The sequence below is a fragment of the Oncorhynchus nerka genome, linkage group LG14 (genome assembly GCF_034236695.1).
Source record: "Oncorhynchus nerka isolate Pitt River linkage group LG14, Oner_Uvic_2.0, whole genome shotgun sequence".
Classification (NCBI taxonomy): Eukaryota; Metazoa; Chordata; class Actinopteri; order Salmoniformes; family Salmonidae; genus Oncorhynchus; species Oncorhynchus nerka.
Genome location: NC_088409.1, coordinates 28,607,571 through 28,674,262, shown reverse-complemented (window position 1 = coordinate 28,674,262; position 66,692 = coordinate 28,607,571). Strand labels below are relative to the sequence as shown.

At 42.8% G+C, this 66,692-nt stretch overlaps 5 protein-coding genes and 2 long non-coding RNA genes across 11 annotated transcripts; 3 read left to right on the top strand and 4 right to left on the bottom strand.

Moving 5' to 3' along the window:
• The first annotated feature begins 7,006 nt into the window (after window positions 1-7,006).
• LOC115118473 (uncharacterized) lies at window positions 7,007-9,152 on the top strand. Its single transcript, XR_003861397.1, has 2 exons — window positions 7,007-7,111; window positions 8,418-9,152. It is a non-coding gene; the product is annotated as an uncharacterized LOC115118473 (long non-coding RNA).
• A 407-nt stretch (window positions 9,153-9,559) lies between these two features.
• On the top strand, window positions 9,560-18,632 carry LOC115118471 (C-X-C chemokine receptor type 3-like). Of its 2 annotated transcripts, XM_029647086.2 has the most exons (4): window positions 9,560-9,920; window positions 16,577-16,595; window positions 16,820-16,975; window positions 17,159-18,632. In XM_029647086.2, the coding sequence occupies exons 2-4, from the start codon at window positions 16,593-16,595 to the stop codon at window positions 17,885-17,887; spliced, it is 888 nt and encodes a 295-aa protein (XP_029502946.2). In that variant the 5' UTR covers window positions 9,560-9,920; window positions 16,577-16,592; the 3' UTR covers window positions 17,888-18,632. The 2 variants fall into 2 exon arrangements, with proteins under 2 accessions (XP_029502946.2, XP_029502945.1); XM_029647085.2 differs by having other exon boundaries at window positions 16,577-16,975.
• On the bottom strand, window positions 13,442-15,112 carry LOC135575202 (putative nuclease HARBI1). Its single transcript, XM_065027913.1, has 3 exons — window positions 14,345-15,112; window positions 13,954-14,065; window positions 13,442-13,859 (listed from the first exon to the last, which is right to left on the bottom strand). Exons 1-3 carry the CDS (start codon window positions 14,411-14,413, stop codon window positions 13,495-13,497), a joined length of 546 nt encoding a protein of 181 aa, XP_064883985.1. The 5' UTR covers window positions 14,414-15,112; the 3' UTR covers window positions 13,442-13,494.
• Window positions 18,633-21,161: 2,529 nt separating the features above from the next.
• LOC115118479 (C-X-C chemokine receptor type 3-like) lies at window positions 21,162-25,744 on the bottom strand. The gene is made up of 3 exons (XM_029647090.2): window positions 25,114-25,744; window positions 24,041-24,400; window positions 21,162-23,622 (listed from the first exon to the last, which is right to left on the bottom strand). The coding sequence occupies exons 2-3, from the start codon at window positions 24,392-24,394 to the stop codon at window positions 22,846-22,848; spliced, it is 1,131 nt and encodes a 376-aa protein (XP_029502950.1). The 5' UTR covers window positions 24,395-24,400; window positions 25,114-25,744; the 3' UTR covers window positions 21,162-22,845.
• Window positions 25,745-25,830: 86 nt separating this feature from the next.
• On the bottom strand, window positions 25,831-31,054 carry LOC115118478 (C-X-C chemokine receptor type 3-like). 2 transcript variants are annotated; one of them, XM_065027912.1, is made up of 3 exons: window positions 30,790-31,054; window positions 29,745-30,100; window positions 25,831-29,291 (listed from the first exon to the last, which is right to left on the bottom strand). In XM_065027912.1, the coding sequence occupies exons 2-3, from the start codon at window positions 30,096-30,098 to the stop codon at window positions 28,515-28,517; spliced, it is 1,131 nt and encodes a 376-aa protein (XP_064883984.1). In that variant the 5' UTR covers window positions 30,099-30,100; window positions 30,790-31,054; the 3' UTR covers window positions 25,831-28,514. The 2 variants fall into 2 exon arrangements, with proteins under 2 accessions (XP_064883984.1, XP_029502949.1); XM_029647089.2 differs by having other exon boundaries at window positions 29,745-30,104; window positions 30,790-31,053.
• A 1,851-nt stretch (window positions 31,055-32,905) lies between these two features.
• On the top strand, window positions 32,906-38,884 carry LOC115118475 (uncharacterized). Its single transcript, XR_003861846.2, has 2 exons — window positions 32,906-38,476; window positions 38,680-38,884. It is a non-coding gene; the product is annotated as an uncharacterized LOC115118475 (long non-coding RNA).
• Window positions 38,885-44,330: 5,446 nt separating this feature from the next.
• Window positions 44,331-56,029, bottom strand: LOC115118469 (C-X-C chemokine receptor type 3-2-like). 3 transcript variants are annotated; one of them, XM_029647083.2, is made up of 3 exons: window positions 55,821-56,029; window positions 49,534-49,725; window positions 44,331-47,288 (listed from the first exon to the last, which is right to left on the bottom strand). In XM_029647083.2, the coding sequence occupies exons 2-3, from the start codon at window positions 49,564-49,566 to the stop codon at window positions 46,173-46,175; spliced, it is 1,149 nt and encodes a 382-aa protein (XP_029502943.1). In that variant the 5' UTR covers window positions 49,567-49,725; window positions 55,821-56,029; the 3' UTR covers window positions 44,331-46,172. The 3 variants fall into 3 exon arrangements, with proteins under 3 accessions (XP_029502943.1, XP_064883983.1, XP_029502942.2); XM_065027911.1 differs by lacking the exon at window positions 55,821-56,029 and adding an exon at window positions 50,223-50,424; XM_029647082.2 differs by lacking the exons at window positions 49,534-49,725; window positions 55,821-56,029 and adding an exon at window positions 49,416-49,526.
• Window positions 56,030-66,692: the final 10,663 nt, after the last annotated feature.

The window sequence follows — 66,692 nt, the reverse complement described above, 5'->3', positions numbered from 1 at the left end:
CATTGAGAACACTAAACATGATGACAGACTAACCAGGGAGAACACTAAACATGATGACAGACTAACCATTGAGAACACTAACCATGATGACAGACTAACCATGGAGAACACTAAACATGATGACAGACTAACCATTGAGAACATTAAACATGATGACAGACTAACCATGGAGAACACTAAACATGATGACAGACTAACCATTGAGAACACTAAACATGATGACATACTAACCATGGAGAACACTAAACATGATGACAGACTAACCATGGAGAACACTAAACATGATGACAGACTAACCATTGAGATGACTACCCATGATGACAGATTAACCATGGAGAACACTAAACATGATGACAGACTAACCACAGAGAACACTAAACATAATGACAGACTAACCATTGAGATGACTAACCATGGAGTACACTAAACATGATGACAGACTAACCAGGGAGAACAGTAACCATAATGACAGACTAACCATTGAGAACACTAAACATGATGACAGACTAACCAGGGAGAACACTAAACATGATGACAGACTAACCATGGAGAACACTAAACATGATGACAGACTAACCATGGAGAACATTAACCATGATGATAGACTAACCATGGAGAACACTAAACATGATGACAGACTAACCATGGAGAACACTAAACATGATGACAGACTAACCACGGAGAACACTAAACATGATGACAGACTAATCAGGGAGAACACTAAACATGATGACACACTAACCACGTAGAACACTAAACATGACGACAGACTAACCAGGGAGAACACTAAACATGACGACAGACTAACCAGGGAGAACACTAAACATGATGACAGACTAACCACGGAGAACACTAAACATGATGACAGACTAACCACGGAGAACACTAAACATGATGACAGACTAATCAGGGAGAACACTAAACATGATGACACACTAACCACGGAGAACACTAAACATGACGACAGACTAACCAGGGAGAACACTAAACATGACGACAGACTAACCATGGAGAACACTAAACATGACGACAGACTAACCAGGGAGAACACTAACCATGATGACAGACTAACCACGGAGAACACTAAACATGATGACAGACTAACCAGGGAGAACACTAAACATGATGACAGACTAACCACGGAGAACACTAAACATGACGACAGACTAACCAGGGAGAACACTAAACATGATGACAGACTGACCACGGAGAACACTAAACATGACGACAGACTAATCAGGGAGAACACTAAACATGACGACAGACTAACCAGGGAGAACACTAAACATGACGACAGACTACATTGGACTGAACAACATCAGGGAAACGTATCAACTGTGTGTTGATCCAGAGGAAAGAGAGAAGGCTGCGCGTAACCCACTTTGGGGAGTCAACTCTTAATCTCCTGATTGATGGCAGAATTGCTGGGTGAGTCTAGACCAATATCCTTTTAAAAGAACCAAATCTGATTAAAATAATGCATGCAATGAGTGTTATGTATCTGTTATATACAAGGGTTCAAGTGCTTTTTTATTACAGAGTTTAGTTCTTTGTTTGCTCGGTTAGGGGTTCAAGTCCTCTTAGGGGTTCGAGTCCGCTATTAAAAGATTTGAGGCCTCTGTTTTTGTTAAACCTTCTTGTTGCATAGAAGTGAGTTGCTAGTTGAGTAGCAATTTTTACACGTGCGGTAAATGTAAGCCTTTAAAGCATTCAACAATCTTTGAAGTGAACATAAGTTTTATGGGTAACCAGGCCCTACATAAACAATTTGTGTTCTAGAGGATAATAGAGGTTTGAGTCCACAAAAGGGGTTACATAAATATATATGTATATTGGGGTTAAATAAATATATAAACATAGAGATATATATTATACAACTTTTGACTTTAATGTAATGTCATTGTTAAGTGAGAAAACCACTCTGGAAAAGGGCGGAACAGCTCTTCCGCATGTGAACATGAAACATATTTTAAACTCACTGTCCAGTGATATAAAGAACCATTGCAATGTAGAGGAGGAGACATGGGGGTGAAAAAGTCAGGCGTGACCCCCACCTGTAGCCTCTCTGTTCCCTCTATCTATCCTCGCATTGAGTTGTGCAGGACAGATCTGGTCAGTACTGCCTGACCTTGAGTCAACGGATACTGACAGCAGTGACGAACGATGTCTTAGGCAAAACAGAACAAAGGCTGTAAAAGGTAGTAAAGATAAACCTCTAGTGGCAGTAATCACACATACAGTGGGGCAAAAAAGTATTTAGTCAGCCACCAATTGTGCAAGTTCTCCCAATTAAAAAGATGAGAGAGGCCTGCAATTTTCATCATAGGTACACTTCAACTATAACAGACAAAATGAGAAAAAAAAATCCAGAAAATTATGGTGGAAAATAAGTATTTGGTCAATAACAAAAGTTTATCTCAATACTTTGTTATATACCTTTGTTGGCAATGACAGAGGTCAAACGTTTTCTGTAAGCCTTCACAAGGTTTTCACACACTGTTGCTGGTATTTTGGCCCACTCCTCCATGCAGATCTCCTCTAGAGCAGTGATGTTTTGGGGCTGTTGCTGGGCAACACGGACTTTCAACTCCCTCCAAAGATTTTCTATGGGGTTGAGATCTGGAGACTGGCTAGGCCACTCCAGGACTATGAAATGCTTCTTACAAAACCACTCCTTCGTTGCACGGGCGGTGTGTTTGGGATCATTGTCATGCTGAAAGTCCCAGCCATCTTCAATGCCCTTGCTGATGGAAGGAGGTTTTCACACAAAATCTCACGATACATGGCCCCATTCATTCTTTCCTTTACACGGATCAGTCGTCCTGGTCCCTTTGCAGAAAAACAGCCCCAAAGCATGATGTTTCCACCCCCATGCTTCACAGTAGGTATGGTGTTCTTTGGATGCAACTCAGCATTCTTTGTCCTCCATACACGACGAGTTGAGTTTTTACCAAAAAGTTATATTTTGGTTTCATCTGACCATATGACATTCTCCCAATCTTCTTCTGGATCATCCAAATGCTCTCTAGCAAACCTCAGATGGGCCTGGACATGTACTGACTTAAGCAGGAGGACACGTCTGGACCTGCAGGATTTGAGTCCCTGGTGGCGTAGTGTGTTACTGATGGTAGGCTTTGTTACTTTGGTCCCAGCTCTCTGCAGGTCATTCCCTAGGTCCCCCCGTGTGGTTCTGGGATTTTTGCTCACCGTTCTTGTGATCATTTTGAGCCCACGGGGTGAGATCTTGCGTGGAGCCCCAGATCGAGGGAGATTATCAGTGGTCTTGTATGTTTTCCATTTCCTAATAATTGCTCCCACAGTTGATTTCTTCAAACCAAGCTGCTTACCTATTGCAGATTCAGTCTTCCCAGCCTGGTGCAGGTCTACAATTTTGTTTCTGGTGTCCTTTGACAGCTCTTTGGTCTTGGCCATAGTGGAGTTTGGAGTGTGACTGTTTGAGGTTGTGGACAGGTGTCTTTTATACTGATAACAAGTGCAAACAGGTGCCATTAATACAGGTAATGAGTGGAGGACAGAGGAGCCTCTTAAAGAAGAAGTTACAGGTCTGTGAAAGCCAGAAATCTTGCTTGTTCGTAGGTGACCAAATACTTATTTTCCACCATAATTTGCAAATAAATTCATTAGAAATCCTACATTGTGATTTTCTGGATTTTTTTCTCATTTTGTCTGTCATAGTTGAAGTGTACCTATGATGAAAATTACAGGCCTCTCTCATCTTTTTAAGTGGGAGAACTTGCACAATTGGTGGCTGACTAAATACTTTTTTGTATGGTGGGACGCTGCATTGGTCAGAACAGCCCTAACAAGGGTGCTGAATAGTCCGAATGTAATTGATAGCAAGGATATCAACACGTTTGCCAGATTTAACTGGGTTGAGATGATTAGAGGACATAAAATGTTTTGTGATTCAGTATTATTCTCTCTCAAAAAAAGTTACCCACTGGGCACAGACGTCAGTTCAACGTCTAGTTTTGATTTACATTTGGTTTAGCTTTCAACGAACGTGAAATCAACCAAAAATGTCAACCTGCCATTGGATTTAGGTTAAAAGTTCAACATCATGACATTACATTTTTTGCTTGAAATTATGTGGAAACAACGCTGATTGAACCAGTTTCCGCCCAGTAGGTAATGTGAAGACCAATTAGAAAACACTTAGAATAAATTAAATAAAGTTTTCAACTCTGTCAAAATCAGTCCTATTATTTGTGTGGTCGTAGATACGGTTTGTTTGCTGGTCAAGCTTAGCGTCACCATAGCGAAATAAAATCACAGACCATGTTGTTCCAGGAACTGGTAAGACAAAACACATCTGTAAAAGAGGTTCCGTTTTACTATTAGCACATTTCAGTTCCCATACCACATGGAAGTAGTGTACTCAGTCAAACTTGTTACGGTACACACAGGTGTAACATCATGGGTATCCAAATGCATTAATCAGCAATGATGAAGCCAAGTTCTATTGTTTCAACTAATCAGAAATCCTGTAATACATTACTCTTGCTTAAATGGATTTGAGTGAAATCTTTTGTTTGATGGTGACTAGGCCCATTCACACCTCTCTGGCCTACAGGACCTCTGCCATAAACAGAGTAAGTCAACCACCTATCCATCAGTTGCTGACTGCAGAGGCAAGACACTTCCAAACTCATCTCTGGTAAGAAATAACATTGCTGCAGTTTTTTTTATGGCTCAATTATGTTTTCATGACTTTTACCCTCAACACATTCATACAATCGTTGGCAGTCAGCATTTCTAAGTAGGTTACACAACTAGCACCACCAGTCATTCAGGTGGTTTATAGCAGTATGTGTCCTCACATGACACTTATTACAGACTACCCCTCTACTTCTTCAGTAAGCTTCTCCAGTCCCATGGGAAACACAGTGTCCAGCAGCCACATGTTCCATGAAAAAGCTGCAGCATCTCCCTCAAAAAGTACTACACAAGATATACACAAAAACTACTGGTTATACTACTTGGTTGATACTGAGATGTGTAGTGATTTATGTAATGATAAATTGGGACATTTTACTACTGGTGAACCCTACATATTTCCTATTTAAATCACTACATATTTCTCCCTTAATGGCTACTGTGTAACTAATGAGCTTTTGGGTATCTAATACTTAAAACCTACACATACTTAAACAATTCCTACATGTTCACTACTGAATTACTACACAATGCCTACACATTACTGCTGTATGCCTACTCAATCCCTATTGATACTACTGCCAGTGCCATCTGTGTGTTTAGTGTTGTCACTACTGAATTACTACACAATGCCTACACATTACTGCTGTATGCCTACTCAATCCCTATTGATACTCCTGCCAGTGCCATCTGTGTGTTTAGTGTTGTCACTACTGAATTACTACACAATGCCTACACATTACTGCTGTATGCCTACTCAATCCCTATTGATACTACTGCCAGTGCCATCTGTGTGTGTAGTGTTGTCACTACTGAATTACTACACAATGCCTACACATTACTGCTGTATGCCTACTCAATCCCTATTGATACTACTGCCAGTGCCATCTGTGTGTGTAGTGTTGTCACTACTGAATTACTACACAATGCCTACACATTACTGCTGTATGCCTACTCAATCCCTATTGATACTACTGCCAGTGCCATCTGTGTGTGTAGTGTTGTCACTACTGAATTACTACACAATGCCTACACATTACTGCTGTATGCCTACTCAATCCCTATTGATACTACTGCCAGTGCCATCTGTGTGTGTAGTGTTGTCACTACTGAATTACTACACAATGCCTACACATTACTGCTGTATGCCTACTCAATCCCTATTGATACTACTGCCAGTGCCATCTGTGTGTGTAGTGTTGTCACTACTGAATTACTACACAATGCCTACACATTACTGCTGTATGCCTACTCAATCCCTATTGATACTACTGCCAGTGCCATCTGTGTGTGTAGTGTTGTCACTACTGAATTACTACACAATGCCTACACATTACTGCTGTATGCCTACTCAATCCCTATTGATACTACTGCCAGTGCCATCTGTGTGTGTAGTGTTGTCACTACTGAATTACTACACAATGCCTACACATTACTGCTGTATGCCTACTCAATCCCTATTGATACTACTGCCAGTGCCATCTGTGTGTGTAGTGTTGTCACTACTGAATTACTACACAATGCCTACACATTACTGCTGTATGCCTACTCAATCCCTATTGATACTACTGCCAGTGCCATCTGTGTGTGTAGTGTTGTCACTACTGAATTACTACACAATGCCTACACATTACTGCTGTATGCCTACTCAATCCCTATTGATACTACTGCCAGTGCCATCTGTGTGTGTAGTGTTGTCACTACTGAATTGCTCCTGATCCTTTTTCCTTTCCTACATAAACCCTTTTGAATTACTATTAAAAACATTTACTACTGTTTTCTTATTCAAAATCACTATTGACACCTTGTTTAACTACTAGACTGGTGCACATGTTGTTTCTTACTGTAGTTATATCATCAAACAAGAAATAATACGCTTATACAAACTTTATAGCACTTTGTATTAATAAAATGAAGTCCCTTTGAGGCCTTGTTTTCATGCAGCGTTGATAGAGCTATCTTCAGATCCTCTTTTTTTTATATTTAGAAAATAAAGCACAAAAAAACAACCAGTTATGTCATTATCAATAATCTGCTAAAAGAGGTCACATAATACAACAGAAAAACATTTGATAAACAATGTAAATTTGATCAACAATGGCCTCCAGTCTTCTTACAGATGTAGGATCTTAATTTGACCTAGTTTGCTACAGCAGGAAAATACATCTGCAACAACAGGAAATGTGAATCATTAGGATTATAGTTAATGGACATTTGTTTAGGGGTTGGTACATTTTCATAAGGGCAAATCAAGTCTGAAACTTAGAAGTGGAAATCTAAGCTGTATAAGTCTCTTTAAGCCTCATGCACTACATGTTTGTATTTCCTGTTGTCCAGGACAATTCTCAGCAACAAAAGAGTGATCAAATTAAGATCCTACATCTGTCTGTCGAGGGCTTCCTTGGCAACAGGTTAAAAGAGGTAGGTAGAATGGGTAAGTAAACCAACAGGAACATACTGTACATTTGCATACAAACACACACACTTATTAGCTAGCATGACAAAAACAGAGGCTACATGGCTACATTTCAATCGTGCTAGCAAACATATAGGTTAAACTCAATACATCTCTATGACAACGGCTAACAGCTAATACCATTTTGGCTAGCAATCTAAAAAGATATATAAACGGCTAAACAACGATATGAAAGTATTCATAAAACATAAAGCACAGTTAAACTTACAGATGGTGCCTGCATAAGTGCTATCAAAGACAGGATGATAAAGGACGGAAGGTGATTACATTCGGGATTGTCAAAAACAGTAGCTAGCTAACAACAACCAACTACTTCCTGTTTTGCCTTCTGTGGTTTCAAAAAGCCAGTGTAGTCTGGCTGTAGAGTTGTGATACTTATTTACTACCATCATCAAGTAGTCACAACTCTGCCTGATTACTGTTGAAAAGACTGTTTAGTAAAACTGTAGTGTTTTGGCTAGTTATGAACTACCAACATAAAGTAAAAATCTCTACCTGATTCCAACTGGAGACGCTACTGTTTTCCTAATGAACACTAAACAACTCTACTTATGTATCTTGAGTAGTGCATAAATTACACATTCACTACACAATCCCTGCAAGTCTCTAAATAGTCGCAAATGTACAAATAGGTTTTGTGTACTTTTTTATGAGGATATATTTAACTGTCAATCAGCCCAGAACAATAACAATGTGAAACACCGTACGTTGCTACACAGTAACAAAGAGGAAACATTATTTTGGGGAAAACGCTGTTTACCTTCACAATTACTCATCACGTGCTTCGTTCATATTTTCAACTGTCTACATTTATGTGTCTTTGTTAAAAAAAACACATCTTGAATGGGTGAGGGGTAGTGAGAGTGGAAGTGGGCTGCCTGGCAACTGTACTTCACCTTTCAAATGGCAGACCAACGGCACATTACTTCCTGTTTACGCTAATAACTCATAATATATCAATCAGGCTGTTTGACCACAAAAATGTTTAGAATTCATTGATATCCAATTTTGTGAGTGCATCTGTGCATCTCTGTGTGTGTGTGTGGTTGGTGGTTGGTGTTGGGTGTCTTTGCATGTGAACAGTGCTGAGAAGAGCAGAGTTTAGGGTCCATTATAGAAATATATAGAGGACTCATTGTGTATATATAACCTGTTTTAGCATAAACATGGCCATTGAGGGCTTCCACTATGCGCTGGCCATGCTGTCACAGATGCTATAATGGCACAGATATAAAGATGAGATCTCTTTTTGTTCCACATGCAGCTTGTTCTATGGATAGCCCACCTCACATACCACAGCTGCACCGGACACTGCAAAGGTGTGAAAAAAACACTGCAACTACACCATGTGCAGACCAGACAAGAAGAACAGAGACCGACACTGAAACAAACCAGATGTGTGTGTGTGTGTGTGTGTGTGTGTGTGTGTGTGTGTGTGTGTGAGAGAAAGGTGATGTGGTTTGATGGCTTCGGTGGGGATTACAACATGAAAGAAAGTAGCAGAAAAAGGATGTAAAGAGGGTTAGAAAGTAAGATAAGATTTTTTTTCATCAAAAGTTTGAAATCTAGATAAAGAACATTTGGTTCATTCATAATGAAAACCTTCCGCATTTAAGATGCCATATGTCTGTGGCAGAGTTATTGCAAATGATATATCTCTTTTTTCATGGGCCTAATGGGAAAGACGTAACTTAACTGTAAAAATGTGAACACAACCAGTCATAATGTTTTTATCTGATTGTCAGAAAAGCCACCTGCTCAAGTTTTTCTACTCCAAAATCATTCCAGCATCCAAACAGTGCACTGTGTGCACCTGCCATTTGATGAATGGAAAGACACAATTGTTACAAATTGCTTAGAGGTGGATCTTTGCTATAAAAGATCTCAGTTGCCATTTTGTTGACACTCTCAGAATTAATTTATAGACACTGAATTGATCTGAGAGTCAAAGGGCTATGGTGAAGCTTTATATTATTAAAAGATGAAGTGTAAAGTATAACTCTGACTTGTGTGTGGTTTGTAAACTCTCCTTTCACTTAGTAATACAGGAAATTACCACGACACTGTCCCAAGGATGAAAAGTGCAACTACATGGGAAAAACAATGTTAAAACTATGACAGCGAGTTGGGAGTGTTCGTTTCATTTGGAATAAGATTAGATTTTCATATTTACCACTGTAGCAGTCCAAAATGGCATCTTAAACAAATTGGACCATGGTTAAATTAGCTGTAATTACTTAGAGACTCCCCAAAGTTTGACTTTTGTTGAATTTAAGGCTGCTTATCTCTCATTCAGGGGGGTGTAGTCCCCCGTAATTCACACTCTGGGGTAGGTGGAGTCTGTTCAGTCTGACTGTGGTTAATTGTGCCAACCTCAGCACAGGATCCTATCATATCTTATCATTCTTCCCCTTTGTGTTAGAATGTGCAAGCCAACAGCGTTTATTTTTTTTAAATTCTCATCTGTCTTCTTTTTGTTATGGCGTTCAACAATGTGTTTGAATTAATAACACATTTGTTACAAACAACAGGAAAACAAGGCATATGGAATATAATGAATACAAATTAATGCTCATTCACAGATAAATATGATACAAATCAGTGATCAACATTGGGCCTGTAGAAGTATTACATATTTCCTCTCACTTGGTTCCTCCCCATTTACTGAACATAGCAGTTCTGTTTGACATCATGCTCACAACAGCGCCAGCCCATCATCTCTGTGGAAACTGATTGACAGACTGCATCAATACCATTCAAAGGCATGGTAAGTGTCCCTATACACACATATTTCAACTGCATATACAGAATAATCACTATCATATTGAATAACAACATTGATTTTGTACCAATGGGTACAGGTTTATTTTATTTGTCTATTTATTAAAAAAAAAAATAAGTTGGTGGCATTAATGGTATAAGCAATTATAAGCAATTTTATATTACTTGTCACAATGCACATTGTTAATAACAATAGGCTTTCAATTATTTAAATGCACTGAAAAAATGTTCTAAATTTGAGTCAGACCTAAGAAAAGCACCTTAACATTAATTGTAGGTGTGAAGGGTCTTTGAATGAGTCAAATTGAATTGTCTGAAATGACAGAATCTCGACAGATGATTTTATGATACCAAAACCCATCAATTATTGACATTTGACAACTCCGATAGGGCTTTAGTGTCCCCACATCGCATTTAGCATGTTTCACAGGTGCAGTGCAGGGTATAGAATATGTGTGAAAAGAAAGACAGTATCCACACATTTTGTTAAGATGTTCAGATGTTCCACAATAACGCACCAATATTTTGACTCACAGTTGCATTATTGGGGTGCATCTGAAAATATTGTGACTATATTCTCCTTCCTTCTCATAGTATGTTTTGGACATCTAACCCCTTTTAAACATTGTGTGAGTTACAGACTTCTGGGTTGTACCATTAGATTTGTTTATGGATAGATACCAACCATTAACAAGGGTTGAGTGGCATTTATGAGACATGGGTGGATCCCTGGTCTTTTTACAAAAATGTATGTAAAAGCTATCTATGAAAAACTGAAACTCTCACAAACACACACATGTAACATGTTTTGCTCTATGACGCTCACAAGCTACACAAAAGTCGTTAAAACAGAAGGGGTTCTTCTACATAGAAGATCATAGTGAATCCCAGGACATAGTGTCTATAATACTGTAATAAGCTAACATAGTTGCTGTGACAACTCTGAACTCCACACAGTTGTCACTGACTAGTTGGATATTAATTTCCCAGCAAACATTCTGTACGCACAGCATTCATATACATTCATTTTTCATGTTTTTTTGTTTTGTTTTGTTGCTTTAGCAGAGTTTAAACATGTGTTTGTGTAATTGTTTATGTCAAATAGTTTTGTGTTGTACTTACAGCCCTGGTTGTCCTGAAAATAAAATGTTAAAACATTTCATTGTGAGGCAAAATATAAGGGCTGGACATGCAGATAAAAGTCCATTTTTGTTGGGATCTCTGGAATGATAGGGTTAACTGAAGACGATGTTGGCGATGAAACTACAGAAAGCCATTCATATCCAATGGAAGAGAAGCAAAGTGGGCAGCTTTCCCAAACTTTGGTTCCGCCCTGTTCAGACTCCACCATCCATGCTCGCATCGCCCAACGGTCCCCTCGCCCACTCCCCTTCATTGAAAATGTATGGGGCTCCGTTTGTGTTATGTGGAAATGCACTATAATGGCTGTTGATACCTAGCACTACCTGGCCTGCTTGCTAGCACCAAAATGAGGGCGAAGCTAGTGTGGCTATGCAAATGATCGTGTTATGTGTAAATTCACTGCAAGGCAATCAGATCAAGTGTTAACCAGTGATAGTGACACCTGCATAGCTGTTGTTTTGGTGGTGTTCAAATCAAGTCAAATTGTATTGGTCACATGCAATGTTAATGCGAGTGTAGCGAAATGCTTGCTCTTGTAGTTCCGACTATGCAGTAAAATCTAACAAGTAATCTAACAAATTCACAACAACTACCTTATACACACAAATACATGGTGTAGAATCCAGCATTGTAATGGAACAGTAGGGAGCAGGTCTCGAACCCTCGACCTTCGAGCCCGAGGTCCGGTGCGCTATTGACTGTGCCACAAATGCATGCGCTTATAAACCCAAGGTCGTTACACTACTCCTTCCTTTCAAAGAGCGCGTCCTCGCGCTTGCTTGAGACTCTACGTAAGAGATCTTTTTGGCCTTCCTGTGACATCGGATGCTGTCGGTGTCCTGGAGGGCAGGTAGTTTGCTCCCGGTGATGCGTTGTGAAGACCGCACTAACCTCTGGAGAGCCTTGTGGTTGAGGGCGGTACAATTTCCGTACCAGGCGGTGATAAAGCCCGACGGGATGCCCTCGATTGTGCATCTGTAAAAGTTTCTTCAGCCTCCTTCTTCAGTAGATGTACCTTATTTTTGGCGTTTATCCCAAAACCCCATTCTTTCCCCATTAATTTCCCGCTGTTGCGCTGTCTGTGTGGGTGGACCATTTCAATTAGTCCGTGACGTGTATGCCGAGGAACTTTAAACTTACCACCTTCTCCACTACTGTCCCGTCGATGTGGATGGCGGGGTGCTCCCTCTGCTGTTCTTACTTTGTCTCTTCCATAGTAATGGCGTCTTTTTGTAAGCACTAACTCACACATATATCATACTAAAGCCACATAAATCCTACTGGTGAAACACTCCAGGGGCCTGTTGCACAAAACTAGGATAAGGGATTAAGCCAGGATATCTTGGTGATCCTGGCTCAATTGATCCGTAATCCGGTTGCACTAAAGATGGATAGGGGGCAGGAGGATATGTTATGGTATAAATTACCATGGAGATTTATTCTGTGGAGCTAGCCTGCTCCAGACCAGGCTAAATTCCAGGATCTATTTAATCTCATCCCTAATGTCAGTCAGCAGTCACCACAAATGGAAACCAATAGTTATTTCACTGCTCACTATACATTGTTATCACATAACTAGACCCACTGTTATTATTTAAACGTTTGTGATCATTAATTTCAATGATTTTGGATAAAAAATGATTTTTAGATGATGTTGCTATCATTAGATAATTTACAGTTTCCCATTGACTATAAGGCTATATATAAAATGATAGAATATTAGGGCCACAGAGGGGAAAAAAACAAGTCATAATATTGTAACCAGTTGTTTTAAAGGAGGACAGTTGTTAAAATGACAGATGTGGGGCATTTCGTGAAATTGTACTTCTGTTTATGAAACCATACTAAGACATGCTGATGTGCCAGAATATTAAGTATCACATTGTCATAAGTATCAAAACTGTAAAAACAATATGTAGCTTTTCTGCAGAAAGAACCAGCCTCATAAATTTATGACTTTATCCTTTTTCTTCAGTGTGGCCCTAGTACTCTGTCATATAAACAAATACACATTCCATATGAATATAAAAACACAATGTGTAACATTATGTTCCTTTATTGAATAAGGACAAAACAAAGCAGGTAAACCATCAGCTCCTTTCGAAACTGAAGTCAGTGACTCTACAAGATGGAAAGCACAGAATCCAAGCATATTATACAAAATGATACATACACATTCAAAGGTCTGTATATAACACACCCTGCATGTCTGCACACTAAAATAAATGCAGGACAAATCCATACACATCAACTGAACAGACAAATGAATGGATGCAGTAGCCTCCCTGCAGCCTTGTATTACACACAGTATACCGCACAAACATCATAAGAGGCCAAATTGGTCAAAAACGAACCCAAAAAACCCAAATTCCTCTGCCACCGCAGGACATATTTAACCAAAATTGAAAGCACACATACTAACTAAAATAATTCAACACATATTGGTCCCTCAGCAGCCGACCACTGTCGTCATCAGGGAAGATTGCCGGATTGTCCCAGTCCATGGCTGGTGGCACTCTGGGGGCCCTCTCCTTCCTCAGGCAGGCCACATTGTGGAGGACAGCACAAGCCACAGTAATATCACATGCCCTAACAGGGCTGACCCTTAATTTGTGAAGGCAGTGAAAGCGTGCCTTCAGGAGGCCAAAGGTCATTTCAACTCTGGCCCTGGCATGGGCATGGTTGTAGGCCTGCTGTGCTTCCTGGGGGTCTGTGAAAGGTGTCAGGAGAAAAGGCTGGCAGCCATACCCCCTGTCTCCCAGCAACACACCAGAGAATTCACCTGTCAACACAAAATCTCATCATTACTACCTCATAAACACAGTGATATTCTTGACACAGCCATGATGGTTATAAATAGGGGTTGTGTGGCTTACCTTGTGATAGGCACTGATAGATTTCAGAGGCCCGAAAGATTCTGGAGTCATGGACTGAGCCAGGCCATTTTGCCACAACATTGCTGATCACACAGTCAGCATTGCAGACCATCTGAAATCATAAGATGAGGAATATTACACCAATCAATGCACATCACTGGCAATGCAGAGTGTTCGTCAATGGACAATATCAAAAGTTATGTTCACCTGAACATTAATGCTGTGAAAGGATTTCCTATTCACAAAATCGGCCTCATGGGCACCTGAGGGGCTTTTATCCTTATGTGTGTGCAGTCCACTGCACCAATGACATTGGGGAAACCTGTCACACAAAGTAATGAGTATCCTACTATGTGTTAACAGTTGTCCTGTAATTTGTAGATCCTCTTACCTGCAATCCTATAGAACTCCTCTTTGATGTCACAGAGTCTTCTGTGGCCAGGGAAGGAGATGAAGACATCTGCTAATGCTTTGATAGCCAGACACACACTCCTTATTGTGCGGCAAATTGTGGCCTTGTTCAGCTGTTCTGCATCCCCCACTGAGTACAGGAAGGCTCCACTAGCAAAAAGCGCAAGGCCACACAAACCATTTGCTCCACACTCAGTGCATGGCTCCGTGCAGTGCGGTGCTTAATCCTGGGACCCAGTAGTCTGCATAGATACCTGATGCCATCTGCAGAAAACCTGTATCTTTCATATAGATGGTCATCAGGGAAGGCCAGTGGGTCCAACCGGTCCCTGAAGACCCTTTCTCGCCTGAAGGCTCTCCTCAGCACAAGTGCTTCTTCATCCACCACATCTCGCACGAATGGGCATGCCATTGTCAGAGCAGAAAGGAACACACAATTTTGGGCCTTCATATAGGCTAGTGGCCACACCTGGTGCTTGGGGGGTGGGCAAAAGAGGGCGATGCCTTATAACGATGACTTGGTTGTACTGATTGCTGGGAAGGTGGTTGCCATACAACTTTCTGATAGCTTGTGAGCTCTGTGAACACAATACAATTAGCGCAGCTGGAATTTGGCAGGATGTGATGTCCTTTTATTAATACGCACTATGTTGCCAGGCTGGTTTTCCCACTGTATAGCATCTGGGTCCTGTAAAAGAAATTAGATTTTTTGATTTTGATGAGGACTCCTCACCATTGTAGAGTAAATAGTACTTTCACAGTCTTAACATGATACCTCATGCCTTCTGGAATCCAGAGAGATGGTCTCCTCCTCATCATCGTCTCCATCATGTGCTGTTGCTGCTGCACTGGGGCCTTCACCCTATCACATTTAATCGGATTCATATTGAAGCTAGTAGACAAGACATGCCAGGCCTACAGTATGCCTTTGATGGAGTACTCACTGGATCAGCATCGTCTGGTGCTTGTGCTGGTGGCTCTAACAGGAACACAGTGCTGCCAGGCACTGCAAGGCAATAGGTAAACCAAAGTCAGACAGTCCAAATTGATTCAATATGAATGTGGTTGTATCCCATGTAGAGATGGAAGGACATACCTTGAATGAAGCGGGTGGCATCTTGGGAGGAACCTATGCTCGTCTCTTTCCCCCCAGGGATCCCCTCTAAGACGGGCCTGCCTTTATTTAGCTCCAAGGCCATGTCCTCTGCTGGGGTAAGGTCAGCCTTTGGTGACCCACCACCCGTGCCTTGTATGTGGGTATTCTTTTTCACTGCTAAAACAGTACAGACAATGTGTGAGCAGGCACCTTCTGGGTACAATATATGCTTGTGCTTTGTTAAATATTAGTCAGGGACCATACCATTCTGCAGAATGTTCTTGTATTTGATTTTGACCTGCTGCCATGTCCGTTTTGGCCCGTTCATGTTTAATCTACACACACACACACACACACACACATTTAATGGAGTCACACTGCAAAAAATTACTTGGTATTTTTGTCTTGTTTTCAGTAAAAATATCAAAAAATGTATCATAGCTTTATACAGTGTGATGGAGTTACTTTACACAATTTCACTCATATCTGCAGTGCATTTCAATTAAAAATTTAACCGTTTCATAATTACAGTACAACTGCATTTTTGGAGATGTGAATTAAATATTTGAATTGTAATTGTGATGTTTCAGCGGAGCGGTGAGTGTGTAATTGTGCACTACTTACGCATTCAGGCGGTCTGCAATACTTTGCCACACTTTTTCTCTTTGCTTTATCACTGTGGCGGTGTTGCCTTTCTTCTTAATTATATCTTTTACCTCCTCGTATGCCTCCATGAGGATTTGTGCTTCCGACGGGGAAAAGTACGCGGCTCTAGTTGCCATGGTAAATCAATTAATCTGTGATCTGTGGCGGGGTCTATTTGAGTGAGCCGTGAGCGCGCACCTATCCAGGATTGGTTTCACCTGGCTTAATGAATCCGTGTCTGCTCATCCTGGCTTGGTCTTTGTGCAACCAATTAAGCCTGGACGCACATGTTTTGGCTTCATTGAGCTCAGCTGAGTCATTTATCCCGGATGTCTTAATTCTACTTTTGTGCAACAGGCCCCTGGAAAAACAATACTTTTGGCACTTTTTCTGATATTGTATTTTACTCACTTACCGTGAAGCCTAAGTCAAACCTAATGTAAAACTGAATTTATTCTGTTTCCTTTACAGGATTCTCTCATGCCCAATGGTGAGAAATTTACAATTAACATATCTGTCAGTGACCTTGAATATTATGATGACAAGGAGTATAGTAACTACACCGATACCAGTGACACGTGCTGTTCAACTGGGGAGGTGTGCAGCTTGGAGGAGGGTATGAGTTTTGATGCTGTGTTCCTGCCCGTGTTCTACTCCCTGACACTGATTCTGGGGCTGCTGGGTAACGGGTTGGTCCTGTTGGTTCTGGTCCAGAGGAGGCGTGGCTGGAGCGTGACGGACACCTTCATCCTGCACCTCTGTGTGGCTGACATCCTGCTACTCCTCACTCTGCCCCTCTGGGCTGCTCAGGCAGCTGAGGAATGGAGCTTCGGGACCCCCCTCTGCAAGATCACTGGAGCCATATTCACAGTAAGGGGGGTGGAGGGGCTGGTCTGGGAAGCAAGAGTATACGTCTCTGTAATAACGTAATAACACATAAAAAAACTGCAACAAAATTGTTATCAAGATACCCAATTACAGCAGTAGTCTTTGTCTGAACCTTGTAAAAGTTGTATAACAGTCATGTTTCCCTCTGTCTCGTGTCTCTGTCAGATCAACTTTTACTGTGGCATCTTCCTGCTGGCCTGCATCAGTCTGGACCGCTACCTGTCCGTGGTCCACGCAGTCCAGATGTACTCTCGCAGGAAGCCCTGGATGGTGCAGGCCAGCTGCCTGTCCGTGTGGCTCCTCTCCATCCTCCTCTCCATCCCCGACTGGCACTTCCTGGAGTCTGTGAGGGACACCAGACGAGACAAACAGGAGTGTGTCCACAACTACCCGTCTCTCTCCCAGTCTGGGTTTGACTGGCGCCTGGCCTCCCGCCTGCTCTACCACACGGTGGGCTTCCTCCTCCCATCTGCCGTGCTGCTCTTCTGCTACTCCTGCATCCTGCTGCAGCTGCAGCGCGGCTCCCAGGGCCTCCAGAAGCAGAGGGCTGTCCGGGTCATCCTGGCCCTGGTCTTCTTCCTCTGCTGGACGCCCTACAACATCACCCTTATGGTGGACACCCTCTACTCCAACAACACCCTGGAGGTCAACTGCGAGAGCCATAAAGCCCTGGACATCTCCCTGACGGCCACCTCCTCTCTGGGCTACCTGCACTGCAGCCTCAACCCTGTGCTCTACTCCTTCGTGGGGGTGAAGTTCCGTTACCACCTGCTGGACATGCTGAGGTCCCTGGGCTGCAAGCTGAAGAGTGGAGTCAGGCTGCAGACTGCCAGCCGGAGGAGCTCCATGTGGTCTGAGTCTGGAGACACCTCCCACACCTCTGCCATCTATTAAGGACTTATCTCTCTATCCCAAGGTCTCCCAAACTATGTCCTAAGGACCCCAAATGGTGCATGTTTTGTTTTTTACCCTAGCACTACACATCTGATACAAATAATCAGCTAATCGTCAAGCTATGATAATGTGAATCAGCTGTGTAGCGTTAGGGCAAAAACCAAAACGTGCACCCCTTGGTATCCCGAGGACCGAGTTTAGGAAACACTGCTCCTGTTGCTCTTGAGTTGTCGTTGACTCAATAAGTGGATTATCAATGTGACCTTTAGCCTACTCCAACTTCCCCTCCAGCAGATTTGGACTGGAGGAAAGGTTGTTAGATCCGCCGTGTTTCACCATCATCTTTCCCCAATAGAGCACACTCAGAAAACAAATGATTGCCTATTAAAGAAACTCCTTGTAAATAATGGGGCCTATAATGAAGTTACACATAAGTAAATCACTTGTACATACTAAAAAAATAATAAAGTGATTACAAAATTATATACATTTTTTTAGAGTATGAACAATATCTTGTGAGTTTTAAGCTTGTCATTTATCATTTTACTTACCTGCTTTATGTTTTGTTATTAAATGATAACTGGCATATGTGCTCTGTTATAGTTAATGCATTTGTTATTACTGACACATGCAATGATTTGATGTATATTTTTTCATTACAAAAATGCACAGTATCCTATGACAGGTTACAATTTCAAGGAACCATAGTGAAATACTGAATAAAGTTTAATTCTTTATACTATCATTCAGAATCTCTGTCTTTTAATGGTTGGTTAATAGATGTCTGTACACCAAAAATGAAAACCCCTAGAGGAAGCCAGACTCAGATCAGCAGAGATTTAGCCACACCACCAACAAGGGCCTGTTCAGGATGATTGAACATCAAAGAACAATCATAAACATGTATGATTGTCTGGCATGTAGAATGGGGAATTGTGTCAGCTCTATACATTACATTTCTATATGTAAACATTCTGAACATTTCACCTCACTAAACACAACACTGTAGGCCTGCTGGTAGCCTAGCCGTTAAGAGTGTTGCACCGGTAACCGGAAGGTCGCTGGTTTGAATCTCTGTGGAGACTAGGTAAAACATTTTTTTGTCAGATGTACCCTTGAGCAAGGCACATAACCCTAATTCCTCTGGAAAAGAGTGTCTACAAAAAGATAACATAATTACCCAAATTCTCTGTGATTTCAGCTGAAAAATACATACTTTTACTGTGGCAGGAAGCCAAGTAAAGCTTACCAACATGGGGTGACAAAGCTTTGTACCAAAAGGTTTGCACACAAAACATTTTATATAACACAGGAGTGAAGAGCGATATGAGAAGTCACCACCCAAGATGACGAAGAGACAGTCTGCCTCTCTTCCTGTCCCTTCTCTGCTTTACTACAGCATCTGTGCACCTAAATGTTTATTCTAGAAGGACATACAGTAGCAACAAAAACTTTCACTTGTTCCATTCAAGAGCTTCATAAGCACTTCAGCCTTTAGTTAGCTTTACTTAATCATCAACAATATTGAGTGACAAGACTTAAATGGACAGCATCACTCAGTCCAACTGAACATCTGGCCTCTACCACCTTTTAGCAAGAAGAGAAAAGTATAATCAACTTTAGCTGATACAGGAAGAGAAACAGGAAGCAGGTCATATCTTGAGTTTGGTGTGTTGCTGCTACTGCCACATGATTTCTCTGTCCTCCATATCTCATAGAAAACAAGTGGTGAAATATCACACAGTGAAACAAAACCAAAACATGTATGGTCATAATTGAAAACAGGAAGGAGGAAAAGTGGTTAAAATGGTGTTTTGTGCTAATAAAATTGGAAACCAGACATTCAGCTTAACCAAAATACAAATAGGGTCAAGGTCTGTCATGAATATTCCATGTCAGTTCTTCTGTACCATTCCATGTCAAATTTGTTCTGTATCACATATATATACAGTACCAGTACAAAGTTTGTACACACCTACTCAATCCAGAGTTTTTCTATATTTTTACTATTTTCTACATTGTATAATAATAATAGTGAAGACTTCAAAACTATGACATTTTGATTAGTTTAACACTTTTTTGCTTACTACATGATTCCATATGTGCTATTTCATAGTTTTGGTCTATTCACTATTATTCTACAATGTAGACAATTATAACACATTTAGAAAAACCTTTGAATGAGTAGGTGTGTCCAAACTTGACAGTTTCAGGATATTTTTTTACAACTCATTTACATTACATAATCTGGTCAAAAATAGCCCATTGTATTTAAAAGACATGTATTGACTTGTATGTCAATGTTTAGCATTGAAAACAAAGGATTAGTGCGTCACAAACCATGCAACCCTAAAAACATCTCTCTTTCTCTATATCTCTCCCCACCCTCTCTCTCTACACCTCCTTCTTTTCTGTTTTCTCTTATCTTACCTTCTCCCACAGTGTGACCTGGTTGACAATGCCCACTACAGTCCTCTCTTAGTAAAATAAATAGTGGAGTATTCAGATGGATATCGATTAACCATGGCTGTGTGTGTCATCAGGCCTGCCAAGGGCCTAAACAGCCTGTTGCAACAAAGAAATTAACTCAAGGATGCCTGGGACAGAGTGGGAAACCCTGTCTCATGCTGCTGTCAGACACCTTAAAACCAGTCAAAAGAAAGGGTAAAAACAACATCGGGCTTCCCCAGAGTGGGTCAATTTACAGGATATAGCTTCCAGTTGAAGCTCGCATCCGCTACAAGACCATGGTGCTTGCCTACGGAGCTGTGAGGGGAACGGCACCTCAGTACCTCCAGGCTCTGATCAGGCCCTACACCCAAACAAGGGCACTGCGTTCATCCACCTCTGGCCTGCTCGCCTCCCTACCACTGAGGAAGTACAGTTCCCGCGCAGCCCAGTCAAAACTGTTCGCTGCTCTGGCCCCCCAATGGTGGAACAAACTCCCTCACGACGCCAGGACAGCGGAGTCAATCACCACCTTCCGGAGACACCTGAAACCCCACCTCTTTAAGGAATACCTAGGATAGGATAAAGTAATCCTTCTCACCCCCCCCCCTTAAAAGATTTAGATGCACTATTGTAAAGTGGCTGTTCCACTGGATGTCTTAAGGTGAACGCACCAATTTGTAAGTCGCTCTGGATAAGAGCGTCTGCTAAATGACTTAAATGTAAATGTTATTGGTAATGGCGAGAGGTTAGCATGTCTTGGGGGCATGATCTTTGTGCATCTGTAACTTTCTTACTCATCATTAATCATGATTGATTCAGAATGATCCGTAATCATGGTAGCCATTTTAATATAGAAGAAAACACATTCTATTCTTATTTATAATAAAGGTGACTCCAGAATGAAACAATACATTATTTATCATTAATTTCTATTGGACACAACATAATCTGAAACAAAACCAAAACAAACTGCAAACGCATCCAACAAGTTTGTAGATTCACATGCTTGATTTGGTCATTGCGTGCTAGAATTATGGGACCAAATTCTAAACTTTTGACTAAACGTAATACACTGAAGTGAATTTATCCAAATACTTATGACACCTTCTAATAGCGGGACTAGATACATAAAAGTGCATTCATTTCTAAGCAGTAAAACTGTCACGTTCTGACCTTAGTTCTTTTGTTATGTCTTTCTTTTAGTATGGTCATGGCTGAGTTGGGTGGGTTGTCTATGTTCATTTTTCTATAATTTGGGATTTCTGAGTTCGGCCTAGCATGGTTCTCAATCAGAGGCAGCTGTCAGTCGTTGTCCCTGATTGAGAATCATACTTAGGAAGCCTGGGTTTCACTTTTGGGTTGTGGTGATTATTTTCCGTGTGAGTGTTTGGTCCACACGGTACTCTTTTCGGTTATGTATATTCACGTCATCATTTGTTGTTCTGTTCGAGTGTTCTATTGTCTTTATTAAAAAACATTATGGACACCTACTACGCTGCACATTGGTCCTCCGATCCTTCTCGCTACTCCTCCTCAGAAAAGGAGGACGAGAACCGTTACAAAAACAGAAACGTATGAAAACACCCTCAAATAAAAGATGACATGCTGTACCATCGCCTAATATAAAACATTTGATCTCAAATCCCAAATGCTGGAGTATAGAGCCAAATAAAAGTTTGTAGGTTTGAATAATTAATGCATGAATCTTTCCAACAGATTCTACAGAGCCGGACGACATCGATAGGTAAAACAAAACGTGAAGATCAGACAACCCACTGACTTTATACAAATATACATTTAGTCTGAGCGTTATCCATTAAAGTGCAATTCAAAGAAAGCAGTCCTCATAAGGGGCTTTCTACTATGCATGTCTTTCTCTCATGACCCAGGTTACGGTCATCCACCAGCCCCCAGACCCATGACCCAGGTTACGGTCATCCACCAGTCCCAAGACCCATGTTACGGTCATCCACCAGTCCCCAGACCCATGACCCAGGTTACGGTCATCCACCAGTCCCCAGACCCATGACCCAGGTTACGGTCATCCACCAGTCCCCAGACCCATGACCCATGTTACGGTCATCCACCAGTCCCCAGACCCATGACCCAGGTTACGGTCATCCACCAGTCCCCAGACCCATGACCCAGGTTACGGTCATCCACCAGTCCCCAGACCCATGACCCAGGTTACGGTCATCCACCAGCCCCCAGACCCATGACCCAGGTTACGGTCATCCACCAGTCCCCAGACCCATGACCCAGGTTACGGTCATCCACCAGTCCCCAGACCCATGACCCAGGTTACGGTCATCCACCAGTCCCCAGAACCATGACCCAGGTTACGGTCATCCACCAGTCCCCAGACCCATGACCCAGGTTACGGTCATCCACCAGTCCCCAGACCCATGACCCAGGTTACGGTCATCCACCAGTCCCCAGACCCATACAACTTCCCCTCAAGGCAGGAAGACATACTATATTAGTCATTAGGATCCTCTTCCTACCCATCAGCTCTGGGTGGACTGTACCTGTCCCATGGTTGTCATTGGGTTCAACGTCCCCATCTCCTCTGCTTGGTCAGGTGAGTCTTCAACCACACCTGAATCCCATAGTGAGAGTTTTGGATCGTTCTGCACCCCCTCAACACACCTCACCATATCCAGTACGCGTCGCCGGAAGTTTCTACACAATCCGAGATGGAGCACTGGGTTGAGGCAAGCGTGCAGGCAGGCTAGAGCGAACGTAACCACCAGACTGTTCTCCAGAGCTGTCCTCCCGTTCTCACAGGACCCAGAAACAGGCTGCCCAGGCCTCCCCTGAAAAGTGTCCACCATGAGGGTGATGTTGTAGGGAGTCCAGCAGAGGAAGAAGACCAGCACCAGGGCCAGGATGACCCGGACGGCCCTCTGCTTCTGGAGGCCCTGGGAGCCACGCTGCAGCTGCAGCAGGATGCAAGAGTAGCAGAAGAGCAGCCCGGCAGATGGGAGGAGGAAGCCCACCGTGTGGTAGAGCAGGCGGGAGGCCAGGCGCCAGTCAAACCAAGACTGGGAGAGGGACGGGTAGTTGTGGACACACTCCTGTTTGTCTCGTCTGGTGTCCCTCACAGACTCCAGGAAGTGCCCGTCTGGGATGGAGAGGAGGATGGAGAGGAGCCACACGGACAGGCAGCTGGCCTGCACCATCCAGGGCTTCCTGCGAGAGTACATCTGGACTGTGTGGACCACGGACAGGTAGCGGTCCAGACTGATGCAGGCCAGCAGGAAGATGCTACAGTAAAAGTTGATCTGAGGAGAGAGAGAGAGAGAGAACAGAGAGACATAAACTTGAGAAAGCTCTTAGCTGGAATGAACATTAAGATGAAACAGCTGTGTTTCTCTTCGGTACTTCCTCTTTTCCCAGAAATGTTGACAGTTTATTATTGGACTCAGAGGAAGAGCCCCTTAAGAGTACATTAACCCTGAGCTGAATTGAATGATGTATTGAAAGTGTATCTGATGACTTAGAAGAATAATAGGATGTAAAAACCCTTCCTCCCCTTCCTATCCAACACTACCCAGCCCTCGGATTTCACAGCACTAGAACCCCCATCATATACCACACTACTCCACACTCCTACCCCCTCTCCCCATCCCCAACCCCCAGTTCATGTGTTCATACAGATATATACACTTGCTAGACCAGTCCCCCCCTACAAGTCCTTACTGTGAACATGGCTCCAGTGATCTTGCAGAGGGGGGTCCCGAAGCTCCATTCCCCAGTGGCCTGAACAGCCCAGAGGGGCAGCGTGACCAGCAGCAGGGTGTCGGCCAAGCCCAGGTGCAGGATGAAGGTGTCCATCACGCTCCAGCTCCGCCTCCTCTGGACCAGAACCACCAGGACCAGCACGTTACCCACTAGCCCCAGGACCAGCGTCAGGGAGTATAGCATTGGGAGGAACACCGTGCCAAAACGCACCCCAACGCCATCTTCAGGGGAGCATTCCTCTTCATAAACATAGTCCCCATCATAGTTATAGGTGCTATTCTCTAGAAATATCCCTCCCAGGTCCAAATCCATGTCTGTCTGTAGAGAAGTCGAGAATCAGTTTATCGTTTGGGTAGTACAGATCAATCTATTGGTTTAAGACAAAAACAATGCGAGCAGAATGTGTGTTGGCGAGGACAACAATTTCCTCTTTCACCAAGTTACACCTAGAGAGATCTGTCTTTAGTCTCCGGTCCTCTGCTCTAACACTGACAAGTTGTGTGAGAAAGAGAGGTATCCCCTGAAGTGTCTCATCTGACAAGGGCCAGAACATATTATATTCACGCTGCTCACATGATTTCCATGTAACCAGACTAGGCAACACTACACACAGCATAGTAACAGTGGAAAGTACAGTTCCCCTTAAGGGGGCTGTCCACTGCACTACAGACCATCTGACTGGTGCCATTGACACACTATGGGAGTTTGTCTCGTTGTGCTCTAACCACACTCTCTAACCTCTCTGTAGGTATTCTATACTTATCAGATTTTCTGTTAAACCAGAAAGACTGGTGAGAGATGGCAAGAGAGAGGGGGAGACAGAGAGAAAGCAAGAGAGACAGAGAGAGAGAGAAGATTTGTCCTGGGAAATTTGGATGCACAGACATATGCACAAGCACACACAGGAATTCAAATAGCATGAAAGACATAAGCGGAGTAAAGAGAACTTGTGAAGGACAAAGACCACAGACGAGGAGAAAAGAGAAAACACATAGACATTAGAAGGGGTTTGAAATGAGAAATGTACTTACCACATAAACCGTGTTCTTTATATAAATAAAGGTTCAATTTAAAATAAAAATAGCCGATCATTCAGTAGTCCCAGTAGCATTGCAGAGACTGGAGACAAACACTGCTCTGTTTGCTTACACTATAAGTAGAGAACAGACAGTTTGTTTGAATGGCTGCATTCCCTGAGCAGGAGAGAGGGAGGACAAATTGAACTAACAGTTCACACAAAACAAAAGTGAAGGAGGTCAAGGGATTGATGCAGGACTTTTAGAAGAGAGGAAGTATAGTCATTTCAGTCCTCTACTCTCACGGTAAACAGAGTTGTACAGTAAACATGTCACACACCCAGAGAACCAGCGCTAGTATTTTTGGAGCTTTACAGAAGAGAGGTAATGCATACCTCAGCTGCCGGTTGTCCGTCAATAACACCTACTTGGCAGGGCTTACGCTAACAAAAGCAGTGATGTGCGCAGTGTGAACACGGTCGCGAGCCGGTGAGAGTGGATTTGTCAGAATTTATTGTGTCGATGTTGCAGCCTGGTCTCATAGACAAGACTTAACATAGTAAACGTAAATCGGGATCCAGGACACTAAAATTAGTATCATATGTTATGTTTGGGATGGTAACATAAGACAGATGGTTACTTAAGGAAACAATGAAAGTATGGTGGTTGGTCGGGGTTGGTATAATGGGAACATCTAGCAACCCAAAGGTTGTGAATTCAAATCTCATCATGGACAAATGTAGCATTTTAGTTTATTAGCAACTTTTCAAATACATACTACTTTTAAACTACTTTGCAACTACTTAGCATGTTAGCTAACGCTTCCCCTAACCATAGCCTTTTCAGCTAACCCTTCCCCTAACCTTAACCCTTTAATCTAACTCCTAAACTTAACCCTAACCTCAAGCCTAGCTAAGAAAGGGCAAGCTAGCTAACATTAGCCACCTAGCTAGAATTCGTAACACATCATACATTTAGCAAATTCATAATATATTTTACATTTTGCAAATTCATAAAGTAAACATTTTGCAGATTCGTAACATATTTTACATATTGCAAATTCATAACAATATAGCAATTTTAATTTGTAACATATCTCACGAAATGTGCGATGGACATCCACATATTAATACATACCATACTAAACGTAACATATCATAATAAATTGAGCGTCCCAGATTTAAATACAGAGTAATACGAAATGCTCTGAGACCAGGTTGGGCCATAAGATATGTACTGTTTGTATGCATAACCATGTTGCTTTTTGTAAGCTAATCTTGTGTCTTCAGATCAGTGAAGGAGGAAAGGAGATGAGATTAGAGCAGGAGGTGTCCTTATTCTAAACTATTGAGATGGACATGCACCACGAATTTAATATAACTGAAGCACTATTCTGTCAGGCGCAGTGTATCACAACTGCTGCTGGTGTAGCCTAGAATATGCATGCAAACTAGAAGTCTCCAACGCCTCTTGTTTGGACCTTGGCTCTCATATGAAAAAGAGCAGTGCCTAACAATACAGAAGTGGATGAACATTTCCCTCGAGGTAACCGCAGCTGCTGATACCAGCAGTATATCTCCTACTCCATCTCTCCCCACCTCCTTCATTTCTGTTTGCTCTTATCTTACCTTCTCCCACAGTTTCACCTGGTTGACAATGCCTACTACAGTCCTCTCTTAGTAAAACAAACAGTGGTGTATTCAGACAGATATTGAGGACACAGACCTGTGAAAAGAGAACAGGTCACAAAGAGGAATATTACTGTCTCCCTCTCCCACCCCATCTGACCAATGATGTCATTAACCATGGCTGTGTGTGTCATCAGGCCTGCCAAGGGCCTAAACAGCCTGTTGCAACAAGGAAATGAACTCAAGCCTGGGATGCCTGGGACGGAGTGGGAAACCCTGTCTCATGCTGCTGTCAGACACCTTAAAACCAGTCAAAAGAAAGGGTAAAAACAACATCGGGCTTCCCCAGAGTGGGTCAATTTACAGGATATTGTGACACCGACTTGAGGAAATCAAAAGTGAAACAATTGTTGTAAAAAGGTAAAAATACTCTTATTCATTAATTATACACAGTAATGGAATAATACAATAACAGGATATACTTGTTTAATATAACATTATAGTTACACAATAGAACAGTAGGATATACAAGTCCTACTAAAAATGTAATATTCTGTGAGAAAATGTTGGGATTTCTTCATACAGATAATTATGAATGAATCGTGAATAATATTGAGTGAGAAAGTTACAGATATATAAATATCATATTCCTAAGAAAATCCTATGCTCCCCTGTTATTGGTAATGGCGAGAGGTTAGCATGTCTTGGGGGCATGATCTTTGTGCATCTGTAACTTTCTTACTCATCATTAATCATGATTGATTCAGAATTATCCGTAATCATGGTAGCCATTTTAATATAGAAGAAAACACATTTTATTATTATTTATAATAAAGGTGACTCCAAAACGACACAATACAATATTTACCATTAATTTATATTCGGCACAAAATAATCTGAAACACAACAAAAACAAACTGAAAAACGCATCCAACAAGTTTGTAGAGTCACATGCTTGATGTAGTCATTGCGTGCTAGAATTATGGGACCAAATACTCAACTTTTGACTACATGAAATTTAACACACTAAAGTGAATTGGTCCAAATACTTATGACACCTTCTAATAGGGGGACTAGATACATAAAGTGCATTCATTTCTAAACAGTAAAACAAATAGGTATGAAAACACCCTCAAATAAAAGGTGACATGCTGTACCATCGCCTAATACAAAACATTTGATTTCAAATCCAAAATGCTGGAGTATAGAGCCAAATAAAATGTTTTAGCTTCACATTCCAAATAAATATGTAGGGGAGTGTAAAAATCTAAATGTATGATGTATGTGTCTGCTGAGAACATTGTTTACTCTAAAATCCATTACATTCAGTGAAGTGCTCTGTAAAAATAATAATACAATAGATATAGGTTTGAATAATTAATGCATGAATCTTTCCAACAGATTCTACAGAGCCGGACGACATCGATAGGTAAAACAAAACGTGAAGATCAGACAACCCACTGACTTTATACAAATATACATTTAGTCTGAGCGTTATCCATTAAAGTGCAATTCAAAGAAAGCAGTCCTCATAAGGGGCTTTCTACTATGCATGTCTTTCTCTCATGATCCAGGTTACGGTCATCCACCAGCCCCCAGACCCATGACCCAGGTTACGGTCATCCACCAGTCCCCAGACCCATGACCCAGGTTACGGTCATCCACCAGTCTCCAGACCCATGACCCAGGTTACGGTCATCCACCAGTCCCCAGACCCATGACCCATACAACTTCCCCTCAAGGCATGAAGACATACTATATTAGTCATTAGGATCCTCTTCCTACCCATCAGCTCTGGGTGGACTGTACCTGTCCCATGGTTGTCATTGGGTTCAACATCCCCATCTCCTCTGCTTGGTCAGGTGAGTCTTCAACCACACCTGAATCCCATAGTGAGAGTTTCGGATCGTTCTGCACCCCCTCAACACACCTCACCATATCCAGCACGCGTCGCCGGAAGTTTCTACACAGTCCGAGATGGAGCACTGGGTTGAGGCAAGCGTGCAGGCAGGCTAGAGCGAACGTAACCACCAGACTGTTCTCCAGAGCTGTCCTCCCGTTCTCACATGACCCAGAAACAGGCTCCCCAGGCCTCCCCTGAAAGGTGTCCACCATTAAGGTGATGTTGTAGGGAGTCCAGCAGAGGAAGAAGACCAGCACCAGGGCCAGGATGACCCGGACGGCCCTCTGCTTCTGGAGGCCCTGGGAGCCGCGCTGCAGCTGCAGCAGGATGCAAGAGTAGCAGAAGAGCAGCACGGCAGATGGGAGGAGGAAGCCCACTGTATGGTAGAGCAGGCGGGAGGCCAGGCGCCAGTCAAACTCAGACTGGGAGAGAGACGGGTAGTTGTGGACACACTCCTGTTTGTCTTGTCTGGTGTCCCTCACAGACTCCAGGAAGTGCCAGTCTGGGATGGAGAGGAAGATGGAGAGGAGCCACACGGACAGGCAGCTGGCCTGCACCATCCAGGGCTTCCTGCGAGAGTACATCTGGACTGCGTGGACCACCGACAGGTAGCGATCCAGAATGATGCAGGCCAGCAGGAAGATGCTACAGTAAAAGTTGATCTGAGGAGAGAGAGAGAGAGAGAGAGAGAGAGAGAGAGAGAGAGAGAGAGAGAGAGAGAAACTTGAGAAAGTTCTTAGCTGGAATGAACATTAAGATGAAACAACTGTGTTCCTCCTCTGTACTTTCTCTTTTCAAAGAAATATTGACAGTTTATTATTGGACTCAGAGGAAGAGCCCCTTAAGAGTACATTAACCCTGATCTGGATTGAATGATGCATTTAAAGTGTATCCGATGACTTAGCAGAATAATAGGATGCATAAACCCTTCCTCCCCTACACTACCCAGCCCTCCGATTTCACAGCACTAGAACCCCCCATCATATATACAACACTACTCCACACTAGTCCAAATCCTTTACCCCCTCTCCCCATCCCCAACCCCCAGTTTATGTGTTCATACAGGTATATACACTTGCTAGACCAGTCCCCCCCTACCCCCCACAAGTCCTTACTGTGAACATGGCTCCAGTGATCTTGCAGAGGGGGGTCCCGAAGCTCCATTCCCCAGTGGCCTGAACAGCCCAGAGGGGCAGGGTGACCAGCAGCAGGGTGTCGGCCAAGCCCAGGTGCAGGATGAAGGTGTCCATCACGCTCCAGCTCCGCCTCCTCTGGACCAGAACCACCAGGACCAGCACGTTACCCACTAGCCCCAGGACCAGCGTCAGGGAGTATAGCATTGGGAGGAACACCGTGCCAAAACGCACCCCAACGCCATCTTCAGGGGAGCATTCCTCTTTATAAACATAGTCCCCATCGTAGTTATAGGTGCTATTCTCTAGAAATATCCCTCCCCGGTCCAAATCCATGTCTGTCTGTAGAGAAGTCGAGAATCAGTTTATCGTTTGGGTAGTACAGATCAATCTATTGGGTTTAAGACAAAAACAATGCGAGCAGAATGTGTGTTGGCGAGGACAACAATTTCCTCTTTCACCAAGTTACACCTAGAGAGATCTGTCTTTAGTCTCCGGTCCTCTGCTCTAACACTGACAAATTGTGTGAGAAAGAGAGGTATCCCCTGAAGTGTCTCATCTGACAAGGGCCAGAACATATTATATTCACGCTGCTCACATGATTTCCATGTAACCAGATGAGGCAACACTACACACAGCATAGTAACAGCGGAAAGTACAGTTCCCCTTAAGGGGGCTGTCCACTGCACTACAGACCATCTGACTGGTGCCATTGACACACTATGGGAGTTTGTCTCGTTGTGCTCGAACCACACTCTCTAACCTCTCTGTTGGTATTCTATACTTATCAGATTTTCTGTTAAACCAGAAAGACTAGTGGGAGATGGCAAGCGAGAGGGGGAGACAAAAAAGAGAGAACATTGGAAATGTGGACGTATTGGGTGCACGGACATATGCACACAAACACACGAAACATGAAAGACATACGTGGAGTAAAGAGAACTTGTGTAGGACAAAGACCACAGACGAAGAGAAAAGAGGAAACACATAGACAGTAGAAGGGGTTTGAAATGAGAAATGTACTTACCACATAAACCGTGTTCTGTAGTTAAATAAAGGTTCAACTAAAAATAAAAATAGCCGATCATTCAGTAGTCCCAGTAGCATTGGAGAGACGGGGGAGAGACTTACACTATAAAAAGCCAGTATATAACAGACTGTTTATTTGAATGGCTGCATTCCCTGAGCAGGAAGGAGAGAACAACTTGAACTAAAAGTTCACACAAAACAAAAGTGAACCATGTCACGGGGATGATGCAGGACTTTTAGAGAGGTAACGCCTACCACAGCTTCCGATTGTCGGTCAATAGCATGTACTTGGCGGGGTTGCGCTCACAACAGCTGTGCGTGCGCAGTGCAAACATAGTCACGATCTGGCAAGAGTGGATTTTGTCGGAACTTGTTGTGTTGCAACCTGGTCTCATAGACAAGACTTAACATAGTACATATGTAACGGATGTGAAACGGCTAGCTTAGTTAGCGGTGCGCGCTAAATAGCGGTTCAATCGGTGACGTCACTTGCTCTGAGACCTTGAAGTAGTGCGGCTTTTGTGGAGCGATGGGTAACGATGCTTCGTGGGTGTCAGTTGTTGATGTGTGCAGAGGATCCCTGGTTCGGGCGAGGGGACGGTCTAAAGTTATACTGTTACACATATAAATCCGGAACCGTGACACAGAAATGTGTATGACATGTTATGTTTGGTATGGTTAGATAAGACAGATGGCTACTTAAGGAAAAACTCAAGTAATGGTGGTTGGTTGGGATCGGCTTATAACATGAACGTCTAGCAACCCAAAGGTTGTGAATTCAAATCTCATCATGGACAAATTTAGCCTTTTAGCTAACTACGTTTGAGCTACTTTGCAACTACTTAGCATGTTAGCTAACCCTAACCCTAGCCCTTTTAGGTAACCCTTCCCTTAACCTTAACCCTAACCCATAGCATAGCTAACGTTAGCCAATAAGCTAATGTTAGCCACCTAGCCACATAGCTAAAAATCGTAACACATTTTACTTTTGCAAATCCATAACATATTGTATGTTTTGCAAATGCGTAACATATAATAGGATTTGCAATTGTTAACATATCATAAGAAATGGGTGATGGACATCCACAAATGAATACATACCATACAAAACGTAACATACAGTATCATCTGGCCGTGATTTGGAGTCCCATAGACCGGCGCACAAGTGGCGCCGAGGTAGGCCATCATTGTAAATAAAAATTTGTTCTTAACTGACTTGCCTAGTTAACCTGTTAGTCCTATAGGGGCAGTATTTCATTTTTGGATAAAAAGACGTGCCCGTTTTAAGCGCAATATTTTGTCACGAAAAGGTGCTCGAATATGCTTGGAATTGATAGCTTTGGAAAGAAGACAGTCTTACGTTTCCAGAAATGCAAAGATTTTCACTGTGAGTCCCTTAGAACAAATGTTTCGGGCAAAACCAAGATGTATGACCGACCAGGAAATGCACAGGATTTCTGAGGCTACGTTTTCCATGATCGCCTTATATGGCTGTGAATGCGACAGGAATGAACGGACTCTTTCTCTTGTTTCCCCAAGGTCTCTGCAGCATTGTGACGTATTTGTAGGCATATCATTGGAAGATTGACCATAAGAGACTACATTTACCAGGTGTCCCGCTAGGTGTCTGCGTGGCAATTGGTGCGCAAAAAAGTCAGGTCCCGGTATTTTTCCATTCAAATCTCAGAACAAACCAGGCTACAAGGACGGTGCTTTCAATGGAGAGAAATATGACAAACCACCTTCAGGATTGATTCAAACAACGTTTTCCATGTTTCAGTCGATATTATGGAGTTAATTCGGAAAAAAGTTCGACATGTAGGTGACTGAATTTTCGGTTAGTTTCGGTAGCCATATGCATAGTAACAAAAGGGAACGATGTGTCCTACACAAGAATCTTTCAGGAAAAACTGGACATCTGCTATGTAACTGAGAGTCTCCTCATTGAAACATCTGAAGTTCTTCAAAGGTAAATTATTTTATTTGATTCCTTGGCTGGTTTTTGTGAATATGTTGCGTGCTAAATGCTAATGCTAACGCTAAGCTAGCTATCACCACTCTTACACAAATTAGTGATTTTCTCTGGTTCTAAAGCATATTTTGAAAATCTGAGACGACAGGATTGTTAAGAAAAGGATAAGCTTGAGAACAGGCATATTTATTTCGTTTCATTTGCGATTTTTAAAAATCGCTAACGTTGCGTTATGCTAATGAGCTTGAGGCTGTAGTAACGATACCGCATGCGGGATGGGGCGGACTAAGAGGTTAAATAAAGGTTAAATAAAAATAAAATAAATAAAAATCGTACTAAATGGATTGCTTCGGAACATACAGAATAATACGTAATGCTCTGAGACCAGGTTGGCAGATATACTGCTGGTATCAACAGCTGTGGTTACTTCGGGGGAAACTTGTATCCACTTCTGTATTGGTAGGCAGCGCTGCTATACATATTGTTGTACATACATGTTGGAGACAGTTCTAGTTTGCATGCTTAACCTACTGTTCAACCGTGGTAGTTGTGCTACATCGGGGCCTGAGAATAATGCTTCAGTTATAATAAATTCGCGGAGCAAGTCCATCTCAATAGATTAGACTAAAAACGCCTGCCCTAAATCTCATCTCATCTCCTCTCCTCCTTCTCTGATCTGAAGACACAAGATTAGCACCGAGGTAAAGTTAGTTTCAGGTTGTATATTCGACGGATATTCGCCTGTAGTTTTCCTTACATCCACCAACAGCAGTTAGGGACCGGCAACATAGTGACAAATCAACATTTTCAAAATTCAATAGCTCTTTAACCATTACTCCTAACAATTTCAAAATTGGTTGTAGCTAACCCGATGGCATAGACACACATTGCACACCCTGTAGTTTGTCCATTTTCATCTCACATGGTTTTACATGAATTTTTCAAAATGTTGAATTTCAATAGCTCTTTTGTCATGTGATCTGGTGAATTCAAGCACGTTTCAGAATGTCCACTCAGTGGGCCTACACATTGCACACCCTTGAGTTTGTCCATTTTTATCTCACATGGTTTTACATGCATTTTACACATTTTAGAATTTCAATAGCTCCTTGGTCATGTGACCTGGTGACTTCAAACAAGGCTCAGAATGTCCACTCAGTGGGCCTACACATTGCACACCCTTTAGTTTGTCAATTCTTTTTATATATACATATATATATTTTTTTTGATCTCAGATGGTTTTACATTAATAGTTTGTAAGTAGTAAATAAATAGTTTGTAAGTTTATGAGAAACTTATTTGCTTAAAATGGGCGGAGACCAGTCTCAAAATCAAGCACTAGCGTTTATTCTCGAGAGTACTGAACACGATTCAATTTACCACAGGTCATAAACTGAAAATGACGTCATTAGTTTTCGAACTGCCCCGTCTCTTCTCCACTCCGGTACAATGGCAGTGTAGTTCTCAAGCCTTCCCACATCGTCTCCCACCAATTTAGATAATTTATGACCGAGCCAAGGTCTTCCTGTGTAGATAAGCATTCTAGCCAGTCTGACGATAAGTTCATTCGTTTCTACCAAGGAACAGACAGTCATTGTTCTAATTCTTGATTATAATGACACACATTATATTCAGTACTAGGATTCAAATACAATTCATACATCTTATACAGTAACATAATAGTATTCTGATTAGTCAATCCTGATTGAAATGTATACATAATTAGTCATTATTGATAAAAAAAAATCCCTTAACAGTTTCTCAAATGACTGTCTCGCCTGGTTCACCAACTACTTCTCAGAGTTCAGTGTGTCAAATGGGAGGGCCTGTTGTCCGGACCTCTGCCAGTCTCTATAGGGGTTCCACAGGGTTCAATTCTCGGGCCGACTCTTTTCTCTGTATATATCAATGATGTCGCTCTTGCTGCTGGTGATTCTCTGATCCACCTCTACACAACCGACACCATTCTGTATACTTCTGGCCCTTCTTTGGACACTGTGTTAACAACCCTCCAGACAAGCTTCAATGCCATACAACTCTCCTTCTGTGGCCTCCAACTGCTCTTAAATGCAAATAAAACTAAATGCATGCTCTTCAACCGATCACTGCCCGCATCTGCCACCCCCCTAGCATCACTACTCTGGACGGTTCTGACTTAGAATATGTGGACAACTACAAATACCTAGGTGTCTGGTTAGACTGTAAACTCTCCTTCCAGACTCATATTAAGCATCTCCAATCCTAAATTAAATCTAGAATCAGCTTCCTATTTCGCAACAAAGCATCCTTCACTCATACTGCCAAACATACCCTCATAAAACTGACTATCCTACCGATCCTTGACTTCGGCGATGTCATTTACAAAATAGCCTCCAACACTCTACTCAGCAATTTGGATGCAGTCTATCACAGTGCCATCCGTTTTGTCACCAAAGTCCCATATACTAACCACCACTGCGACCTGTATGCTCTCGTTGGCTGGCCCTCGATTCATATTCGTCGCCAAACCCACTGGCTCCAGGTCATCTATAAGTCCTTTCTAGGTAAAGCCCCGCCTTATGTCAGCTCACTGGTCACCATAGCAGCACCCACCCGTAGCACACGTTCCAGAAGGTATTTTTCACCCAAAGCCAATTCCTCCTTTGGCTGCCTTTCCTTCCAGTTCTCTGCTGCCAATGACTGGAACGAATTGCAAAAATCACTGAAGCTGGAGACTCTTATCTCCATCACTATCTTTAAGCATCAGCTATCAGAGCAGCTAACAGATCATGCACATGTATGTAGCCCATCTGTAAATAGCCCATCCAACTACCTCATCCCCATATTGTTATTTATTTTTATATATTTATTTTTTTGCTCCTTTGCACCACCATCTCTATTTGCACATTCATCTTCTGCACATCTCACTCCAGTGTTTATTTGCGAAATTGTAATTATTTTGCCACTACGGCCTATTTATTGTCTTTCCTCCCTAATCTTACTTAATTTGTACACACTGTATATAGACTTTTGTATTGTGTTATTGACTGTACGTTTGTTTATTCCATGTGTAACTCTGTGTTGTTGTTTGTGTCACACTGCTTTGCTTTATCTTGGCCAGGTCGCAGTTGTAAATGAGAACTTGTTCTCAACTGGCTTACCTGGTTGAATAAAGGTGAAATAAAAAAATAATCAAATACTGTATGTGGGAATGTCTTATGTCCGTCCTACATGTAGTGTTGGTACATGGACTATTCCTCAACTGCATATATCATAAATTGCTATTGAAAATAGAAGTATTATTTTCAACAACTGACATTTTCAGATTTTATTTTGACACACACTTGGTGCTTACAATTCATTCTCTACTGTCATAGATTTGGTGGGCACTGTCATCTGATCTTTGTGATATGACTTTCTTTAAGCACGTACTGATGAAACTGTCACTTAATATTTTTTTCTTAAAGTCTAAAAACGCTCTACAGTCGTGGCCAAAAGTTTGGAGAATGACACAAATATTAATTTCCACAAAGTTGGCTGCTTCAGTGTCTTTAGATATTTTTGTCAGATGTTACTATGGAATACTGAAGTATAATTACAAGCATTTCATAAGTGTCAAAGGCTTTTATTGACAATTAGATGAAAAGAGTCAAAATTTGCAGTGTTGACACTTCTTTTTCAAGACCTCTGCAATCCGCCCTGGCATGCTGTCAATTAACTTCTGGGCCACATCCTGACTGATGGCAGCCCATTCCTGCATAATCAATGCTTGGAGTTTGTCAGAATTTGTGGGGTTTTGTTTGTCCACTCCCCTCTTGAGGATTGACCACAAGTTCTCAATGGGATTAAGGTCTGGGGAGTTTCCTGGCCATGGACCCAAAATATCTATGTTTTGGACCCCGAGCCACTTAGTTATCACTTTTACCTCATGGCAAGGTGCTCCATCATGCTGGAAAAGGCATTGTTCATCACCAAACTGTTCCTGGATGGTTAGGGGAAGTTGCTCTTGGAGGATGTGTTGGTACCATTCTTTATTCATGGCTGTGTTCTTGGGCAAAATTGTGAGTGAACCCACTCCCTTGGCTGAGAAGCAACCCCACACATGAATGGTCTTAGGATGCTTTACTGTTGGCATGACACAGGACTGATGGTTGCACTCACCTTGTCTTCTCCGGACAAGCTTTTTTCAGGACGACCCAAACAATTGGAAAGGGGATTCATCAGAGAAAATGACAGTACCCCGGTCCTCAGCAGTCCAATCCATGTACCCTTTGCAGAATATCAGTCTGTCCCTGATGTTTTTCCTGGAGAGAAGTGGCTTCTTTGCTGCCCTTCTTGACACCGGGCCATCCTCCAAAAGTCTTTGCCTCACTGTGCGTGCAGATCCACTCACACCTGACTGCTGCCGTTCCTGAGCAAGCTTTGTACTGGCAGTGCCCCGATCCCGCAGTGAATCAACTTTAGGAGACGGTCCTGGTGCTTGCTGGACTTTCTTGGGCGCCCTGAAGCCTTCTTCACAACAATTGAACCGCTCTCCTTGAAGTTCTTGATGATCCGATAAATGGTTGATTTAGGTGCAATCTTACTGGCAGCAATATCATTGCCTGTGAAGCCCTTTTAGTGCAAAGCAATGATAACGGCACGTGTTTCCTTGCAGGTAACCATGATTGACAGAGGAAGAACAATGATTCCAAGCACCACCCTCCTTTTGAAGCGTCTAGTCTGTTATTCGAACACACTCAGCATGACAGAGTGATCTCCAGCCTTGTCCTTGTCAACACTCACACCTGTGTTAACGAGAGAATCACTGACATGATGTCAGCTGGTCCTTTTGTAGCAGGGCTGAAATGCAGTGGAAATGTTTTTTGGGGATTCAGTTCATTTGAATGGCAAAGAGGGACTTTGCAATTAATTGCAATTCATCTGATCACTCTTCATAACATGCTGGAGTATATGCAAATTGCCATCATACAAACTGAGCCAGCAGACTTTGTGAAAATACATATTTGTGTCATTCTCAAAACTTTTGGCCACGACTGTACATTTATTCACTCTGTGATAGGGTTGGATCCTATATGCCACTTTTAGTGTCCTGTAAATGGTTCAGTGCCTATAATTTAGGCTGTGTGTAGAATGGGGCATAAAGGAAATTACCTCTACTAATAAATTACTACTAGATTATAGTGATAAGGAAAACAGCATACAAATTTGGCTTGTGTATTCATTTGCCTATTGTTAATCATAATTCCATTATTTTTACATAAAAAAGAGAATACTTCAAAATGAGAAGATCCTGCCATGGAAAAGACGACTGGGCGGACATAAAGGAGGGAAAATAACTCACACCATGCAGCAGGACACCTTCAGCTGTGGGGTCTTTGTATTGCAGGTTTGATAGTTATATTTTCAATAATGAATGGTTAGCTGTTATTTTTTGGTGTAGATGGCCAAGGAAGTTGCACAGAACTTCCCCAACATCCCTTCCCAAATTAATATGGAACCTTCAAAAACACATGGAGCAACTGTGAAAAGAAATGGCTGAGGATATATTAAAAATGTCTGGTATGTAATGACATTTAATTCAAAGTAAATGTAAATTCTTTATTTTTATGTAGTAGTGTGGGACAGCCATATGTTCAGTTCATGCCTCTGATGTCAGAGTTCAACAAAGCCAACAACTGCTTCATGTGTGTCACTGATAAAGAACCATGGATGTGGCCCAAAGACTGACTGGGTTAGTAACTTTATTTAACATGTTTATAATCTTTTGACAACAGTGACGGCATGTAAGACAATTTATGATATAACACAATGGACGGCTAATTCGAAATTCGTCATACTGCATTGATATTTCATATTATTTATTACGTCTTACGCTTTGTTTTGTTTTGATTGAATGTTTTGTATGCCAACGTTGGTTCCATGTGCTGTGCCTAGGAATGAAGACAGAGTTCAACATAGTAAAGAACACAAACTGGAAGTGCAGTCTTTGTTGTTGAAAATGTATGCTATACCCCACCAACACTGAAGAGATAAAACCAGGGATAAAGAGAAAGTTAACACTGTGAAATGTTTCATGCTTAATTGAAGTTAAGTGTCTGTTGATATTTTGGAAAAGATTAAAGGTCTACAATTTGTTTAATTTGTCAATATTACTTTTTTATTAATTGATTTACTGGCCACCATTACTGTGGTTACATGTTCAGTATATGTATTGACCAGAAAACCCAACTGCAGCCTACCTCACTAGCTCCCTCTCCATCCCTGTTCAGTATATGTATTGACCAGCAAACCCACTGCAGCCTACCTCACTAGCTCCCTCTCCATCCCTGTTCAGTATATGTATTGACCAGCAAACCCACTGCAGCCTACCTCACTAGCTCCCTCTCCATCCCTGTTCAGTATATGTATTGACCAGCAAACCCACTGCAGCCTACCTCACTAGCTCACTCTCCATCCTGTTCAGTATATGTATTGACCAGCAAACCTACTGCAGCCTACCTCACTAGCTCACTCTCCATCCCTGTTCAGTATATGTATTGACCAGCAAACCCACTGCAGCCTACCTCACTAGCTCCCTCTCCATCCCTGTTCAGTATATGTATTGACCAGCAAACCCACTGCAGCCTACCTCACTAGCTCCCTCTCCATCTCTGTTCAGTATATGTATTGACCAGCAAACCCACTGCAGCCTACCTCACTAGCTCACTCTCCATCCCTGTTCAGTATATGTATTGACCAGCAAACCCACTGCAGCCTACCTCACTAGCTCCCTCTCCATCCCTGTTCAGTATATATATTGACCAGCAAACCCACTGCAGCCTACCTCACTAGCTCCCTCTCCATCCCTGCTCAGTATATATATTGACCAGCAAACCCACTGCAGCCTACCTCACTAGCTCCCTCTCCATCCCTGTTCAGTATATGTATTGACCAGAAAACCCACTGCAGCCTACCTCACTAGCTCCCTCTCCATCCCTGTTCAGTATATGTATTGACCAGCAAACCCACTGCAGCCTACCTCACTAGCTCCCTCTCCATCCCTGTTCAGTATATATATTGACCAGCAAACCCACTGCAGCCTACCTCACTAGCTCCCTCTCCATCCCTGCTCAGTATATGTATTGACCAGCAAACCCACTGCAGGTGGTCTTTTCCTCGGTAAGATTAGCCTACTAAAAGCAACAGGGTTATGCATATATACATTACATATCCTATGGTCCAATATGTTCTCAGAGCATTTCATATTATTCTATGAGTAATTCTGAGAGATGCAACTTAGTTTGATATGTTCCATTTAGTATGGTCAGTTATAGCCTACGGTATATACCGATACTTTTTTACAGTGTTCTTCACTTTTCTTTCAATCTGACTGGACTGCGTCATCACTGAAAACCCTACAGTGGTTGGCGTATGCCGCTTGTGGAATGTGGGACATGTTGTTTTTAAACAATTAGCAGCGGGAGAAAAATAGATTACGGTAGGTTGTCATCTTTACTCGCACACTGTGCTCGTAAATCATTTTATTTTTAGGGGCAAATGCGAGTGAAATACTCGCACTGTCGAGCCCTGCTACTGTTCAAAAGTTTGGGGTCACTTAGAATTTGTTTTGTTTTTGAAAGAAAAGCACTTTTTTTTGTCTATTAAAATAACATCAAATTGATCAGAAATACAGTGTAGACATTGTTAATGTTGTAAATGACTAGTGTAGCTGGAAACGGCTGATTTTTTAAAATGGAATATCTACATAGGTGTACAGTGGCCCACTATCAGCAACCATCATTCCTGTGTTCCAATGGCACGTTGTCTTCGCTAATCCAAGTTCATCATTTTAAAAGGCTAATTGATTATTAGAAAACCCTTTCGCAATTATATTAGCACAGCAGAAAACTGTTCTTATTAAAGAACCAATAAAACGGTCCTTCTTTCGACTAGTTGAGTATCTGGAGTGTCAGAATTTGTAGGTTCGATTACAGGCTGAAAATGGCCAGAAACAAAGAACTTTATTCTGAAACTTGTCAGTCTATTCTTGTCCTGAGAAATGATGATGGCCTTCTAGGCAGAGTTGCAAAGAAAAATACATATCTCAGACTGGCCAATAAAAATTAAAGATGGGCATAAGAACACACACTGGACAGAGGAAGATTGGAAAAAAGTGTTAAGGACAGACAAATCTAATTTTGTGGTGCTTGGATCACAAATAAGAACATTTGTGAGATGCAGAAAACATGTAAAGATGCTGGAGGAGTGCTTGATGCCATCTGTCAAGCATGGTGGAGGGAATGTGATGGTCTGGGGGTGCTTTGATTGTGGTACAGTGGGAGAGTTTTACAGGGTAAAAGGGATCTTGAAGAAGGAAGAATATCACTCCATTTTGCAACACCATGCCATACCCTGTGGACTGCGCTTAATTGGAGCCAATTTCCTCCTACAACAGGACAATGACTCAAAGACCCTCCAAACTATGCAATAACTATTTAGGGAAGAAGCAGTCAGTTGATATTCTGTCTATAATGGAGTGGCCAGCACAGTCATCGGATCTCAACCCTATTGAGGATTTGTGGGAGCAGCTTGACCGTATGGTACGTAAAAAGTGCACATCAAGCCAATCCAACTGGTTGGAGGTGCTTCAGGAAGCATGGGGTGAAATCTCTTCAGATTACCTCAACAAATTGACAGCTAGAATGCCAAAGGTCTGCAAGGCTATAATTGCCGCAAATCGAAGATTCTTTGACAAAAGCAAAGTTTGAAGGACACAATTATTATCTCAACAAAAAATCTATATTTATAACCTTGTTAATGTCTTGACTATATTTCATATTCATTTTGCAAATAATTTCATGTATGTTTTCATGGAAAACAAGGACATTTCTAAGTGACCCCAAACTTTTGAACGGTAGTGTACATATATATATTTTTTGTTTTAAACGTTGGGGTCAAAATAGGTGGGGTTCTGCCCCACCTTCCCTGAATGACGGGTCACCACTGAGTATGGTATTTATTCATTTGTGGATGTCCATCTTCGATTTTGTATGATATGTTAAGAATTACAATTCCTATTATATGTTACGAATATGTAAAATGTAAAATAAGTTATGAATTCGCAAAACATATTATATGTTACAAATTTGCAAAAATGTACACTATATTATGAATTTGCAAAATGTATGATATGTTACGAATTCTGGCTAGGTGGCGATCATAAGCTAGCTTGCAAATGTTAGCTAGGCTAGGGGTTAGTGTTAAGTTTAATTTATAATTTAACCAGGCAAGTCAGTTAAGAACAAATTCTTATTTACAATGATGGCCTAGGAACAGTGGGTTAACTGCCCTTTCAAGGGGCAGAACGACAGATTTTTACCATGTCAGTTCAGGGATTTGATCCAGCAACCTTTCGGTTCCGAGCCCAAGACTCTAACTCCCAAGACTCTATATTCCTTTAACCACTAGGCTACCTGCCACCTCTAGGTTAGGTTAAAGGGTTAAGGTTAGGGTAATGGTTAGCTAGCATGCAAAGTAGTTGCAAAAGTGCTACAAAGTAGTAAGTAGTTGAAAAGTTACTAATTAGCTAAAATGCTAAAGTTGGCCGTGGTGAGATACAAACTCGCAACCTTTGGTTGCTAGACATTTGCGTTATACATAGTTGCAAAGTAGCTCAAAAGTAGTATGTAGTTGAAAAGTTGCTAATTAGCTAAAATGCTAAAGTTGTCTGTGATGAGTTTCAAACTCACGCACCCATCCACCCTGACCAACCACATTTAAGTAACCATCTGTCTTATGTACCCATCAGTTGCGGTCGGTGCCGTTGAAGATGAGGGAGGACAATTTTCATGAGAATAGCTTATTTCTATTACAGTATATTGGATGACTGTCATTCATATTCCTTTCATCCAGTTCAATGTGACAGTGATAGGTTTAGGCTACGACATGATTCTCGAATTTTGCCTATACACATCATGAGGTTGCTACAACCTAGCCTATGAATGAAAGTTTACAACGTAGGTGCACACAGGCCGAGATCATGTTTTTAGGTGACAGACAGTGACACATTCAATATCGCCTTGCACACTCTTCTTGCCTGCATCTAGCTGATCTAGGGTCTAATCATTAGTCCAACAGTTGCAAATACCAGTTTATATTAGACAAATTCAGATATGTTTAGCCCCGTTTTGTTCCTTTTGCTTCCGTTTAAGAAACTTATTTTCCACAGAATCGGCAGAATGAATACACCCCGAGATGATTCACTTTTATAGCAGCCACTGTTTTCCTCTTCGCATTTACGCACTCCACTCCACTCACCGTTTCCCTTCGCTTGTGGACTTCACTGCACTACACATCGGCTGTATGTGACCAGGCGAAAAAACCTTTACAAGCAAAACCATATCATAACCCCTACATCGTTGTCACCATATTGGCTAAAATAACGTCATAGTCAGCATAGCTAATACTAGAACTAACATGTTAACCTGCTACAATCATACAGTCAGTAAGCAGTGTAGCAGTTACCTCACCTGGTGGCAATAAATTAGTAAAACCAAAAGCTTACCTTGACTTGGAAGAGTTCCAGTGTTGTGTTGGATAGTCATCGCCAGCTAGCTAACATAGCATCCCTCTATTTGAGCAGGGTGTTTGAGTAGGCTAAACTAGCTCGCTGCATTTGCTAGCTAAGTAAGTGAAACAGAAAGTGATTTAAACAATCTGGAAATCTCTATCTTTCTCTTGTTTCTCCTTCATTTTGGAAGAAATTAATTTGTTCAAAACTGTGAAACTATTGTCTTACTCTCTCTTTGAGTCAACTACTAACCACATTATATGCACTGCAGTGCTAGCTAGCTGTAGCTTATGCCTTCTGTACTAGATTCATTATCTGATCCTTTGATTGGGTGGACAACATGTCAGTTCATGCAACAAGAGATCTGATAGATTGGAGGATGTCCTCCGGAAGTTGTCATGATTACTGTGTAAGTCTATGGAAGAGGGTAAGAACAATGAGCCTCCTAGGTTGTATTGAAGTCAATGTACCCAGAGGAGGATGGAAGCTAGCTGTCCTCCGGCTGCACGATGGTGCTACCCTACAGAGTGCTGTTGAGGCTACTGTAGACCTTCATTGCAAAACAGTGTGTTTTAATCAATTTTTTTTGTGACGTGAATATATTTAGTATAGTTTTATCTGAAAATAATCACTTCTAAAATGTTTTATTTGTATGAAATTCACTGAGGAGGATGGTCCTCCCTTTCCTCCTCTGAGGGGCCTCCACTGGTACCCATACCAAACACAACATATCATACTAAATGGAGTGTCTCGGATTTACATACAGAATAATACGAAATGCTCTGAGGTTAAATGGCCTGGGAATTTGTTTTCACCTGCCATGTTGTTTCAAAGTAGAGATAATGTATCCTACAGATTAAGAGGATAAGGAAAGAAATATAACATAAATTGTTTTATATGTTGTCCACCAGATGGCGAGATTGGCCTTTTTTGGTAAGTACTACTGGAATGTTTCCTGATACTACTTGCTACATTAATGCAGGTAAATTAACCTTGAAATGTTGTATAGCCAAAAATATCTAGAGATGTAACAAGATATTTGCATATCATTTATTTATTGATATGAAAATTACATTTCCCCCAATGTTTTATTCTACTTCCTCAAATTTCTACAACATAGAAATACATGCATACAATCCCATGTACATATCTGTTGTGCTGACTGATTGATAACAATCTCATCTAAATAGGTAAATTAGCAAATGTTGAACAACAGTCTGGTACCAAAGGACACGTGGACAGTTTGCCATAGGTAAAGTAAAGCTGCATGTCTGTCATGACTTAACACCGTTGTTTCCCCTCTTCAGCAAGTAACAAAATGAAGCAATCAACCAAAGAAAAAATTATTGCTGCGAGGATTTGAAATGTATAAGTATTTGCTGCCTTCAAAACTACAAGGCAATATATGAGTAACACATATATTGATGACTTAGCCCTCTTGAGGGAGTGGGTATCAAACATTTAAAAAAAATCTATTTAGCAGTTCCTTGAAATTAGTCATCAATTTATCATAAAGCCAAACACTAGAGGCAGATGGGGTTAACATGGTAGGCTATGCGATTGGATGGACTGTAGAATCTCATGAACAAAAATGACCCCAAAATTGTATTTACAAGAAGATAGCGAAAGTAGACTACTATATGAAAAATTCCCCGTCCTGAGAAGGTGTGGTCTTTAAAAGCACCATAATTTTGAGCTAGGCAACTATCATGAAGCACCAGAGGAACGAATCACAACAAAATAACATCAGTTTTTTCCTCACTTTGACACAATGCGCACATCTGTATTTCTTCCCCATTTTGTCATTTTCACAATCATTCCAATTTCTGTTCCCTCTTTTCATGACTCCCTGTCCCCCTTTTGTCTTGTATTCTCTCTTCCTCTCTCTTTTTCTGTCAGTCTCCACATCCCCCTCTCCCTCTTTCTCCCTCTCTCTTCTTCAAATCTGATTTTAAACCTAACCTTACCCCTAACCACACTTTTAACCTTATGCCTAACCCTAACCTTAAATTATTTTTTGTTTTCATACATTTTTACATTAGAGCCAATTTTGCCTTTTTGGCTGTGATAACTAGTGACAACCACCTTAAAAAAAGTACATCTCTAAATTCATAACATACTACCTGCCTTTGTAGAGATAAAAAAAAAACATAAACCTATTTATTTCTGCAACAACACACTCACTCATCAAAAATTGTAAGCACGCTAGTTAGTGCCTCCTAAACACATGATTGACATTGGGTAAAGACAATAGGCTATCAGCTGATCATTGTGTTGATGATTGATGTAAACCTGATAGTTAACTAGCATTTTTTTGTGATTTCTCTTCAATGCTCTTAAATAATAACTTCATTATATACTATAATATTCATACTCTTCTAACTCATGCTACGGTATATGGCTGGCTGGTGGCCTGTGTGGATATTTTAGTATATGGTGGTTAGCTAAAGTCCAGACTACCTGTGTTGCTGCTGCCCTGACACACATGTGCAACACCCGACTGATGAAGGGATGGAGATGGGTCAGAGGGTCGTACAGCCTGAATGCAGCTGCTCCTCTCTGTCTTCTGCCTCTCTGCTGCTCGAAGGCTATGTAGACCAAACAAAATATTGATGATGATGTAGATCAAATGTTATGCTGCTGTGGCAGTACTGTTGATATTTAAACTAGGTAGCTTGCTACACAGACTCGAACGGTGACTGCATCCCAAGCCATGCATGTTTGGATACCAGGCACACGCAAGCTCTGTACAGGGCAGACCAATGGGATGGGGGTTGGCGGTGGTGAACTTGATGACTTTACGATGACTTGTGGGTTCAGAACAACAACAAAAAGGTGCTCGGGTACAGGTAGACCCCTCTCTGTGCACGTGGCTGGTTCACGCCATGACAGAGAAGTGGGAGGTGTTCTCGCTCTCTACTGAGCTGAAGGACCCAGTGGTCCTCCGTGTTTTCCTCTGTCCTCCCCATCTGTTCATCCCTGGATAGAACCTCTGTCCCAGCAGCCCCTTACACATTCTGGTCAGCTCCCTCCTAAACTTCACCCCCACAAAGCCGTACAGCAGCGGGTTCAGGGCACAGTGTGACAGGCCCATGCTCTCAGACACCAGGATCCCGATGTCCACCGTGCGGCCAAACTGGCAGCCTCCACTAATCATGCCCAGCTTCTTCAGGCTTTCGGCCAATTGGAAGGAGTTGTAGGGTGCCCAGCAGAGCACAAACATAGACACCAGGGAGACGATGAGGTGAAGGGACTTCCTCTTCTGGCGGCGCGAGGCGTTGCAAAGGGAGCGGAAGATACGGATGTAGCAGTAGAGCATGACAAGCAGGGGCAGCCCAAAACCCAGCACCAAGTTGACTAGCGGCATCCCCACCTGCCACTGCATTGAGCTGTGGGGGAACACAGTCTGGCACACCAGCAGGCCCTGATGATCCCCCGAGCGCCCCACTTCCATCTCCACCACCTGTCTAAAGGCGATGTCCACCCCACTCAGGCCCAAGCACACTGTCCAGATGAGGGCACAGGCAATCTGGGCATGGCAGGTGTTGCGTTTCCAGCCGGTGCTGACGGCGTGGACGATGGCTAGGTAGCGGTCGAAGCTGATGCAGGCCAGGAACAGGATGCCGCTGTAGCGGTTCAGAGAGAACAGGGCTCCGGAAATCTTGCAGGCGGCCACACCGAACAGCCACAGGTGGGACCACTGGACCGCGAACAGGGGCAGCGTGAGGGCCAGCAGGAGGTCGGACACGGCCAGGTGGAGCAGGAAGGTGTCGGTGAGGGAGAAGGAGCAGGCCCCGCCTGTCTGAGAGGTGCGGTAGCGCATCAGCACACACAGCACCAGGATGTTACCCACCAGCGCCAGCACAAACACCAGGCTGTAGACCACAGGAGAGTAGCTCCGGGTGAAGTCCATGATGCCATCCTGGTTGCAGGGCACGCCACTGGATTGGCTACTGCCTGTTTCTGGTGAAAAGCTGTAGTTGTCTTCATAAATCTGGAGACATAGGAGAGGAAAAGAGAATTTGAGGAAGGAAAATTAGCTAACTACAACAATGTTCTGGGTCCGTATGCATGAAGCATTCCCCCTGCCCATATAATCTTGTTTATTATGATCTAAAAGGTAAAACTGATCCTAGATCAGCACTGCTACTCTGAGACGCTTTATGGATACAGGCCCTGGATTCTCCTCATAGGACAGAGCGCATTTGTATCTCTGACTAAACTCAAGATGATGCAGTGCTATATTCATACAAATGTGTGTACCTATTACACATCTTAATTTGACCTACAGTGGGGCAAAAAAGTATTTAGTCAGCCACCAATTATGCAAGTTCTCCCACTTAAAAAGATGAGAGGCCTGTAATTTTCATCTTAGGTACACTTCAACTATGACAGACAAAATTAGAAAAAAAATGATTTTTTTATGAATTTATTTGCAAATTATGGTGGAAAATAAGTATTTGGTCAATAACAAAAGTTTCTCAATACTTTGTTATATACCCTTTGTTGGCAATGCCAGAGGTGAAGACTTACAGAAAAACGTTTGACAAGGTTTTCACACACGGTTGCTGGTATTTTGGCCCATTCCTCAATGCAGATCTCCTCTAGAACAGTGATGTTTTGGGGCTGTTGCTGGGCAACACAGACTTTCAACTCCCTCCAAAGATTTTCTATGGGGTTGAGATCTGGAGACTGGCTAGGCCACTCCAGGACCTTGAAATGCTTCTTACGAAGCCACTCCTTCATTGCCCGGGCGGTGTGTTTGGGATCATTGTAATGCTGAAAGACCCAGCCACGTTTCATCTTCAATTCTTTGGATGCAACTCAGCATTCTTTGTCCTCCAAACACGACGAGTTGAGTTTTTACCAAAAAGTTATATTTTGGTTTCATCTGACCATATGACATTCTCCCAATCTTCTTCTGGATCATCCAAATGCTCTCTAGCAAACTTCAGACGGGCCTGGACATGTACTGGCTTAAGCAGGGGGACATGTCTGGCACTGCAGGATTTGAGTCCCTGGTGGCGTAGTGTGTTACTGATGGTAGGCTTTGTTACTTTGGTCCCAGCTTTCTGAAGGTCATTCACTAGGTTCCCCAGTGTGGTTCTGGGATTTTTGCTCACCGTTCTTGTGATCATTTTGACCCCACGGGGTGAGATCTTGCGTGGAGCCCCAGATCGAGGGAGATTATCAGTGGTCTTGTATGTCTTCCATTTCCTAATAATTGCTCCCACAGTTGATTTCTTCAAACCAAGCTGCTTACCTATTGCAGATTCAGTCTTCCCAGCCTGGTGCAGGTCTACAATTTTGTTTCTGGTGTCCTTTGACAGCTCTTTGGTCTTGGCCATAGTGGAGTTTGGAGTGTGACTGTTTGAGGTTGTGGACAGGTGCCTTTTATACTGATAACAAGTTCAAACAGGTGCCATTAATACAGGTAACGAGTGGAGGACAGTGGCCTCTTAAAAAAGAAGTTACAGGTCTGTGAGAGCCAGAAATCTAGCTTGTTTGTAGGTGACCAAATATTTATTTTCCACCATAATTTGCAAATAAATTCATTAAAAATCCTCCAATGTGATTTTCTGGATTTTTTTCTCATTTTGTCTGTCATAGTTGAAGTGTACCTATGATGAAAATTACAGGCCTCTCACCTTTTTAAGTGGGAGAACTTCCACAGTTGGTGGCCGACTAAATACTTTTTTGCCCCACTGTATATAGTCACAGCAAAATAGTCCTGAAGCCACAGGATATGAACATTTAGTCCATAATGGTGCTTGATTGGTGGTTAGAATATTAGCTGGACAAAAGTAGTCTACATGAAAAGTAATGTCAATATAACCGTGTGTAAGTTTTCAGTGAAATTATGTAAATTACAAAGCTTATCTGCATTTCCTGTGGTGCAGGAAAATTCTCAGCAACAAAAGCATGATCAAATTAAGATCATACACTTGTAGTTTCTATGATTTTGAACAATATTTTAAATGGCTTCAGATTCTCTAACCATTGTTTTAAAATACAAGTTTTAATGTACAGATTGTTATAAATTGTCTCATACATATTTAGTTTTATTCTGTTCATTTCTTGACCAACCATGTTATAAAATATAATTTCTTATTTGACTTACCTGGCTAATATATTTTTTTTTGTCTGCTAGTCCCAATTATTTCTTGCAGCATCTATTGCTCTTGTCGTCATAAAGAACTACATTCATCAGTATGTGGCATAACAAGACCGTTACTCACATAGTAATCTGTGGTTGCCTTGACGTGATCCATTGTTACCAACGAAACAGCGGAACACCTGAAACACCTTCACAGACTAAGGACACTCTTCTCGTAGTCTCACCCGCGTTCCTCTCTTCATTTGAAACACCTTCACAGACTCAGGACACTCTTCTCGTAGTCTCACCCGCATTCCTCTCTTCATTTGCCACTCTGAACCAAATAAAAAGGAGAAGTTAGTAATTCAGGAACCGAATCCTCTCATATTTTAGGCCAAGCAGACCTATTCAAGGACAGCTGTTAGGAACCGGTGACTGTCCAAAGGGGATTGCGACATTAAGGTAAAAAAAAAACTAAATGTATGTGGCTTACTCAGAGACAGACAGACAGAAATGTTTTTCTAGTTATGCACTCTCTCTAGCTGTTATTTCTGGCTTATATTGGCGATATGTAGTACATTGCACATGTACAGTACACACAGTGCCTTCGGAAAGTATTCAGACCCCTTAACTTTTTAAAACATTTTGTTAAGTTATAAAAACTAAAAAACAGAAATACATGATTTACATAAGTATTCAGACTATTTTCTATGTGACTCGAAATTGAGCTCAGGTGCATCCTGTTTCCATTGATCATGCTTGAGATGTTTCTACAACTGGACCACCTGTGGTAAATTCAATTGATTGGATATGATTTGGAAAGGCACACACCTGTCTATATAAGGTTCCACAGTTGGCAGTGTATGTCAGAGCAAAATCCAAGCCATGAGGTCGAAGAAATTGTCCGCAGAGCTCCGAGACAGGATTGTGTCGAGGCACAGATCTGGGGATGGGTACCAAAAAATGTCTGCAGCATTGAAGGTCCCCAAGAACACAATGGCCTCCGTCATTCTTAAATGGAAGAAGTTTGGAACTGTAAAGGTTTTCCTCCTCCCCTTTGTCTGAAGAGGTGTAGCAAGGATCGGACCAAGATGTGGCGTGGTAAGTGTCCATGGTTGTTTATTTAAAAAACAAACTGAACACTCAATGATATACAAAACAATAATCGTGAACAAAACCGAAACAGTACCGTGTGGCGAACAAACACAGACACGGAAACAATCACCCACAAAACAACAGTGAAACCCAGGCTACCTAAGTATGATTCTCAGAGACAACTAATGACACCTGTTCTGCCTCTGATTGAGAACCATACTAGGCCGAACACAGAAAACCAACCTAGAAACACAAAACATAGAATGCTCACCCAACTCACGCCCTGACCAACTAAAACAAACAAATAACACAAGAACTAGGGTCAGAACGTGACAGGACCCACCAAGACTCTTCGTAGAGCTGGCAGCCCGGCCAAACTGAGCAATCGGGGGAGAAGGGCCTTGGTCACAGAGGTAACCAAGAATCCAATGGTCATTCTGACAGAGCTCTAGAGTTTCTCTGTTAAGATGGGAGAACCTTCCAGAAGGACAACCATCTCTGCAGTACTCTACCAATCAGGCCTTTATGGTAGAGTGGCCAGACGGAAGCCACTCCTCAGTAAAAGGTAGATGACAGCCCGCTTGGAGTTTGACAAATGGCATCTAAAGGAATCAGACCAAGAGAAACAAGATTATCTGGTCTGATGAAACCAAGATTGAACTATTTGGCCTGAATGTCATGTGTCACATCTGAATGAAACCTGTCACCATCCCTACGGTGAAGCATGGTCAAATCAATCAAATTTTATTTGTCACATACACATGGTTAGCAGATGTTAATGCGAGTGTAGCGAAATGCTTGTGCTTCTAGTTCCGACAATGCAGTGATAACCAACAAGTAATCTAACTAACAATTCTAAAACTACTGTCTTATACACAGTGTAAGGGGATAAAGAATATGTACATAAGGATATATGAGTGAGTGATGGTACAGAGCAGCAAACAGTAGATGGTATCGAGTACAGTATATACATATGAGATGAGTATGTAGACAAAGTAAACAAAGTGGCATAGTTAAAGTGGCTAGTGATACATGTATTACATAAGGATGCAGTCGATGATGTAGAGTACAGTATATACGTATGCATATGAGATGAATAATGTAGGGTAAGTAACATTATATAAGTAGCAGCATTGTTTAAAGTGGATCTAGATCTGATATATTTACATCATTTCCATCATTTCAATTCCCATTATTAAAGTGGCTGGAGTTGGGTGGCAGTGTCATTATTAAAGTGGCTGGAGTTGGGTCAGTGTCAATGACAGTGTGTTGGCAGCAGCCACTCAATGGTGGTGGCTGTTTAACAGTCTGATAGCCTTGAGATAGAAGCTGTTTTTCAGTCTCTCAGTCCCAGCTTTGATGCACCTGTACTGACCTCGCCTTCTGGATGATAGCGGGGTGAACAGGCAGTGGTTCGGGTGGTTGATGTCCTTGATGATCTTTATGGCCTTCCTGTAACATCGGGTGGTGTAGGTGTCCTGGAGGGCAGGTAGTTTGCCCCCGGTGATGCGTTGTGCAGACCTCACTACCCTCTGGAGAGCCTTACGGTTGAGGGCGGAGCAGTTGCCGTACCAGGCGGTGATACAGCCCGCCAGGATGCTCTCGATTGTGCATCTGTAGAAGTTTGTGAGTGCTTTTGGTGACAAGCCGAATTTCTTCAGCCTCCTGAGGTTGAAGAGGCGCTACTGCGCCTTCTTCACGACGCTGTCAGTGTGAGTGGACCAATTCAGTTTGTCTGTGATGTGTATGCCGAGGAACTTAAAGCTTGCTACCCTCTCCACTACTGTTCCATCGATGTGGATAGGGGGGTGTTCCCTCTGCTGTTTCCTGAAGTCCACAATCATCTCCTTAGTTTTGTTGACGTTGAGTGTGAGGTTATTTTCCTGACACCACACTCCGAGGGCCCTCACCTCCTCCCTGTAGGCCGTCTCGTCGTTGTTGGTAATCAAGCCTACCACTGTTGTGTCGTCCGCAAACTTGATGATTGAGTTGGAGGCGTGCGTGGCCACGCAGACGTGGGTGAACAGGGAGTACAGGAGAGGGCTCAGAACGCACCCTTGTGGGGCCCCGTGTTGAGGATCAGCGGGAGGAGATGTTGTTGCCTACCCTCACCACCTGGGGCGGCCCGTCAGGAAGTCCAGTACCCAGTTGCACAGGGCGGGGTCGAGACCCAGGGTCTCGAGCTTGATGACGAGCTTGGAGGGTACTATGGTGTTGAATGCCGAGCTGTAGTCGATGAACAGCATTCTCACATAGGTATTCCTCTTGTCCAGGTGGGTTAGGGCAGTGTGCAGTGTGGTTGAGATTGCATCGTCTGTGGACCTATTTGGGCGGTAAGCAAATTGGAGTGGGTCTAGGGTGTCAGGTAGGGTGGAGGTGATATGGTCCTTGACTAGTCTCTCAAAGCACTTCATGATGACGGAAGTGAGTGCTACGGGGCGGTAGTCGTTTAGCTCAGTTACCTTAGCTTTCTTGGGAACAGGAACAATGGTGGCCCTCTTGAAGCATGTGGGAACAGCAGACTGGTATAGGGATTGATTGAATATGTCCATAAACACACCGGCCAGCTGGTCTGCGCATGCTCTGAGGGCGCGGCTGGGGATGCCGTCTGGGCCTGCAGCCTTGCGAGGGTTAACACGTTTAAATGTCTTACTCACCTCGGCTGCAGTGAAGGAGAGACCGCATGTTTTCGTTGCAGGCCGTGTCAGTGGCACTGTATTGTCCTCAAAGCGGGCAAAAAAGTTATTTAGTCTGCCTGGGAGCAAGACATCCTGGTCCGTGACTGGGCTGGGTTTCTTCTTGTAGTCCGTGATTGACTGTAGACCCTGCCACATGCCTCTTGTGTCTGAGCCATTGAATTGAGATTCCACTTTGTCTCTGTACTGACGCTTAGCTTGTTTAATAGCCTTGCGGAGGGAATAGCTGCATTGTTTATATTCGGACATGTTACCAGACACCTTGCCCTGATTAAAAGCAGTGGTTCGCGCTTTCAGTTTCACGCGAATGCTGCCATCAATCCACGGTTTCTGGTTTGGGAATGTTTTTATCGTTGCTATGGGAACGACATCTTCGACGCACGTTCTAATGAACTCGCACACCGAATCAGCGTATCCGTCAATATTTTCATCTGACGCAATACGAAACATGTCCCAGTCCACGTGATGGAAGCAGTCTTGGAGTGTGGAGTCAGCTTGGTCTGACCAGCGTTGGACAGACCTCAGCGTGGGAGCCTCTTGTTTAAGTTTCTGCCTGTAGGCAGGGATCAACAAAATGGAGTCGTGGTCAGCTTTTCCGAAAGGGGGCGGGGCAGGGCCTTATATGCGTCGCGGAAGTTAGAGTAACAATGATCCAAGGTTTTACCACCCCTGGTTGCGCAATCGATATGCTGATAAAATTTAGGGAGTCTTGTTTTCAGATTAGCTTTGTTGAAATCCCCAGCTACAATGAATGCAGCCTCCGGATAAATGGTTTCCAGTTTGCAAAGAGTTAAATAAAGTTCGTTCAGAGCCATCGATGTGTCTGCTTGGGGGGATATATACGGCTGTGATTATAATCGAAGAGAATTCTCTTGGAAGATAATGCGGTCTACATTTGATTGTGAGGAATTCTAAATCAGGTGAACAGAAGGATTTGAGTTCCTGTATGTTTCCTTCATCACACCATGTCTCGTTAGTCATGAGGCATACGCCCCCGCCGCTCTTCTTACCAGAAAGATGTTTGTTTCTGTCGGCGCGATGCGTGGAGAAACCCGTTGGCTGCACCGCATCGGATAGCGTCTTCCCAGTAAGCCATGTTTCCGTGAAGCAGAGAACATTGCAGTCTCTGATGTCCCTCTGGAATGCTACCCTTGCTCGGATTTCATCAACCTTGTTGTCAAGAGACTGGACATTGGCAAGAAGAATGCTGGGGAGTGGTGCGCGATGTGCCCTTGTCCGGAGTCTGACCAGAAGACCGCTACGTTTCCCTCTTTTTCGGAGTCGTTTTCTTGGGTCGCTGCATGCGATCCATTCCGTTGTCCTGTTTGTAAGGCAGAACACAGGATCCGCGTCGCGGAAAACATATTCTTGGTCGTACTGATGGTGAGTGGCAGCATCATGCTGTGGAGATAGTTTTCAGTGGCAGGGACTGGGAGACTAGTCAGGTATGAGGGAAAGATGAATGGAGCAAAGTACAAAGATATCCTTGATGAAAACCTGGTCCAGAGCTCTTAGGACCTCAGACTGGGGTGAAGGTTCACCTTCCAACAGGACAACGACCCTAAGCAAATAGCCAATACATTGCATGAGTGGCTTCAGGACAAGTCTGAATGTCCATGAGTGGCCCAGCCAGAGCCCGGACATGAACCCGATCGAACATCTCTGGAGAGATCTGAAAATAGCTATGCAGCGATGCTCCCCATCCAACCTGACAGAGCTTGAAAGGATCTGCAGAGAAGAATGGGAGAAACTCCCCAAATACATGTGTGCCAAGCTTGTAGTGTCATACCCAAGAAGACTCAAGGCTGTAATCGCTGCCAAAGGTGCTTCGACAAAGTACTCAATAAAGGGTCTGAATCCTTATGTAAATGTGATCTTTCTGTTTTTAATACATTTGCAAAAATGTCTAAAAACCTGTTTTTTGCTTTGTCATTATGGGGTACTGTGTGTAGATTGATAAGGGGAAAAAACTGTTTAATCCATTTTAGAATAAAGCTGTAACGTAACAAACTGTATGTTTTTATGTGCAGTGCAGTAGCCTACATTCTAAGAAAAAACCCATACAAACATTGAGAACCCCCCATTCAAATGTCTGTGAGCGGACTAGATGCAGAAACCGATATACAAATCCCTGACTGCTTGCCAATTTAATTGAGTACAGAGAGACTGAATGTCTGGCACACATTCCCATAACATTGGGAAATGTTTTGAACTTGCCCCATCTGGGGAAGTGAAATCTGTGTTTTGCAGGAGTTGGGTTTTTACTGTCTGTACTGTGGTATTATTCAGTTTCGACCCTGTCTATTGCGGCTAAAACCAGACAAACATTTGCATTGTTTATGGATATGAATCTGTTGGATGGATACAATCAGACATCCTTTGATTTCTGTAAGCATTTCTCTGAGCTCACATTGATATCCAGTTATTTCTAAACCTTGCGGCAGTGCGATACAGTCTCCGATACAGTCTCCAAGAGCATGAAAATCATTCTAAAGATATTCCCCACTGTGGAACCGTTGCAAAAACAGAATAGTGAAAAAGACAGAGTGTCTAGCATAGAACAAACTGTTAAAGTCTTTACACATAACTAAATGCAAAGATGTTGTATTATATCATTACTGATGTAAAAGCCTCTTACCTGCTCACTGTCAGAGTGTTGACGTGTTGGGGACCTGGACCCCAGAGGAGATTGAGCAGGTTTGATATCACTTGCAGTTAGGTGAGGAAGAAGATGTACCTCTGTTTCAGGTCACAGAGTTACCTCTGATGTGGTTTCACACTGTGTCACCCATGCAACGCCCCAGGGAACTGGAATAGATCAGCTACTTATACGATTTACTGGTTTACTCACAATTTCCCTTAAGTATAGATACTGCATGTATATCTGTTATCTAGAATCTGGCCTTATTCAGATGGTGTGATCGTAAATAGTCATAGAGCAACTATTATACAGCGGCATGGAAATGTTCATTTTTTTCTGTCCACAACCACACCATGTAGTGAGCATCAGTGTGAAGAAAATGTCACACCTTATTTTTTGATATATTTTACCACAGCTGGGGTATCAAAGCAGCATGTCACCATGTGTAACAACAACCTCTAACTGAGGGTAACGTTCTCAATCCACATAGATACTTTTTGTGCAATTCAGTTTATTCAGATGTGGATGGATGTCCTAGGTGTTCAGATAAATTACGTTAGGTGGTGGAGCTGTCAGGTTTTCTTTATTCACTTGGGTAAAGAATAAAGACACTACAACGTTTTTACTCTTGGTTGTAAGGTCAATACTACACAGGGGGTGGGGTATGTAGAGGCACTAAACAGGAGCACAAATGGAAGAAGCAATAATCTGATTTATTTTTATTTTATTTAACTAGTTAAGAACAAATTCTTATTTTCAATGACAGCCTAGGAACAGTGGGTTAAACTGCCTGTGGGGGTAGAACGACAGATTTGTACCTTGTCAGCTCGGGGATTTGAACTTGCAACCTTCCGGTTACTAGTCCAACGCTCTAACCACTAGGCTACCCTGCCAATACCTGCAACACCTTTGCTCTTAATCTTAGTAGAAACTCATTACATAGGATACAAAAAATTAGACCTTCTTATTTTTAAAGCACTGCAGAGACAAGGCTGAATTTGAGAGGGACATTATAACATGTTGAGGTTGTTACTGTTTGGAGTGGTGGCTTATACAACTGCAACTTCATAGCTGCTGTTTCCTTCCTCTACACTCTGTGACTCAGAGAGGTGAGATGTTAGTCAATGGAAAAAGGCAACAGATTGTTGGGCACTGAGAGTAAGATAATGTACAAAGTATGTTTTAGTAAACTATTCAAGGTATGTGGGGAAATAACTTTCTTATTATATTAATGGGTAATTAGTTGGTGTGTAAACGTTTGTTAAAATCTTTAAAACTTTCAGGCTGAGTGTTTCTTTTCTATCCAATTGAGAGAAAGCTTTTTGCTTGATCTAATGGTGTATCAACATAGACTACTATTTGTTTAAGGAAACCAACCGGAAAGCAACTACATTGCACACACAATAGTGTAAGATTTCACATCCTTAATTTTACGGAGAAAGACGAAAAAGTCACTGCACACTTCCAATCAAATGCAAATGTATTTGAATTATAGCTGAGCTTTCGGTCAGTCGACCTTCATCTCCACAAACAATATTCGGACAGATAAGGCCACACAGAGAGCCTTTTAGCGAAAATATATTTAGAATGAGTCAGAGGGAGAATGAAAGAGGCCACCACATGCTCCTGCTCGATGTGTTTTCAGTGGCACGTGACTAGAACTCACTGCAGTTAAGCCCTCACAGAAGTTGCACAGCTGAGTTCTCATTTATCATCCTATTCAAATGTTTGCATTAGTACTCTGAGCAGTGCACAGGGCCATGCACAGACCTTTCAGGGGGCAAGTGCTCAAAAAGAAAAAAGGGCACTCCCCCCTTATTTAAATGAAACATCTACTTTAATTTGTATTTAAGCATAGAACTGATTATTTCTGCAACAACACCCTCACTTACAATCACAAATTGTAAGCAAGCTAGTTACAATCATGGCAGAGGGAAGATATTTCGGGGTGGGGGTGCTGAGGAAAACTGGGTGCTGGTAGAATTCTTTCTCTCCACGATGCTGACAAATATTTTTGTCTGCTCATACAGGAGTAATAAAGGCCCAGCATACTAATTTGGTGCGATTGTTTTGTTATTGACATTTTATTTAAAAAATATGGTATTCTTATTCAGGGGGTGCTGTAGCATCCTCAGCACCTCTACTTCCCCCTGCTATGGTTACAGTGCCTCCTAAAGACATGATTGACATCGGGAAAAGAGGGTAGGCTATAAGCTGGTCATTGATGTTAATGATTGATGTGAATCTGGTAGTTAGCTAGCTAAATATTTTGTTTTATTGATTGTGATTTATCTTCAATGCTCACTAACGTCTAACATTCATAATCTTCTAACTCATGGTACAGTGTCTTGCAAAAGTATTCATCCCCCTTGGCGTTTTTCCTATTTTGTTGCATTACAACATGTCATTTAAATTTTTATTTGGATTTCATGTAATGGACATTCACAAAATAGTACAAATTGGTGAAGTGAAATGAAAAAAATGACTTGTTTAAAAAACAACATTTCAATAACAAACGTGGTGCGTGCATATGTATTCACCCCTTTTACTATGAAGCCCCTAAATAAGATCTGGTGCAACCAATTACCTTCAGAAATCATATAATTAGTTAAATAAAGTCCACCTGTGTGCAATCTAAGTGTCACATGATCTGTCACATGATCTGAATATATATACATCTGTTCTGAAAGGCCCCAGAGTCTGCAACACCACTAAGCAAGGGGCACTACCAAGCAAGCGGCACCATGAAGACCAAGAAGCTCTCCAAACAGGTCAGGGACAAAGTTGTGGAGAAGTACAGATCAGGGTTGGGTTATAAAAACATATCTATAACTTTGAACATCCCACGGAGCACCATTAAATCCATTATAAATAATTGAAAGAGTATGGCACCACAACAAACCTGCCAAGAGAGGGCTGCCCACCAAAACTCACGGACCAGGCAAGGAGGGCATTAATCAGAGAGGCAACAAAGAGACAAACGACAATCCTGAAGGAGCTGCAAAGCTTCACAGCGGAGATTGGAGTATCTGTCCATAGGACCACTTTAAGCTGTACCCTCCGCAGAGCTGGGCTTTACGGAAGAGGCCAGAAAAAAAGCAATTTCTTAAAGAAAAAAATAAGCAAACTGTTTGGTGTTCGCCAAAAGGCATGTGGGAGAATCCACAAACATATGGAAGAAGGTACTCTGGGGTGATGAGACTAATACTCAGCTTTTTGGCCATCAAGGAAAATGCTATATCTGGCGCAAATCCAACACCTCTCATCACCCCGAGAATACCATCCCACAGTGAAGCATGGTGGTGGCAACATCATGCTGTGGAGATGTTTTTCATAGGCAGGGACTGAGAAACTGGTCAGAATTAAAGGAATGATGGATGGCGCTAAATACAGGGAAATTATTGAAGGAAACCTGTTTCAGTCTTTCAGAGATTTGATACTACAAAGTAATGACTTTGGGGGTGAATTGTTATGCACTGTCACGTTCTGACCTTAATGTCTTTGTTTTAGTATGGTCAGGGCGTGAGTTGGGGTAGGTAGTCTATGTTCTTTTTTCTATGTTGTATTTATATGTTTGGCCTGGTATGGTTCTCAATCAGAGGCAGGTGTCGTTCGTTGTCTCTGATTGGGAATCATACTTAGGTAGCCTTTTCCCACCTGTGTTTTGTGGGTGATTATTTTCTGTTTTAGTGTTTTACGCACTGTTTCGGGTTTCGTTTATTTTCACGTTGTTATTTTGTACTTTCAGTGTTCAGTAAAATAAATCATCATGAACACATACCACGCTGCGCATTGGTCCGACATTTTACACTCCTCGTCAGAGGAGGACGAAGAATTCCCTTAAATGCACGCTGAAGTTTTTTGTTTTATTTTTTGTTTGTTTCACAATAAAATATATTTTGCATCTTCAAAGCGGTAGGCATGTTGTGTAAAGCAAATTATACAACCCCCCCCAAATACATTTTAATTCCAGGTTGTAAGGCAACAAAATATGTCAAATGCCAAGGGGGGTAAATACTTTTGCAAGCCACTGTATATGGCTGGCTGGCTAGTGGCTTGTGTTGATATTTTAGCTAGAGTCTAGACTACCTTGTTCAGTGCTTAAGTTTTTAATCAGGAGGTGCCTTAGCAAAAGTGAAGCGAGAGGGGGGTGGGGAGCACTGAGGTACCTTTATTACAAGACATTGCATGCATGTCATCGCATTTGCGTGTTGGCATGAAGAAGTAGAGTAGAGGCGCTTACAGAAGTTTGCACACATGGGGACTATTTTTAGTAGCCTAGGGCCCAGTAAAAATGGCCTTAAATAAACGCCTTGGCCTTACATGACTGAACATTGTTAGCCAGGGTTAGGTAGGTTACTTTCTAAATGTAATCCATTACAGTTACTACTTACCTGTCCAAAATTGTAATCAGTAGCGTAACTTTTGACCTACCCAAACTCAGTAACGTAATCTGATTACTAATCTAGTGACTTTTAGATTACTTTCCCCTTAATGGAAAATTCTACCCAAAAAGTATATTTTGGGATCAGTTGCCGGGTGCCAGGGGTTTCTACTCCAGGTGCCAGGGGTTTCTACTCCAGCTGGAGCTCTACCTAGCAGCTGTTCGTCCGGCCCCTTCCGGACGCGAGAGAGTGAGCGCCCTCATCTCCTGCCTGACTGGAAAAGCCCTGGAGTGGGCCAACGCCATCTGGGGAAGGGAAGGCCCGACTCTGGATGACTACAGGACTTCTCCCGCCGCTTCCGGGCAGTTTTTGATCATCCACCTGAAGGAAGAGCGGTGGGAGAGAGACTGTTTTATCTGAGACAGGGGATGAGGAGCGCTCAAGAGTTCGCACTGGACTTCAGAACTCTGGCAGCTGGTACGGGATGGAATGAGCGGGCCCTGACGTTCGTAGGGAGCTAGCCTGCAGGGACACCACTCTCAACCTGGACCAGCTGGTGGACTTGTCTATCCGGCTGGATAACCTGTTGGCCTCCCGCGGACGTCATTTCCCAGCACCTTGGATCCCACACCGATGGAGTTAGGAGGGGCTGCTATGAGGGGGACCGGAGGGGGCCCATTCCCTGTACCAACTGTGGCCGCAGAGGACATACTGCTGGTCGGTGCTGGGGTGGTTCTCCAGGAGGTCGAGGTAGCAGGTGGAGCACTGGTGGGTCATCCCAGGTGAATAGGTACACAACTCACCCAGAGCCCTCTGTTGCACACATGTGGTTACCTATAGAATTTCCTGAGTTCTCCCCACATTCCCATTTATAAGGCACTAGTAGATTCAGGCGCAGCTGGGAACTTTATTGACCGCTCCTTAGCACATAGATTAGGGATTCCTATTGTTCCTGTTGACGTTCCCTTCCCTGTACATGCCTTAGATAGTCGTCCTTTGGGGTCGGGGCTAATTGGGGAGGTCACAGCGCCCATTGCTATGAGAACGCAGGGGTCACGAGGAGATAATTAGTCTCTTCCTGATCGACTCCCCTGCATTTCCTGTTGTATTGGGTCTTCCTTGGTTGGCCTCTCATGATCCTATTATTTCGTGGCAACAGAGGGCTCTCAAGGGATGGTTCTGTCAGTGTTCAGGGAGGTGTGTAGGTGTTTCCTTAGGTGCCACTACGGTGGAAAGTCCAAACCAGGTCTCCACCATGCACATTCCCCCCCGAATATGCCGATTTTGGCACTCGCCTTCTGTATAAAGAAGGCGACTCAATTACCACCCCATCGACAGGGGGATTGTGCGATAGATCTCTTGGTAGAAGCTGCACTTCCCAGGAGTCACGTGTATCCTCTGTCACAGGAGGAGACGGTGGCTATGGAGACATATGTCACCGAATCTTTGGGACAGGGATACATTCAACCTTCCATCTCACCTGTCTCCTCGAGTTTCTTTTTGTGAAGAAGGATAGAGGTTTGCGCCCGTGTATGAGTCACTACACTGGGCGTGCTTCTTCACAAAATTGGACCTCAGGAGCGCTTACAACCTGGTGCGTATCCGGGCGGGAGATGAGTGGAAGACAGCATTTAGCACCACTTCTGGGCATTATGAGTACCTCGTCATGCGTTACAAATGAATGCTCCATCAGTCTTCCAATCCTTTGTAGAGGAGATTTTCAGTGTAGTGGTGTAGAGCATGTGTCCCTGGTACGCAGGGTGCTTGGTAGACTGTTGGAACATGACCTGTATGTCAAGGCTGAGAAATGTCTGTTCTTCCAACAGTCCGTCTCCTTCCTAGGGTACCGCTTTTCAGTGTCAGGGGTAGAGATGGAGAATGACCGCATTTCAGCCGTGCGTAATTGGCCAACTCCAACCATGGTAAAGGAGGTGCAGCGGTTTTTAGGGTTTGCCAACTACTACCGGACATTTATCCGGGGTTTTGGTCAGGTAGCGGCTCCCATTACCTCACTGCTGAAGGTGCGACTGCAGTGGACAGCTGTGGCGGACAGGGCTTTTGGTCACCTGAAGGCTCTGTTAACCTCGGCTCCCGTGTTGGCTCATCCTGATCCCTTCTTAGCTTTCATAGTTGAGGTGGACGTGTCCGAGGCAGGGATAGGGGCTGTGCTGTCTCAGCGCTCGGGCACGCCACTAAAGTTCCGCCCATGTGCATTCTTTTCAAAGAAGCTCAGCCCGGCGGAGAGAAACAATGATGTGGGGGACCAGGAGTTGTTGGCTGTTGTCAAGGCTCTGAAAGCGTGGAGACATTGGCTTGAGGGGGCTAGACACCCTTTTCTCATTTGGACTGACCACCGCAATCTGGAGTACATCCGGGCAGTGAGGAGACTGAATCCTCGCCAGGCAAGGTGGGCCATGTTTTTCACCTGTTTTGTGTTTACCCTTTCTCACAGACCAGGCTCCCAGAACATTAAGGTAGACGCACTGGCTGTATGATACAGAGCAGCGGTCCACGGATCCCACATAATTCCAGCGTCTCGCCTGGTGGCACTGGTGGTATGGGAGGTGGACGCGGACATCGAGCGGGCGTCACGTGCAGAGCCCACTCCCCCCGAGTGTCCAGCTGGGCGTCTATACGTTCCGTTTGATGTCCGCGATCGTTTGATCTGTTGGGCTCACACGTCACCCTCCTCTGGTCTTCCTGGCATCAGTCGAACGGTGCGCTGCCTTGCTGGGAAGTACTGGTGGCCCACTTTAGGACGTGAGGGTTTATGTTTCCTCCTGTTCGTTATGCGCACAGGCACCTAGACACCTGCCCAGAGGGAAATTACAACCCCTTCCCGTTCCACAACGACCGTGGTCACACCTATCGGTGGATTTCGTGACGGATCTTCCCCCGTCGCGGGGTAACACCACGATCCTGATCGTTGTGGATCTTTTTAAAATATTTTTAAAATATTTTTTATTTTTACCCCTTTTTCTCCCCAATTTCATGGTATCCAATTGTTTTAGTAGCTACTATCTTGTCTCATCGCTACAACTCCCGTACGAGCTCGGAGAGACGAAGGTTGAAAGTCATGCGTCCTCCGATACACAACCCAACCAAGTCGCACTGCTTCTTAACACAGCGCACATCCAACCCGGAAGCCAGCGGCACCAATGTGTCGGAGTAAACACTGTGCACCTGGCAACCTTGGTTAGCGCGCACTGCGCCCGGCCCGCCACAGGAGTCGCTGGAGCGCAAGGAGACAAGGATATCTCTACCGACCAACCCCTCCCTAACCCAGACGACGCTAGGCCAATTGTGCGTCGCCCCACGGACCTCCCGGTCACGGCCGGTTACGACAGAGCTGGCGCTGCAGTACAGCGCCCTTAACCACTGCGCCATCCGGGAGGCCCCGGATCGTTTTTCTCAGTCCTGCCGCCTTCTTCCTTTGCCCGGTCTCCCTATGGCTGTACAAACTGCGGCGGCCCTGTTCACCCAAATATTCCGGCACAACGGGGTCCTGGCACCATGGCATCAGAGCCAGATCGAGGCTCCTGTGGTGGATGAATGGTTTAGGCACTCAGAGGAGACATGGAACGCTGCCCATGTGCGGCTACAAAGGGCCGTCAGGAGGCAAAAGGCGAGTGCTGACCGCCACCGCAGTGAGGCCCCGGTGTATGCACCGGGGGATCGCGTCTGGCTCTCCACCCGAAACCTGCCCCTTCACCTGCCCTGCCGGAAACTGGGTCTGCGGTTTGTGGGGCCATTTAAAGTCCTGAGGAGACTGAACAAGGTTTGTTATAGGTTGCAACTCCCCCCTGATTATCACATTAACCCGTCGTTCCATGTGTTTCTCCTCAGGCCGGTGGTGGCTGGTCCACTCCAGAAGTCTGAGGTGCGGGAGGCTTTGAGCACTACAAAAAAGTACTCTTTGCATGTGAAAACTTAATGCCATATGCTGCATTTGCTATAGGCCTACTGTTTACGATTTTGTTGGTGACACTTTGATATCTTGATAATTTGCAGTTGTTTACTTCTATCAAAAGTGCGTGAGTTTGACATGTGTCCTTTAGGACAGACCATAGACTTAGATATGCAGTTTTAGAAACTGTTCCTCATTTTGTAAGCAATACATGGCAAAGTAGCCAGAAGGTTGTGGATTCACAGACCACCGTGGACAAGGTGAAGGGTGAAAAGATATCCATTATAATAAAAGCACTGCATGAATCTATCATCTTATTTGCGTTCAGAGAAAAAAATGCCTTTTATATAGGTATTTCATGCAATTCTACGTCATTTTACATGACTGGAGACAAGCAGAATCTCTTTTAATACCACAACAGAGCATGCCAACGAATGAGTGCATGCGCAGCACCGGATGTGTTTTGATTTCTATACAGACTAATGTTAAAAAAGAGGATAGTCTAAGTTTGGAAAAGTGCTAAAGTTTTATATCAACTATAAAAATGTAGTGCAACAGATTCAGTTACGACTGAAGTATCTGGTCATCAATGAATTAAAGAAAAAGTAATTCATTGTTTAACACAGCAGCCACATATCATCAGCTAGGTCTATATGCACTTGTAACTTCTTTCATTTAGGAAACTCTCATTTTCTACTGTATAAAAGTTTTTCCATGATATTGTTGTTACATAATATACTTATTTCGACTGTGATTAGTGCATGGGAATATAAGAGCACCTGCTGGGCTAAATTAACAAATTAGGCATGTATAGCTCACCGCAGACCCTCAAACCAAAGACTGGCCAAACTCGTGTTTCTAAAAGTTAATTCAAAGGCACTAACTGTACAGTATATCCTAATAAGGCTTTTTTCGTTTCATTGTTATTTAATTCTAAGTATTATTATTATTTTTTACTTATGTAATTTATAGAGCCTAAATGCAACAGTTCTATGCATGTTGTTGACGTGTTGTTGTTGATGTGTTGTTGAAATGCTGAGCGCTCCTGCGAGCCTGGTGCGTGTCAAAAATGAAATAATAATAATATTGCCAAATTCATTCATTTTTGTTCCTTCTTAGACTACCTGGCTTGTTCCTGACTGATTTAGAGTTATTATGTTGTTTAATATTCTGTTGAAATGTTGAATGTCAATTGAAAGTGACAGAATCACACATTACTTCCCAAGCAAAGTACATGTATTCTCTCATCGGTTGTAGCGCAGCCTCTGAACATCATAGAGACAAACCAAATATATCCTATATGCATCGGAGTCACGTCTTTCCCTTGCATTTTACAGCTTGTTTCTAGCATAAAGCATTGCAGACTAAAGCGTCATTGTAGATTGTTTTATATAATCAGGTCCATTTAATTTAATTCAAAATCTTATGCTAACAAGGCCTATGTTTTTAGCCATTTTCTTTAACAAAAGCTACAATACCCTCACATACCCCCCCCCAATTACAGCCCTGGTTTTTAATTTAACACACCAAGCTTCACCTGAAACTAGATATTTAAAGAGTGCATGTTGATTGAAGGAATTTGCTGACAAAATGAAAAGTAGACTATAATTTCATCTATCTAACAGGTAGCTAATACCTCTTATTTCTTGAATAGGAATAAATAGGCTCCAACACAAAGGCCTCTTGTTGTTAGTAGCTAAAGTCAAATTAAAATGAAAAATGTTCCAATTAATTAGGCTTTCTCGAATAAGCCTACTTTCAGCACCCATGCTCTGTCCATATGTGAGGCTGCCAATTCATAGTAATGTAAGTTATGTAAATTACTCAAATATGGCTTATTTTGAGGTCAATATCTGTATATCTCGGATAAAAATCTTTATTATGGGCAATGTTTTTAATTCAAATATATTATAGCAGTAGCAAGCTTACCGCTGGTCCTCCTCATCTTCGCACTCTCTCTCTCAGTAGGCCTAATCCACACACAGATACAGAATGTTTTGGACAAATACACAATTATTTTCAGAAGAAACCTTTGACTCGCCTCCGGAAGTGCCACCGTACACAGCACAGCCGTTGTTTAGGCAGCACACAAGGGTTTACATCAGCAAGACCAGGGCTGGCCGGGGCTCATGATTGGGAACACCTATCCATTGCAATGTGTAATGAATGCAGTGTAGCCTAGTTTTATATACACTATCCCAGTAGCGCCTACACTCGGGAAGGAAGTACATTTTCTTATAAATACAACTTTTCCCAGTGCTTCTCTGAGCATCCTCTTCGTATAGTCTAGGCCTAAAGTCTATAGAATAGGTTATGGATCATTTTATTGAGACCAGACTAGGCACACTTGATATTGCTTGCCCAGCAGAGAATCAGGGATGGGGGAATCATCGGACACACATCAATATACTATAATAAGCAACTCATTCTCAAACCCTGAGCAAAATGACATTTAAATGATAAATTACATGACCCTCCCAGGCCATCAGACTGTTAAACAGCCACCACTAACATTGAATGGCTGCTGCCAACACACTGACACTGACTCAACTCCAGCCACTTTAATAATGGGAATTG

Excerpts from the sequence above, each read along its gene's own strand:
- LOC115118469 (XM_029647083.2), bottom strand. The coding sequence starts at position 49,566 with ATGGATCACGTCAAGGCAACCACAGATTACTAT. Across the intron at positions 47,289-49,533 it reads AGGCAACCACAGATTACTAT|ATTTATGAAGACAACTACAG; the intron begins GTGAGTAACGGT and ends CTATGTCTCCAG.
- LOC135575202 (XM_065027913.1), bottom strand. The coding sequence starts at position 14,413 with ATGTCTTCATCTCCTTCCCTGGCCACAGAAGACTCTGTGACATCAAAG. Across the intron at positions 14,066-14,344 it reads GGAGTTCTATAGGATTGCAG|ATGGTCTGCAATGCTGACTG; the intron begins GTAAGAGGATCT and ends TTATGATTTCAG. Across the intron at positions 13,860-13,953 it reads CTATCAGTGCCTATCACAAG|GTGAATTCTCTGGTGTGTTG; the intron begins GTAAGCCACACA and ends TTGTGTTGACAG.
- LOC115118479 (XM_029647090.2), bottom strand. The coding sequence starts at position 24,394 with ATGGATTTGGACCTGGGAGGGATATTTCTAGAGAATAGCACCTATAAC. Across the intron at positions 23,623-24,040 it reads TCACTGGAGCCATGTTCACA|ATCAACTTTTACTGTAGCAT; the intron begins GTAAGGACTTGT and ends CTCTCTCCTCAG.
- LOC115118471 (XM_029647085.2), top strand. Across the intron at positions 16,976-17,158 it reads TCACTGGAGCCATATTCACA|ATCAACTTTTACTGTGGCAT; the intron begins GTAAGGGGGGTG and ends TGTCTCTGTCAG.
- LOC115118478 (XM_065027912.1), bottom strand. The coding sequence starts at position 30,098 with ATGGATTTGGACCGGGGAGGGATATTTCTAGAGAATAGCACCTATAAC. Across the intron at positions 29,292-29,744 it reads TCACTGGAGCCATGTTCACA|ATCAACTTTTACTGTAGCAT; the intron begins GTAAGGACTTGT and ends CTCTCTCCTCAG.